At 39.8% G+C, this 71,036-nt stretch overlaps 2 protein-coding genes across 8 annotated transcripts; one reads left to right on the plus strand and one right to left on the minus strand.

The window, feature by feature from the left end:
• The first annotated feature begins 13,718 nt into the window (after positions 1 to 13,718).
• anp32a (acidic (leucine-rich) nuclear phosphoprotein 32 family, member A) lies at positions 13,719 to 20,062 on the plus strand. 4 transcript variants are annotated; one of them, XM_028014189.1, is made up of 8 exons: positions 13,719 to 14,320; positions 16,396 to 16,545; positions 16,622 to 16,744; positions 17,523 to 17,721; positions 17,831 to 17,940; positions 18,053 to 18,107; positions 18,736 to 18,747; positions 19,608 to 20,062. In XM_028014189.1, exons 1-8 carry the CDS (start codon positions 14,267 to 14,269, stop codon positions 19,712 to 19,714), a joined length of 810 nt encoding a protein of 269 aa, XP_027869990.1. In that variant the 5' UTR covers positions 13,719 to 14,266; the 3' UTR covers positions 19,715 to 20,062. The 4 variants fall into 4 exon arrangements, with proteins under 4 accessions (XP_027869990.1, XP_027869988.1, XP_027869986.1 ...); XM_028014187.1 differs by having other exon boundaries at positions 13,923 to 14,320; positions 18,736 to 20,062; XM_028014185.1 differs by lacking the exon at positions 13,719 to 14,320 and adding an exon at positions 14,327 to 14,979 and having other exon boundaries at positions 18,736 to 20,062.
• On the minus strand, positions 19,782 to 56,500 carry coro2ba (coronin, actin binding protein, 2Ba). 4 transcript variants are annotated; one of them, XM_028014182.1, is made up of 14 exons: positions 40,870 to 41,068; positions 36,953 to 37,153; positions 29,355 to 29,471; positions 28,465 to 28,614; positions 28,213 to 28,377; positions 27,388 to 27,504; positions 27,186 to 27,290; positions 27,006 to 27,102; positions 26,646 to 26,758; positions 25,044 to 25,134; positions 22,687 to 22,826; positions 21,116 to 22,577; positions 20,935 to 20,991; positions 19,782 to 20,620 (listed from the first exon to the last, which is right to left on the minus strand). In XM_028014182.1, the coding sequence occupies exons 2-12, from the start codon at positions 37,151 to 37,153 to the stop codon at positions 22,443 to 22,445; spliced, it is 1,431 nt and encodes a 476-aa protein (XP_027869983.1). In that variant the 5' UTR covers positions 40,870 to 41,068; the 3' UTR covers positions 19,782 to 20,620; positions 20,935 to 20,991; positions 21,116 to 22,442. The 4 variants fall into 4 exon arrangements, with proteins under 4 accessions (XP_027869983.1, XP_027869985.1, XP_027869984.1 ...); XM_028014184.1 differs by lacking the exon at positions 40,870 to 41,068 and adding an exon at positions 56,134 to 56,500 and having other exon boundaries at positions 19,782 to 20,991; XM_028014183.1 differs by having other exon boundaries at positions 19,782 to 20,991; positions 27,388 to 27,501; positions 40,870 to 41,075.
• Positions 56,501 to 71,036: the final 14,536 nt, after the last annotated feature.

Here is a 71,036-nt window from a genome sequence, read left to right on the forward strand (position 1 = left end):
CTTAAAGGCTTATCTAGTCAGAGTAAGTGCACAGAGACAAAGAGCAGAAATTAAACCAATGGGGGACTGGAGACGGAGCTCCATGTAGGGCCTTCAAAAACGACAGACTCAAACTTTTCCATATTTTTGGAATAAGTCGGTCAGCTCTGCACATCTACTGACTGAGACTTTTGCTGATTCTGTCTTGCAAATCAGCTCAAGTCCAGGTAAGCTTGCTTGTAGTGCCTGTGAACAGACATCCCAAGTCCTTATTTGAAAAAAGAGAAAAAATATTTTAAAAATAATTGACGTCAATATATTTTTTTCACTGGATTTTAATCTGTAACACACATGCTGATGTAGGTTTAGGTTATGAATGGTATCACTAGGATTTTCACAGAAGACCTTCCCTCTAATACTTGTCTCATCTGCAAAACTAAACATTTTTTTGGTTTGTTTTCCCACCACATATGTTAGCAGTTTTTGTCTCTTGACACTTCACTTTTGTGTTGGCAAAGGAAACAGTCACCTGCACAATGAGAAAGACTTTCTCTTTTGGGCAACATGAAGACAAACCAGACAAACAACCACTGGGGAAGGCAGAAGAACCACCACAGGCACAGGCAGAGCATGTGAAATCTGTGCAGAAAGACAGACTCAAACCTAGGACCTAGACAGTAGTGCAAACCCAGCATAGCCCATAGTGATAACAAAACATAATATCTGCTCCACATCATTACACAAAAAAACAAACCCTCTCCTCTGTTGAACCTCCGGACACCAGTGTCTGCGCTGTAACCTGTGTGCATTTCGGATGTTTATTATTCAATCTTTTAGGTGATATTTGCTCTATTTTAGCACCACATCGATGGTGTTTTTCTGCAAGGCAAAACTGAGTGCAGCAGGTGCTCGTGATTTCACGCCGCCATAAGTGTGTTCACTACAAATCTGTGCCTTTTAGCTTCTTTTGAGGCATTTAAATTATTTGGGAACAGTTATCTCTCCGTCGCCTGCCTCTCACCACCTTCTCTCCTGCTTACACCTGCATTCAATGGTACGATTAATCTCAATTCTAATTATAAGGGCAGTTTTCTATTAGTGACACGCAATGTCTTCTTTCCAAAACAGCAGACCTTTTAATTCCCTTTCTGACATCTTCCTGCAGGATACTAGTTCCTGCCACCAGAGAGGGAAGCAGAGGATGTGAGGACAGACACGAGGAGATGGGAGATGAGCTAATAGGCATTTAGTGAAATGAGACATGCTTGCTTGTGAGCTGTCATTTTTAACCAATGTCAATTAAACATGCTGCATTAATGCTGCAGGACTCCTTCAACGTTTCCATCTTGGAGGATCTCGCTGGATTTGTAAAATTTCTCTCATAACGCGCGTACGGTTATTGCAAAAGCAATTTACAACTTAGGATTAATGTCCTCTCCCCGCATTGAGACAATGAAGATGAGAAAAGACAGTTTGGTGAATCCTCCTCTCTCCTAATTCCTTCCCATTTGAGATGGAATGAAGACATACTTCATGACATTTGGATGCAATTCGCCACAAACATTAGAACTGAAGAGAGATGGGATGAGGAAGTGCAAAAATAGCTTCCCAAATCTTATGTTTTATTATTGTACCTTTTTGTTTTATTTCAGCTGTCATTTTTTATTTATGAGCTTTCGGTCCCTGCACCGAGTTGTATTGTTCTTACACAAAACACGTTGTAATTGCTCATAGCAGGTGGACAGTGGCAGCTTTTGCATGAATGAAGCCAAGGACGAAACCTTCTTTCTACTGATTCAATCCTGCTCATTATGCCAGAAAAAAACACATTAGGCCAACAGAAACACAAAGAACAAAGATATACTGATGTCTCTTGAGTCAGTCTAAATGTTTCAATCGAGGACTATAATACTTCCATTCAAAGTGTGGCAGTAGCTGAACAAAACTAATTCTGAGAATGTGCAGAAGAAAACTGTATTTTAAAACATGTGAATCTCTGCCTCGGTGGCCCTATGTGAAATAACGAATGAAACAAAAACAAACCTGTGAGAACTGAGGCGCACCAGCCTACACAGCTGCAACTGGACTATTTGTTCATTTTATCCTTCGTTTATCTCCTGTTTGGATGTGTAGGGAGATCAGGAGTGGTGGTATTGAGATGCGATGTGCCTCACTGACACAGACTGCATACTTTCAGCCATACCTTTCAGCCATTGTTTATGTCCAGATTTGCACATCGCATCAGTGACGTAAAAGTTGGGTAAAATGACCATTCAGACTGCAGCAGTTTGACAACAATCAGCTACGTCTCCTAAGTAGTACCACAATTGGAAGTGGCACCAATCAGAATTTTTTCTATGGTGAACAGATTGGGACTGGGTCCCTCAGACTGCAATGAAAAAGTCGGATATAGATCACACATGGACAAAAAGAAATCGAATTTGAGTCGCGTTTGCCTGCTGTGTGAACGTTGCCTGACTGCTAACACTTTTTTCTCCTGAGCCGTGGCGCCCTGGGCAGAAAGCCTTATCGCGCATAGCAACCGTCAGCAACAAACAGCAGGCTATGATATCCATTGTGCTTCTTGTTTTCCTCGTATTCTGAATAACTATGATAAACTATGCTTGTTAAACTATGCACTTTAACAAGAAAGTTTTCAGATTAATTGACAAAGAATGCACACAGGATCTCTGTGGGAAACTCATCTTTTTGTTGCCGGGAAGAAACAGATTGCAGTGTTTTGGTAACGAGAGCCTTGCGACTGCTCACCCCACCGGCGCGTTGTAAAGACTGAGCAACTGGGGGCAGGAGGAGGAACTCATGCAGGTAGTGAGCAAACGAAGGAGAGACGCTTCAGAACCGGTGAGGTTTTGATTTACTCAGCTAATGTAGAAATGTTCTGTTTGCACAGCAGACTCTTGACTGTGAAGGGGTGTGAGGGCCTCGAGCTATCCCAGTTTTATCAATGTTCATTTCTGAAGATAAAACCTTGTTTAACTAGGCAGGAAAAAAATCATTTGGAAGAGAAACGTGGAGAATGAGTACAGCTTGGAGCAGGCTTATGAAGCTGCCCCCAAAAAGGAGAAGTGGTGAAAAGCTCTTAGAACCAACTTACATGTATTTTTACAGCTCTTCCCTTTGTTCTAACTGAAAATCGGCCCCAATTAAAAACGTCACTTTTAAGACCAAAAGCATGAAGCTTCTGTTTGAAAGGATTAATTAAGTTCCCTTGCGAAACAAAAGACCAACAGAGGGAACGAAAGTAAAAGCTTGGTGAGTGAGATACGTGTTTCTAAGTCTTTTTAGCGATTGCTTTGATGCCATCACTGCGATATGTGAACATCACCTGCTCCTACAGACAAAGTGAGAGCAAAATCAGAGCACAATTCACAGTACATGGCTGATAACTTGGCATTAAGCAAATAAAACATTGAGAATTACATTCAAAGACGTGCCAGGTGTGTTTTAACACAACGTGATATCAGCAGAGCAAACCAATTAGAAGAGTAATTAAAGTTGCAAGCAAGCAGCCTCGAACGGCCAATGCAGTTGGTCGCGGGAAGGGGTATGGATGAATGGAAAAAAAAACAACAGTTACACAAGATGTTTCACTGTAAAGATGGTTTGTAGTATGTTTTGTTGCAACCTGAAGTGTCAAATAAACTTCAGTGTAGTTTGAAAAAAAATCTGTGTATAGGTTTATGTCTGGTTGAACGATGTGTGTGCCCAGTTGATTTTTATTTTTCTTTTTGGGGAATTTTATTGTAATCTATAGGGGGGCCCAGAAAATCTTTGGGAACCACTGAATTAGTCTATGATTACTATCACTAATGCAAAGATTAAGCTATTCCATGTTATTTCTATGTGCTTCGATCTGTTGGTAATTAATGTACTTGGCTTCTGTAAACCCAAATACATGCTGCAGTGTAGTAAAGTCTCACTGAACAAACATTTTCTGCCCAGGACTCAGCACTGAATTAGCTGCTTACAACATTAGCACCCTGGAAACAACCACGCTAGGGTGTAAAAGTAATATACCTTACATATGAATGCTTGTTTTTCTAAGTAACTGTCCAATAAGACATCTGAAAATATAATTTAAATGATGTTGGCTTTAACTTCACTTTCTGCACTTCCTATTTTTACCTGTACATTATTGATCCACGTCTCATCTTTTTTTACTAATCCTTTAACATCAAGTTCCTTGTGACCAACTACATTCAAAACATGAAAATGTTGATCTTTTTCTTGATTAGAAAGGTTGAAACAACTGTGCACAATCAGACTCGAGACATTTTGATACTGGATCAACGGCAGTAAACCGGCCGCATTTACTTCCTGATTGCAATCTGCATCGCGTGGCGTTGGGGATTTCATCTGAAGGAAATGGAGCCAGTTTACTTTGAGTGATTCAACTTCAATCAATCAAAGTGCTTAAAGTCTGAGTCGTATGTGGTTGTTCAAACTGTTCTATTCAAACTAATTGAAAGAAAGATAAAAGTTATTGTCATGTTCTGATGGTAGTTGGTCACAAGGGAGTTAATTTGAAACACTGTATGTATGGAAGAAAGAAGACAAAAATGGATCAGCGGTGTACAGGAAAAATTAGGAGGTGCAAAAAAGAATGCCAGAGTTTGCAGCGACCACCTTCTAATAGATAAAGATTTTATTGTTTAAATTGTATTTTCAGATATTTTATTGGACAGTTTCTTAGACAAGCATTCATATGTAAGGTAAGACAAATTACTTTTACACCCTAGCTTGGTTGTACTGAATTAGCAACTAATCAGCAGCTAATTCAGTACTAAGTCCTGGACAGAAAATGTTTGTTCGGTGAGACTTTACTACACTGCAGCATGCATGTGGGTTTACAGAAGCTAAGTACATTAATTACCAACAGATCCAAGCACATAGAAATAACATGGAATAGCTTAATCTTTGCATTAGTGATAGTAATCATAGACTAATTACTTCAGTGAAACTTAACTGCAAAATTCCTTTTAAAAAAAAGCTAAAAAGATTAAATGTAACCTACCCAGCCACACAAATGATCACATCGAGCTGTGATCATTTGTGCACTGTTTTTGTCCATGAACCATGTTTTTAACCCTCTGATGTGTAAGTGGGTCCTTTTTCGACCCGGTGAGGTCAACTTTTTGCAATATCTTTGTAATAAAAAATCTTCATCACTTCATAGTCCACGTATTCCTCAAAAAACATGTTACTGATATCATGCAATTCAAATGCTGAATTTACCTTTTATACATGTTAAGAAATATTCTGTTTTATATTGCTACCCCTTCCATAAGTGGGTCAATGACCTGCATTCATTTCCTATGGAATTTAATGGGAATCTTTGTTTCTTACCAACGGTGACTGTCAGGAAAACATTTAGTCACCACTGAGTAACAATATTTTAAACAGCAATAACTTTTATTATCTTTATTTTTTAGCTCACAAATGTCTGATATATGCTTATATACCACAGTTAGCATCTTAAGTGTTAACATTTATAACAGTACACAAATAAAATGTCTGGAAAATGGGCTAGATGATCTGGAATTATATTTAGGAAAATCCCGTCACTTGGCAATTCTATTCCAACATCCTTTGGACAAAGTAGAAATGTATGACCTAGATGCACACCACCACATTTGCTAAAAACAGAACATGGAGAGCCAACGATTAGACCTGACTTTGCAGCTAGAAGACGTGGGCACCTTGCAGTCATTGAGTCAACCGAGAAATCCTCCAATCACCAAAGCGGTCCAGAATCAAATATTATGTCTTCTGGGAAGCAAAATAGATGCTTGGATATATTTGTCCGAACAAAGCAACAAATCCACATGGAAATGACTGAAACACAATACAACAAATATGTTGTGTTGGCTCATTAAAAAGAAATGGCTAAAAGGAAAAAAAAAAAGTCAAAAGGGTTTCTGTATTTTCTACAGAAAAGGCTCTGTGATTAGCTAAGCGTTACACCTGCTGATTTATTTAAGCTCAGGAAGAATAAAGAATATTTCCAAAAATGTTTTAGTAGTTCATGGTAACACTATTTTATGAATCTTTAAACAACTATTATGCAATTGTTCAAAGTATTGTACTTTGACCATATCATTTTAAAATGTCTATAACAGTATAAAGGAGTCATTTTTTTGTGTTAAGATATAAACCACTCTCCAAAGAGACTTGCTTCTAAAGTCCCACCGTCTCCCTATACGGTCACACAGAGAAATATATTTGTCTCTATGGTTCTCAAATGTGTTCCTATAGCCTGCAAAATCACAACTTATATACTTTATTCGCTCATTAAAGAAAGCTTTCTTCTGGCTTAACGAGATCAGCATGAGATCACAAAGGGCAAAATTAGAACATAAAACGAACAATAAAGGAACTGTTTGCTTAATTAACGCAGATAAAATGGAAGTACAACATTCCAGATTATGCAATTTAAGGTCCTCTGATCCAAAAGCAGAAGAAAACCCAAGCATCCTCTCCAAAAGGCCTTTCTGGGCTTGGATTATGTTTAAAGGAGCCGGTACAGCGGCAGAAGGATTTCATTTTTCATGCAGTTTGTTTTAAAAATGCACATCAGAGGGGAAGAAAGCTTTGTAGAAAGCTGTGAGCAGAGGAGGAAGCGGATGAAGAGCAGGGAGCGTGCACAGCAACTTCTGACTGCTTCGACTGGTGCAGAATGGAGAGGCCTCATTAAAATTTAATTGCGGCACGATGTTGAGTGCAATGCCATCATCAAGATGCATGTGACCTTCTTTTTTTCCCTCCTGTTCATCTCATTCACCCCCTTTACCTTGTGATAAAATGTTTTTTCCCCATCTTTTCTTTTAACAACAACACTCCAAGTTCAGACAGATGTAAACGCATATATATGTACAGGCAGCAGTGAGATAAATTTCAGTCAAAGACAGTCGCAATCATCCTCTCCGGTAAAGGTTTATGTCACAAGGACGAGTCTCACCAGCAGCCTCTTTAGCATGCACACTGGACGCGAGCTGCGTGTTTATCATCCTCCTGCTCTCGATGGGTGTTGCATTACAAGGTACTGTCTCCAAACTGCCAGCATCAATTAACATCAATAATGGATGCCTACAGACACTGCCTGTTACGGCTACCGAGCGCTCATTTTGCTCTTGCTTTCATTGTTCTCACACGTGGTCCACGTGGAGCGGTTTAATTTTGCAGCAGGTACAAGACGCTAACTGTCTTATGAGAGACAGACTTGACCCGAGATGTTCCCTATGAGGCGAGAGGCTCTGCGTGTTCCCAAAACACGGCAAGAGCTCCTGCACTCCGCCGTGGCTTCGACGAGAACTGTCAGGCCTCTTGAAAAGAGAAGAGCTATCAAACGAAAACACATCAGTGACATCAATAGGGTTGTTTTGCAGACCTGGCCAGATGGAGGACTTACAGACATCAGTCTGATCGGTATCAAAACAAGATTTTTTTTTAATTTTTATTTTTTAAACTTCAGTCGCCTAACAGCTAACTCTGATTATCCTCTTCAAATCCAAAGGTTTAAAGAATCATCAGGCAGAACAGAACCTACAGAGAATGAGGAATATTACATGCAGAATTTAGCTGGTATATATATTTAAGAAGGGGGGAGGTGAGAGTATGGTAGGAACCTGAAGAAGATCAATTTAACAAAGCGGAAGTGAAAGAAACCCAAAAACCATGCTGACTAGGCACCTTCACAGAGTTCAAAACTTTCAAATCAAAAACTTTCACTGGGAAAAATCGTTGCCAGTGATATTTCTGAGGGGCCTGACTTTCATGTAACCTTTACAAATGGTTCATAGATCAGTAGTTCTATGGAGTTTCTTAAAGTTTTCAAACAATTTTGGATTTTTTTCCACTTATTTTCAGTCTTGAAGATCCATACATCTACTTATTGTGTATGTGGTGCCGATCTCCAGCAGTCATTGGACAAGAAGCAGGGCCCACCCTGGATAGGGTGTCAGTCCATCAGAGACACACAACCCTGCATTCAAACTCAAAATTAAGAATCTGGACAAGTCAAGATCTAAGAACATGAACAATATCTGAATAAAACGTCTTTGAGAAATCGGGGGAAAAAATGTAAGGGTTGAGAGAAAGGCATGTTACTGCAGGTGAAAACTGTATACAGAGTTTTTAACTGATATTGATTTGAGGATCACCATATGAGAAGAGAAGCCATCATTTCCATGTCTAACTGGAACTAGTAATGTTCAGCTGAAAACAATTAAAACAAACTGTCTGCGTAACGGGTTGCTTGTAGCAAAAATAATTTAAAGAATAATTCTATGGTAGTGATTTTCCAAAACAGTGATTCTGCTCTTGAGTTGAAGAGCTATTCCATAATGCTCTGAAAATACAACAAACAAGATTTGACTTGGTGTCAGTAAGTGGAAACCACCAAACCACTGAAAGGCAGCAGCAAAACTGCTTTACATTATTTCCTTTTTTGACTGTCAAAGACCAATGAACAATAAACCAACTGTTAACAGCTATTCAGCCACATGTCTCAGTCGTGCCTCACTCTGTAAATGAAATTAAGTCTTAGCTGGCCAGCAGCTGCTTACGCTGCCCACATCATCAAACACACCTGCCTGAACTTTGTGCCTAAAGGCAAAGTCTCTGAATTTTTTTCGAGCTGCAGAAGAAGAAAAGTTCCCGACTTTAACATGCCCTGATCACAATTTTTGTCGAATCTGCAGGGAGCTGGTGGGGTAGATTTTATTACAACTAGGGTGCACTGTGCTATTGAATGCAACATCTGCTGTGTGTGCGCTCTTAAACTGGAGGATATGAAGAAGGTGGAAAGGAAAAGCAGAGAAATATATTTAATGCTTAGACGTGTTGAGAAGAAAGCTTGTTGGACTACTCCTAGAAGGCAAACAGGACAACATTAATAATACATTTGCCTAATGGAGTTTGTTGTTAACGTCTCCTGCTGGTACAATTAAGGAATTAACTTGAGAATTTTTTTTTTTTCTAACTTCACTTTTTGGTAAATGTCGCCCTCTTGTGGCGCGTTGGTTGTATTACAAGCATGTTATGCAGGGAGCTACATCTCAAGTTTATTTTCACTTCCCATCATGTCACTACTGAGTAAAAATATGTTTATTGTTTCTTACAATTTCAATGTTATCTTGTAAACTTAAACTTTTCTGCCAGTTTCACAGTTAGATTTAATAGAAAGTAGTATACACGCTGGTGCGCAGGTGTTTCTATTTATTTATCTGATTACACTGCTGCTGGCGAAACCAGTTCTGCAGTAGCACAGATGCGACTAATTATATTAAGGCTTTCTGGGCTGAATTAAAGAGCCCTTTGAGGAAGCTTAAATAATCTGGAAAAGGTTGAACATCTTGGTGCCTTTTTCCCATTTAAAATCATTTTGAAATTAATTGAAAAGAAAATTAATGGGAAAAAACATGGAGTTTTACATAACATTTCATAAAGAGCCAGGTGGCCTTGATTTGATTACATGCAAGCAGAATGCCTGGACCCCGACAGGAACCTCTGTGTTTTTTTTGGTTGAATACGTATCAGTTTACAAGACCAAGCAACACTTTAAAGTGTTGTGCTACTAACCTACCAGATAAATATCAATTCACTTCATTGTATATACAAGTGATATATAAGTGAAATGACAAAGAAATACTTGTTGCTTGTGAAGATGTACAGAGAAACTCTCTGAATAGGTGAACATAAAATGATAGCTGTAGGTGAATATTTACGTAACTAGAGTTCCACACTTTGCCTAGATGCCTGGTGTTTACAGGTCAAGATGAATTTTGAACAGGCATTCTGAAAAATGCATATTTAACTCTAAATTACAGTTTGATTTTACTACTGAATAGCTGTTTAATCCAGGTATCTTTTTGTTAATTTTGTCTGCATTCTTCCTATGTAATTAAATGCAGCTTGTTTATAAACAACAGAAAACCTTCAATTTACTGTAGAAGAATTTGACCTTTCTGCGATTAGTATAACAATTTTCCAGGTAATCCATACAAAACATGTTCATCAATGACATCTTAATTTAATATCTTGAAGTTATTCAATTTCAAAAGGTCAAGGCTGCACATTAATTGATTTACTTTGCGTCTTGCTAAAGATTATGTTGAATATACTTGAGATGTCATTAAAAAATTAGTCGATATAGGGCAAACTAATGATCAAACAAAAACTTGACCAATACAATAGCATTGACATTAGCTTTTCGAAAGACAAACATTTAGGAAGTAGCATTTGCCTTCTTCTTTGGACTTCCTTTGGCTCTCTTCAGCAGTACCACACAATGACGGTTGCCAGGGTACACCACACTAATGCAGTAACTCAAGCAAAAGAAGCAAGCATTCACTTTACTGTGTATGAACATACTTTTCATTAGACTGAAATTTATCTGCAATCCATGAAGGGGCTGCATACTGAAGCAGCTTTAAGCATTGTTGCCTTGAAGGAAGACGGTCCAAGGATGATCTTCTTCTTCTTTTTGGCTTTATTGGCGGTTGGCAACAAACTTAGTAGCATTATCGCCACTTACTAGTATGGAGTGTGGTTCGTGATGGTCTATGTATTTATATATATGAACTCCTACTACTACTACTAATAATAATAATAATAAATAAAATAAATAACTAAATCCTACCTATGTATATAAATATAAATATCCAAGGATCTTCTCCTTGGAGGTTTTGTTTCTTCTTTCTTTTGGCATTTAGTTTGCATGTTTGGTTACTCCAAATTGTCCTCAAGTGTGACTGTGTTGCCCTGGCCACCTGTGCAGGATGTACCCCACCTGTCAGCCAATATCTGCTACACATCAGACCCTGTGAAGCCTACAAGGACAAGCCATTTTATTCTCATGAAATTGATTAATTACATCTTATCTGCTATATCTAACACTACACAGCTAATGGTTACGTGTTACAATATGTGGTTTACTTTACTTTTACACTGTTGAATGCTCGTTAAGCATTTTCAAAGAATGGATGTGTGCTGCTCTGGTACTTACTGAGCAACAGAGAAGAGGAGCAGGGAGTTAATGTGGAAATAGTTATGAGAAATTGACACGTTGGTCATAATACTGTAATTTACAGTGAAAAGCTATGGTGTCAGACTGATAACACACGACACAGAGGGCGACAGTGACAGTTACGATTCTGCTCTTCCTTCCAGAGCTCATCTATTTTTTCCAAACATCCAGGCTTAAACCTTGAATGGGAAGTTATGCTTTGCCCAAAATAATTGCAGTTCAGTTCCAAATGAAGTATAAGTCTTAATGATGGTTCCTCCCAGCCAATAAATACATTGCAGCATGTCAAAAGTAGTATAACAATCAGTAAATCAGCACTTTATGATATAAATACTGAAAAAAAAATTACTTTGAAGGCTCCGAACCCATCACTAAAGACAGGATTAATGTGCATTCTGGGTGTCAGATAAAAGGTAAAAGTTCAGAATAAACAGCTGCGTAGAGCAAATTTGAGGATATCGATGTTTTAATGCACCTGAATTAAAAGGTGCATTAATTTTAATTAATGCACCCTTTTCTTCCTTCAACACCTTCACGGTGTTCAGTAGGTAATGCCCTGTGATCTCTGGCAGCAGAGGGCAGCGGGACTCATAGACCGAGCTCTCTGCTGCCCTCTCGTGGAGAAATACTGCACAGCATCAACGTGGCTTTATTTTTTTTACATTTGTAACCAGAAGTGAAGAGAAAATTATTTTATACACTCCTGATCAAAATCTTAAGACCAGTCAAAAAATTGCAAGAATTTGCATTTTGCACTATTGGATCTTAAGAAGGTTCTAAGTAGAGCTTCACAATGTTAAAAGAAGAAATCAGTGCAAGAGACAAGAACATTTGAGCGGGGAATTAATTGAAAACTGCATTTACACTCAAAGATGATTTTTTCAGCTGATCAAAAGTTTAAGACCATAGCTCAAAAAAACCCGAAAACCCCCCAAAACAGAAACAAAGTGTCAAAAAAAAGGACTCAGTAATGAGTAGCTCCACCATTCTTGTTGATGACTTCAAACAATCGTTTAGGCATGCTTGATGCCAGTGTTTCCAGGAGGCTAGTGGGAACGTTGCTCCAAGTGTTGAAGATGGCTTCACGAAGGGCATCCACTGTCTGGAACTGATGTCCATTTTTGTAAACTTCCCTTGCCATCCATCCCCAAATGTTCTCAATTGGGTTTAGATCCGGGGAACATGCAGGATGGTCCAAAAGAGTGATGTTATTCTCTTGGAAGAACTCCTTTATCAGGCGGGCATTGTGAACTGCAGCATTGTCCTGTTGAAAAACCCAATCATTACCACACAGACGAGGGCCCTCAGTCATGAGGGATGCCCGCTGCAACATCTCCACATAGCCAGCTGCTGTTTGACGCCCCTGCACAACCTGAAGCTCCATTGTTCCATTGAAGGAAAACGCACCCCAAATCATGATGGCGCCCCCACCACTGTGCCGTGTAGAAAACATCTCAGGTGGGATCTCCCTGTCATGTCAGTAACGTTGGAAGCCATCAGGACCATCAAGGTTACATTTTTTCTCATCAGAGAAGACAACTTTCTTCCACCTTTCAATGTCCCATGTTTGGTGCACCCTTGCAAAGTCCAAACGGGCAATTCTGTGGCGTTGAAGAAGACGTGGCCTTTGAAGACGTTTTTTGTTTCTGAAGCCCTTCTCTCGCAGATGCCGTCTGATGGTTATTGGGCTGCAGTCAGCACCAGTAATGGCCTTAATTTGGGTAGAGGATCGTCCCGTGTCTTGACGGACAGCCAATCGGATCCTGCGGCTTAGAGCTGGTGAAATTTTTTTGGGTCTACCACTTGACTTTTTTGTTCCATAACCCTCAGGATCGTTTAAAAAATGCAAAATGACTGTCTTACTGCGTCCAACCTCAGCAGCGATGGCACGTTGTGAGAGGCCTTGCTTATGCAGCTCAACAATCCTACCACGTTCAAAGTCAGTGAGCTTTTTTGCTTTTGCCATCAGGAGGTCTTGACAGTGTAAAGACTTCACAGAAAATGACATGGAATCCAGATGTTTGCACAGCTTTTGGCTTTTAAAGACTATGGTCTTAAACTTTTGATCAGCTGAAGAAATCATGTTTGAGTGTAAATGCAGTTTTCAGACAATTCCCTGCTCAAATGTTCTTGTCTCTTGCACTGATTTGTCCTTTTAACATTGTGAAGCTCTACTTAGAACCTTCTTAAGATTCAATGGTGCAAAATGCAAATTCTTACAATTTTTGGACTGGTCTTAAGATTTTGATCAGGAGTGTATGTCAAAAAAAACCTGTTCATCTACTTCAACACTGATTCAATGGAAGCTCACTCTTTAACATTTGAACTGTAGATAAAGTGCTTTTTAAAGTTGAAGTTTTATCTAATTATTCAAGTTTTTTTCTTTGCGGTCGTTTACAACCATTAACTCTGATAAAAATTTGTAAATATATTGATACTGCAGTGTGGCAATATGGGATTTACTAAAAAATACTTACCCTAAAGTTTGTTTTAAACCCCTGCAAAGAATGACCATCAGCTATGTCTCCTAAATAATCTATACATCTATTTTTCCGATGCAACCTTTTTGTCGCTCTTTCCACCAATAATTTAAAATCTTACTGAATAGTCCATTTATTTTAGTAACTCATTTCAATAAGTGAAACATGATATAAATTAATTACACACACACAGTTGTTTTTAAGCCTTTATTGTAATTATGATTATCCGGTTACAGTTTAAACACATTTAAAACTGGATTACATCGATCCAATAAATAATTGTATTTCGATGCACAAATGTGGACTTAAAATGATGTTTAATACTCGTGTTTTAAAATAACATTTTTGCATTTTGTGCATCGTTTCAGAATTATTTTTCTTATTAAATTGCTAAAAACTTCAATACAAGTTTTTTTAAAAAATAGTTTATTTTATTTTAATATATATATATATATATATATATATATATACCCAGCATCGTTAATTCTATGTAAACTTTGGTTAACAAACAACCTAACTTCACAACAAAACCCCACCCAGTTGTATAAGAGCGGCCTCATTGGGCTGTGCGTCTGTAAATCCCTTCCCTCTTTAATCGGCTCTTCCCATTGGACGGCGGTGACGACAATCCTGAAACGTGCTGCCGCCCACCGAGCGGATCAAGTTTGAATGAACAGCAGCAGTCTGCTCCTGAGGTGCTAGTTGCATTTGCAGTAATTATTAAAAAGTGTGTATCGTATCATCTGAGCGCCGATCGAGGATGGACATGAAGAAAAGAATTCACCTGGAGCTGCGGAACCGCACTCCGTCGGACGTAAGTTGGCCTCGCATCTCCCCCTGCGATGTTTTCACGCTGCCTAATGGAGAATATTTCGCGTGATGTCTTGGCGTGGGGAGGGGGATACAAAGTTTCCTCCAAGTTAAAAGATGATGGAGACGCGGGGGTCACATTGTTGCTTTTGGCTTCGTGTTTACTCTCGACAGGTCCTCTGCTTCCAACTTTCTGCGCCGCTCCAACATTTCCAGGACGCAGCACAGTTTTTATAAACACGGCAAGCAACGAGGAGCCATATTTGTAACTTTTCGTCTGCGAAACCCCGTTTCCTCTCCAATACCCAACGCTGTTCTCATTTGCTGACTGTTTTATGGGCTATCTGCGGGTCTCGCCGGTAAACTCGTCCACCTAATATTTTAAGTCGTGCACTTGGCGGGTTGCGGATGCGCATACTGGAAGTCATGAAATGATCAAACGATGCATACAGATCATAACCTGTAGAAACCGTACCTGAAGCCGTCCAGGTGAAATGGGTTATTTCGGCATGGAGTGCATTGAAACGTTAAGCAGCTTGTAATGGGGGAGGCTGCACGGTTTGCATGCAGCCTCCCCCAAAGCCTCCACGGTTCGTACAGATGGCCGGAATAACACGCTTTCGGTACGGACCGTCAACAACCGCTCAGGCTGGGCGAACACAAGTAGGGACGAACCGTAAACTCGCCCGGGGTCGGTGTAAACCACCGTTGGGGGGACTTTTTTTTTTCTTTTTAGGGATAACCAGTCGACTAACTCGGAAAAAGCGCTCCAGCTGCGTTGTTGTTGCTCCAGTTTTTCGGAACTAGGACAAGCCGCCATTTTACTCAGAAACAAAGGCATTTCGAAACACACCGAAACCCCGTCCTTTTGACACGAACGACGAACGGTTTATCATACCTTCATCTTATTAGCGGTCTACACTCGTCGTTAGTCCCGACCGACAACGCTTTAGGTGAAGCAACAATGAAACGTTTGCCTGGCGGATATCTAATCGGCTTTAGCGGCCCCTCCTACTCACAAATGACCCTGTACACGACTCGTAGGTCCGCTCAGCTCCCACTGCTTTCTTTTCTCAAAATGTACATCTGCGCCGCTCGGAAACCAAACACACGCGTCTCCTGCTGTCCTACTGCTCAATCAACAACTTCACAAATAAGCAAAGGCGCACTTTTGATCGGCTTGTCTTAAAAATAGATCTAAATGTATTATTATTTACGTAATGAAAGAAGACCCAAGACATCGCGATATTTAGAGCGGCGAGATGTGTTCTGACCGCTGACTGTTGTTGATGGGCAGAGACACGTTCAAGGTCCAAATGAAACGTCAGATAACAGCACACCTGTCACCGCAATTCTACGTTTAACATCGTAAGGTCAACTAAAACAACATCGAAAGTGTAAAACAAACCAAAAAAAAACTGGCTCTACTTTCATTCCGTCCACCGCCAAATATGGCCACACCCCATGTTTATCTTTCCTTTCAAGGACCGCGACGGTATTTTATCATCTTTATGACAGAGCTGTGCCTAAGCTCTCTATTTGGAGGAAGGTTGAATTGTGTCAGAAAAGTCTATCATTGAGTTTTAGTGTACTGTGCAGTGCATTACGTTAAAAAAAAAAAAAAAGATATTGAAATGCACATACAAGCACCCCTAGAAAATAATTGCTGAACTTTGAAGTTTAGGTTCAAAATAAAACGGTTTTTAAACAAAGCCTTAATTATTAGCCCCTAATAATAAGATCACAAATCCCAAAAATCAGCTGATTTGCATCTTTTGCCCCAACAAATGTACAGTCCACAATTATTTAAATATGCTGCTTAATATGTTCTGCCTAGATGTGAAAGGGGCTGGGTGGGGGCTATGCAGGCCCAGGGTGGATGGCTGACATTTAAAAGTGACCTGCTCTATAAAACAAACAATGACAATCACATTTGTACATTTCTTTTTGTTTAATTCAGTCCTAGTCCATTTGTAACATTACAAAGTACTTGAAATATTCTGCCCACTGCATATGATCTTTTCACATATTAATTTTTAAATTTCATGATAAATGCTAACCAGATGTATTGTTCTGCAGGTCAAAGAGCTTGTGCTGGACAACTGTCGCTCAAACGAAGGCAAGATCGAGGGTCTAACGGATGAGTTTGAGGAGCTGGAATTCCTAAGCACAATCAATGTCGGTCTGACAACAGTTGCTCACCTGCCGAAGCTAAAGAAACTCAAAAAGGTAAGGTCTTTCTAACCTTGAACGAGTGTAAAACTTCAGACCGTATCGGTTTTAATGGTTTTAACTGTTTCACCAGCTTGAACTCAGCGACAACCGGATCTCAGGAGGGTTAGAAGTTCTGGCGGATAAATGTCCGAACCTCACGCATCTGAATCTCAGCGGGAACAAGATAAAAGATCTTAGCACAATAGAACCGTTGGTGAGTAATACCAACACATATTTATTCTCCCCACTATTCTGGACATAGGCTGTTGTGAAACTCTAATCACATACCCTTGTGTGAAAATTCATTTCATGGTTAAAAATTGTAAATAAAATAAAAAAACATGTAACATGATCTAATTATTTTAATTCAAACCTTTAAAACAATAACATCACACAACAAAATATGGGAGACCAAATATTTAGAAACAATCCATAAAATCTGACATTACTATTTTTTTTCTTGGGATTTCGTCTTTTTTTGTGAAGTGCACAAGCCATAAAAGTTCATTTGTGTAGCACATTTCAGCAACACAGCAGTTCAAAGTTCAAACCTGCTCTGTCCTGAACAGCACAGTAATTTTAGTGTATGTAAATATTTGTATTTTAAGTAATGAATTCTGTCAAAAAAATCTATATTTCTTCTATCATTTGGTAAATAAAAGTAGTTTAGTAATAATTGCCATAAAATAGGAAGGATTTAGTCTGAGTCCACATCAATGTAAGGGGAAAAAAGGTTATGTCTTTTTATAGTTTATGTAAAATAGCTGACTTCAACTTCTTTCATTTGGCTGATCAGCAGTAGGTAGCGACAGGTGTGGGAGGGGCAGAGGTGCATTATTCTTAATTTAAAACCTTTAAACCAAAAACATTGCAGGAGGGATTTTAGCTTTCCAACTCTGTGCACGCCGTAAATAGCGTCGCTGTAAACACGTCCGTGGAGAAAACACGTCTTTCTAAAGTGTCCATTTAACCGTTTTGCTCTCTCTTGGCAGAAAGAATTGGGGTCCCTGAAAAGCCTCGATCTGTTCAACTGTGAAGTAACAAATCTGAACGAGTACAGAGACAACGTGTTCAAGCTCTTACCACAGCTCACGTACCTAGACGGCTACGACAAAGAAGACAAAGAGGCCCCCGACTCCGATGCCGAGGTCTACGCCGAGGGCTTAGATGATGAAGACGAAGATGAAGACGGTAGGTGTAAGGCAGCTCAAGACGATAGCGTCTTTCTTTCTTTTTTTGTTTTAGCACCATTTAAGTTACCAATTTTGACTTTTAAACATTCGCTTTTACCAACATGTAGATGAGGAAGAGTACGATGAGGATGCCCCACCTGGCGACGAGGAAGACGAAGAAGGAGAGGATGATGAAGAGGAAAATGAAGAAGAGGAGGAAGAGGACCTGAGTGGGGAGGTGGGTGGTTTTTATTTGATTATGTGTGCATAGGTATATGTATTTTTTTTCAAATCACAGCAAAGCTGGAGGAAGCCCCTCTCATTTTTCCCACCCTTTTCTTTGAATGAAGGAGGAAGAAGAGGAAGACTTGAATGACAGAGAGGTTGATGATGAAGATGAAGAAGGCAAGTATAAATGGAGATCGTTGATATACCTGAACTTTTCCCCACTTTCAATCTGATTATTCTGTTTATATGTTACACTACAATTAGCACTCACGCCAAAACATGTCTTCACTGGTTTGGTTGTGCAAAACAAAAAAGGACAGAGTTGTGAAAATGATTCTACTTTAACACGCAGTAGTTTATGCCTCCCTCCCCCAGTTTTATTAAACTAAATTGATTTGAAAAAACTCCCCCACTGACTAAAGTTAAATCACTGGGCCATGACCTGAACATCAGCAGAAGTGGCGATTTGGGGCTAAACTGAATCTTGGCATCCTTGTTTTTGCTGGTGTAACTGGACCAAAGATAGAACCATTGAAAGAAGTAAAGATCTAAAAGATAACCCCATCAGAGACTTACTTCCATGTCGCTAAAGTTTTATCTTGCCCAGTAACAACTGCATAATGACATAAGGGGGAGCTGCAGTTAACTTGAGGTTGTTAAATAGACACCGAGTTGGGCTAAATCTGCTGTAATTTTACTGCACCGTATTCAGAAAATAGATCAATAATAATAAAATGTGCACCAAATTTGAAGAAAAATTCACCTGGTATTCAATAGGAAGCTTAATTTCACTCTTATTTTCTAGAAGAAGAGCGAGGTCAAAAGAGAAAACGGAGCCTGGATGAAGAAGGGGAGGAAGACGAAGACGACTGAGAGTCCTGCGTAAGCCTAGTTGTGAACTGTTTTAAACTTGTTTCTCCCGGTCACTTCCCTACAAACCCAAATACCCCCCTGCCCCTCCTCCCAGTTTCATATTGCAGTAGGAGTGTTTCTTTTGTTGATTTTGTTTTTTATTATTATTGGCCAGTCAGGTTGATGGGACGGCTTCCTGCACCTCTAATAATCCCATGTTCCAGTCTCAACAGTCCACTTTTACCTGCTTTGTGGACACCTGTTTTATAAAATTAAACAATAGCAGAGATTAAAAAAAAAATCTTTTTTGAAAAGAAAATCGTTTTGTTTTCTCACTGTTTATGTAAGACAAGTTTCAGATAACTTATGCATTTTAAAAGGCTTCCCCTTCGAAAACAATAATAATAATAATAAAAAAAGAGTGCATGTCTTATACATTTTAAAGTCAACTACTGGATTTCATGTATGGCTGTCATTTCCTTGTCTTAAATGTATTGTTTTGCATCATACTTTTGTTTTCTTTTATGATGCAAGTTATGTATTTGTAGTGTCACCGGTAAGCCAATACTCTCTGCTGTCCTGGTGTGAACCTTTGTGTCTGAACGTGCACAGTGTGACCCTGGCAGGGCTTTTTTTAAAAGGAAAAAAAAAAACAAAAAAAAACAGCAAATTATGGCACCAACATGTCTGCCTTTGTCAAAGCCGCTCCTCCTCCTGAAACCCTCAGCTTTGATAGTTCGGAAATTACGTGTTCTTGTAAATAATGACCAAATCTATTTTTTTGTATTCTCTTTGATGACGGCAGACATTGGACAGACAACTGAGGTGAAACTATGAATTGTAATAAGATATTAAATATGTATGCTGCTTTATCTAAAATGCGCAGTGTGAAATTTCTTGATTTGAACTTTATATGCATAATCCTTCCATGAGAAGACAATGTTTGCCATCAGAACTTATTGTTTTTTCTTTTCCTCCCATGTTTTTATTTTTATCCTCTTTTTTTTTTGGGACACATGAAGGTGACCATGTTTGAGCTGGTGGTGTTAGTGTAGAGAAGTAATTGGAAGTTACAACTGCAGTGTATGCGCATTTAAATATGTTATTTCAAAGTGTGAAAAATTGGAACACAGTCAATGAATTGGACTTTGCTCTCATAAATTGCAACGGTCGAATTGGCCCACCTCGGAAATGTTTCGCTCTGATAAATCCAGCGTCATCATAAAAATTTTGTTTCTCTTTTTCTCTCCCATTCACTTCAATAAATCCTTTTTATATAAGCCATTTGAAACGTGCTTCTTTCTTTTTGTGAAAGTCTAGTGTGGGTGTGGTTCTTGTAGTGTAGTCATGAAAATATAAATTTTATTGCTTTTAGAGTCAAATTCTAAAAAAAGTATGAATCGTGTTTCCGGTATTTTTCTTATGTTCTCAAAATGACAAATGCAGCAGCATCCACACTCTCAACATGTCTTAAATAGGAGTGATAGTAGCTATGTACTGCTGATAAAAGGACATTAAATCACTTCTATAAAAGAAGGGCCATTTAGGGTTGTGCTTGTCGGCATAGTGGTGTGATGCCCAGCAACATCTTCAGAAAAGCAATTTCTGCTGCCCATCAGCTGGAAGGCGTATTAGAGCAATTTCAAAAGGCTGTGAAATTCATCACTTCAGTCAGAAAAAAATTATTCTTTTGTGGGAAACACTTCAGTCATTTTCCAGTCTCCAGAGAAGGGGATGCACCAGTTTATTCTGACAAGATGTTTAGAAAAGCTGCAAAATCCCAGGCGCTGTGACTCAGACTTTACAGACCTCAGCTGGCATGCCAAATGCAAAGAAACCTGAGATCAAAGGAAATATGTTTAGCCTACAATTAAACCCAATCATTGTGTTCATTTTTTAACTGTCTACATTAGAATGTCAAATTGAAGGGGAAGAAGAAAAAAAAAATCAAATCTGTCCCTTTAGGAATTTTTAAACGAGTAGTTAGAGGGAACAGACTCAAGTTTACAATCAGAAGGATGAGTTTTTCTGTTTTTCGTTTACAAAATCTGAGGTGCGGCATAATGCAAACATATTTAATTGATTTGTTAAAAATTCAAGTTCGAAGCATTTGACAAGATTATCAAAGCAAAAATACCATTTGGCTACCTACTCAGAACCTCCTGCCTCCCCTTCCGATGTCTACCGTATTGCAGCCTTTTTTCAAAACCTGCAAACACACATGCACCATATGACACTATTATACTTCCTGATGATTCATCCTAGAGATCTGAACTTTACATTTCTGCAAGGATGTGATGAGCAAAGCATCTGCTCCTTAACTCCAGACCTACCTGTTATACTTTCTTCTCTTTCGTCTGGTGGATTCTTCCTTTTTCTTTGCCTTGCTTTACAGAAAGCAGAATCAAAGACAACAAAAGGTTGGCTGAAATTTAGCTTGCATAGAAAACCCAGCTGTTAAAATACAGCTAATCAAGTGCAATTTAGAGCCGTCTAAAACATTAAATAGAGGCACTTAAACTGCAGTGTAGCCAAGGTTTGCTGTTACATATGAGTTAGAAACAGGTGACTAAAGCAGAATGACAACTAAAAGCAAACGCATCCCCAGTTACAGTCGTATAATTAGCAGCTCCATACAGATTTCGCATCGTTTCAGTCACATACACACAGCACTATCTAGAGAGCATCAAAACCGTTACTTTTGCTGTTACACAAAAAAATGGGTTAATAAGTAGGCAAGTTGTCAGCTAAAAAAGTTTAAATGTGTCAAATAAATGGAAGCAAATGTTTATCATCCTCAATTCTTCAAAATGGCCCACTAAAATGCAGCCTCAGCAACGGACAAATGTGAGTAGTTACACATGTCTACCATCTGTGTTCTCTACTTTTGCACTATTTGAACACAGAGTCAAAAACCTAAGTTAAGGATCCGCTCGTCTCAGGAAAAGACGGGATTTGTGGCGCTATGAGTCAGTGTTGAAAAGTCATTTTATACCACAGGTGAAGGAAAGCAGTTACAGGATAAGCAGCTTTTTTAGAGAAAAAAAAACAAAAAAAAAAACACAATCCATGTCTGCAAAATGCTTCTCTACTTGACAGGTGTGAAACTACTTCACCTCTGTTATTCTGGGATAATGCTGCAGCTTACTGCAAACTGCACGGGCTGGGGGAGGATGGGTAGGAGTCTTTCTATCATCCTGTTTTGGTTTAACAGGAAGTGAGAAAGAGGGAGATTTAGTCAGAAACACAGGATAGGTGAAGGGGCTTTTTTTCTTTTTTTTTTGCATTTCTAACAAGGCATTCCCACACAAAGAAAAGGTCAGGGAAAATGGCACAAATGTTTATGTGCTGAAGTTAAAAATAAATGACTGAATGAAGAGCTATCTCCATAGAGGAAACAGGAAATGTACTATATTTCCCCCCCAATTGATCACATTTTAAATTGAAAATCCCTGAACTGCCCGTTCTTCGTCATAATGATAATAAATACTACTATAAGAATCCAGTAATTACATCGGTTAAGACGTTATCCAACAGTTTATTTGTACTCTATGCAGGAAAGTTCTTTAAAAAAAGCAACATGGTGGGACTCGGAGACTATTTGGAGGTCAGAATCGGGGAGCAAAGGAAGCAGCTTTGCCAGTCCACAAGGCTCGGAGGTCAGACGTCTTTGGGGCTGACGTTTTTCAGGTTGTTGAGCTCCAGCTCCAACTGGCGTATTCGTACGTCCTTCGTGGTCAGCTCCTCCTTCAGCCGCCGCAGCTCATCCTGCTGCCGGAAAAACATTCGTAGGAGCTGCGTAAAAAAAAACAAAAAACAAAAAAAACACAAACTCAACCAGATGACACATCTAAAAAACAAAACAAAGGGGGTGGAGGGCCTTAATGTGTGCAGGTCCACAAACCTCATTCTCTGTCCTGGGTGGGACATTCTCCAGCAGGTCAATCCCATTCACCACCACACTCTTCTTCTCCTTCACTGGGGCTTTAAAAACTAACTGGTTTGGTCTGTGGTAACCGTCCTTCAGAGACATCAGCACTGGGTCTGTCAGAAGCACAGGTCAAGGGTCAATCGTGTGAAAACTGGGAGGTTTTAAAGAAGAATCTAAGACTTTCCAGGCCTGGAATTGCTGCAATGGTTTCCTGTTTGTCAAATGGCAAGATGTAAAAAAATCTTGCTGATGGACTGTAGGGAATCGAATGGTCTTGGATGTAAATACATTTCAGATTTGCCGGTACGATATGAATCATGTGGTCCCCTCAGGTCATCCCAGACCCCTTCACTCTGTGTTCTCAGGACCAGAGCCAAACAAGAGAGGAGGCAGCATTTAGTTTCTATGTTCCTCTTGAACAAAGTACCTGAAATCCTGAGATATTCACAAACTTTTGGGACTCTTAAACCAAAACCGGAATCATCACTATAGCTTTCTGTACAGGACCAAGTTTGTTTCATCATCTTGGTGATAATGCTTTAGCATTATACATCTTAAAATGTTATTTAATTATTTTTTTTTTTGTGGGATTGCATTTCCGTTTTTTATGTTTTTACGCTATGCGTCATTCTTGTTTTATATGTAAGATGTATTTTCTTTGTCAAGTAGTCATAAATCCTCATCTTGATTGCTTTTACCAGACAAACCAACAGACTACAGTTTGAGAGACTGACGGATTAGGTGTGTCTGATCTGGTGGCTGGAGCTCCACAGGGGACTGTACTCTCACCACTCCTTTTCACTTTATACACCTTTAGCTTCCAGTACAAAGCAGAGTCTTATCATCTACAGAAATACTCAGATGATTCTGCAGTTGTCCAGTGTATCTGAGTCTATGGACAAGAATCTGAGTACAAAGATCTGATGGAGCACTTTGTGGAATGATCTGAAATAGAAAAAACACAAAGGAGATGCGTGTAGATTTCAAGAGAAAGAAGGTTCGGTTAAATCCCATTCCCATCCTGGAAGAAGAAGTGGAGGTGGTTGAGGAGCACAGATACTTTGCTGAGAATAAAGTACAGTGAACCCTCATTTTTCGCAGGGGTTAGGGTCCAAAATGAACCCGTGATAGGCGAAATCCGTGAAGTAGTTACCTTTATTTTTTACAATTATTATACAGCATAATTAAATACTCTACATTGAAACCAAAAAAACAAAAACTGTTTTCAGACCTAAGCATTTTTTTAAAACAAATATAACCCTTTCTTACAAATAACTAGAGTAAAATAATAATTTTAATCATCAATACGAAATACAGTATAACAAATTGTGACTCGGATATTTCACTGTTCCTCTGACTTTGACGCTGCAGCCTGACTTCGCTCTCTAGTGGCTTTTTCTCCTGAAGCCTGTGGTGCAGGTGTGTTTTTTCGAGAGAAGAACATAGTTATCGGTAGTTGTTGTTGTCGCTCTTTTTTCTTCTGCCAAAATTTCCCAAGCTGTATTACGTATACTTAAATACAGTAACGTTATTGGCACGGAGACTGTTCAGCCAATCAGGACGCAGAACACAATACACTGTGAAAAAAAAAAAAAACGCACAAAAAACTCCGCGAAGCAGCGAGGCCGTGAAAGGTGAACTGCGTTATAGCGATGGTTCACTGTAGTGATTTAAAAATGTTGTGAAAAATGGCACCATTTCAATAAACTTGCCTTGCTAGTACAGTGTACTTGTGGCCAAACTGAAATGTTACGTAATTTTCAGTCTGGCCTCTGTGATGCTACAATCAACCTGTGTTGAATTTAGTCTTTAATTAACCACCAGGCACACTTTAAAAAAAAAATTCAGTTTCACTTTATTTTACTATGTAGCTGATAAAACAAAAACACTTGCGTACTTGAAGAAAGCTTAATCAGCTTCTCTTTTTTGGCTGCATAGGCACCGACTTCTGCTGAGACATCCCTCATGAGGACGGTACTCGGAGTGAAGCACAAAGGTTTGTCTCTCAGAGAGACGGACGAGAAAAGCGACTCTTACGGCTCGCGCACCGGCAGGAAGACTGTTCACTCGCCGGCATAAAAAAACAAAAGAAGCAGCAATGCTCCTTGTTTTGAGTAATTTAGTCCTACATATAGATTAACAATTGGTGTGGTGATGCAAGAAGATGGTGTGTCTAGAGTGAACACCTGAGGGGATAAGTGGTCAGATGACGAGTGGAGCCATAGTATTATCAGGCAAATCCTGAATCAAATTAAAGTGATGGATCTCTTGTCTATAGGACTCTTTTACATTTTATTTTTTTGTTGGAGGCAGCTGAGTGTTTTGTTTACCTCTATCAATCCCACTTAGCCACTCGCTGGCAGACAAGGCAGGTTCGGTCCCGGCTGTCATTGGATAGATGTCCTCCTGGTATGTATCAGACTGTTAACACACACATTTTCAGATGATTTAGCTTCTGATCTGCGCAACATATTTGCTAAACATTTGGTGCAGCACATTGTTTTAGGGCAGGGGTGCCCAAAGTGGGTCCTGGAAGGCCGGCATCCTGCATGTTTTAGTTCTCTCCCTGGTTTAACGCACCTGGATTCAATGATGGCTCATTAGAAGGCCTAAGAAGAACACGGACATGCTGAAAAGGTTGTTGGTACTACAAGGGAGAGAACTAAAACATGCAGGATGCCTGCCCTCCAGGACCGACTTTGGGCACCCCGGTTTTAGGGCATGGACAAACGGGCTTTCAAAGAGAAACATAAAATTTGACTATATCTTTCATAATCACCCATTGCAATATGCTTAAATTTTATAGACTTTTTCGACTAAAAACCCACCTGTTTAGAGTTTATTTGAAACATAATTAATTACAAATTTAAAGATTGGGATTTAACTTAATGTAATGTTTTGACTGTTGACTCTATGTTGCATGACTTTGTGTTTTTGTGTTTGTTATGATGTAGAACACTTTGAAATGCCTTGCTGCTGAAATGTGCTGTGCACATAAAATTTGATTGATTGATTGATTTTGGTATATTTGATCTGGTAAAGTTTTAGCAAGAAGCTAAGAAAATCCTCTCTTTAAATCTAATTAAAGATCTATATGAATTGGTGACATTTGTGAATAATTTCATTAACTTTGAACTTTTAACAGGTATTTCTTACAAACAAGGATTGTGTGATACTGGTGCTGTGAGTGCTGAGAAATTACACTCAAGTTTTACTTAACAATACCTTAATGGATGTAAAACCTACATATACAAATGTAAATCTGAAAAGTGTGGCATATGTGTGGATTCCTGAGTCAGTCCTTTTGCAGAACCCTCTTTCTCTGCGCCAACAGCTGGAAGTTATTTTTTTGTCTTCCAACTTTTGACTGAAATGTTGGTTCATTCTTATTTTTGAAATAGCTGAACTGTGCTGTAAGAGGGAGGGTATCTGTGAACATCAATTTTTAAGTCTTCCCACAGAGTTGCACTTATATTTTAGGTCTCAGTAAAATGCATGGACATGATTTGATCTAAATTGTTGCATTGTAGCTCCCGATGTGTTTCTAAAATATCTTTTCAAACTTTACCCTGCTTTACAACTCTTCTTGACATGTCTGCTCTGTCATTTGGTCTGTGATGTCTGATGCGTTCACACATTAAATCACTGAAAGCTGGCCTCTGTTTACTACACAGGTGACTTCTGAACACAATTAATTGCACTGGATTTTTATCTAGCCTCAGAGTAAAGACGGCTTCCACACTTTTCAGATTTTTATTTGTGAAGTATGCGGGAACAACTTTTTCTTTTCGACCTAACAAAGTTATGGTCTCTCCATTTCATCAAAACGAAATGGAGAATGCAAAAGACGTTGAATTCTGTGGATGCAGCGTGTTTGTATTGTACTTCTGCAAGCTACTGCGTATCTGATTGTGGTGAAAGAACCCACTCACTCTTCTTGGCACAATCATAGAAATGGGTTCGATCAAACCCTTGAGGGTGACAAGTTTGTAGAAGCGGTACACCTCGCAGGCCGCCACATCCAGCCCGTGCTTTGGCATCACACCTGCACAGGAGATCAGACAAATACGGTGATACAGTTAGCTTGACAACATAAAGCATGGTAAGCCAGAATATCATCAGCAGGATGCATAAATCCATCTGTTATATGACATCTCTGAATAAGCTACCGGAACTCTTTACACTGCCAATCATGCAGCTCATTTTCAGTCTTCCTAGTACTTCTTCCATGTCTCACTGTTAATAACGATGAATTTCCTCTGCCGTAGACATCGGATCAAGCTCTGACTCACCCAGTCCTTTCTGTGGGGCTGGAGAGCGGAACTCCATTAGATACTGAATGTACGGCTTCTCTGTGGTGATTTCAAAGTAACGAATGTTGCCATCGCCCTGCAAAAAAGTAACACGTTAAGTCTTCAATTTTCACAAATTACGACGTGCTAATCACGTGACAGATTCAAAGAGCTTCTGACTTTGCCTGCCAGGTACAGCATGTGTGTGTCCGCGTCGAAGAAGGGGAACAACAGTCCTGAGAGGCCATCTATGTCCTCCTCCACAATAGGCATGGACAAATCTTCCTGACAGGACAGAAACGGAGAGAGTTAAACACATTCAGCCACCCACTCCTCCCACCGTGGCATCATGGAGAGAGGCCACATGGAGACACCACCTGACCTGATCCCAGAAAGCAATCTGCCTGGTGTTCCAGCGAGAAACCCCCGTGGTCAGAAGCCGCTTCATGTTCCCTAGGAAGACCACTCGGTTCACACGGTGGTTCTTGTAACTGGCCTGCTGGTGGGAGGGGCACACAATGACACAGTCGAGCTTCAGTATGAGTATGAAATCCTTTTAAATGCAAATATTGCAATGATGTGGATATAAAAAAAAAATCTTAAAAACACAACCATAAATAGTGTTAATGTTTTCTAGCTAAAATCAGAAATTTAAGAAATTATTTTGTGCTCCTTTCTGCCCATGTTGCCTTAATTTGATGCCTTGGGTTTGATGCAGAAGGCAGGAGGCACACAGGTCTTACCAAAGCCATTGTTGATGCAGTTTCATTTGATAGCACAGGAAAAGACCGGGTCTGTTCCAAGCCACTCGAAATGATGATGCTCAGGAAGGAATTTCTCAAATGGAGTAAAATGGATCTTTCCGAGCATCAAGACACAATGATGGTTCCATTTAGTAATTAAGGGTTTTTTTTCTGCTTGTCTCCTATATTTGTGGTTATAATAAAGCACTCATAATGGATTACGATCCATCTAAAAACTAAATATGCTTTATGTAGAGGAGCAGTACGTGTATGTATTGATTTTAACTTCTTTAACTAACTGAAATGATGAACACACTTTTTTTGGCCGGGCGGCAGAGAAAGAGTTTACAAAAAATAAAAGATCTGAATAATATGAAGGATCCTATAGTTTGGAAGAACACAAACAGAACCAGTATCAGTTAGTCCTAAGAATTATTTAATGTAGATGGTGACAAAAATGTAACCTGGAGGACTCTCCCAGAGCGTGGCTCAATGACGCGCAGCTTCTTGTCTTTGCAGCTGGTGGCTAGCAGGCTGCCGTCTGTATTAAAGGACATACTCAAGATGACGTCAGTGTGGCAGTCGATCATTTTCACCGGCTCTCCTGTCTCCAGGTTCCAGATGAGGATCTGAGACACCAGGAAGAGTTTTTATTTTTATTTTAGGGAAATCAGTTAGAAACTGGGCATTAACCAGAGACGCGACGGTTTGCTCACCTTATAGTCGTAGCCGGCGCTGAGGAGGATGCCGCTGCTGGTCGGATGCCACTCGATCAGACCCACTCGTCTGCTGTGACCGTATAGCTCCAGGACCGCCTCCGTCATGTTACGCCTCAGACCACCTTCTGGGATCTCCCATACTCTAACCTGCAAAAAAAAAAATCCACGGAGCATAAAATTACTGGATGTTTTTTTTTTGGGGATACTTCTGTTAAATCTTACTTGTGATGTCTGAAGTCATAATGGTGTGATAACAATATGTACCTAATAAAGCGGCCAGTGAGAGTAAACATCCACATGGACTTCTGTCCTTGTTGTCTTCATGTACCTGCAGCTCCTTTTGTCAGAAGCCATGTTGTTTTTTCCAAAGCTACAGTGTAACTATGACTTCAAAAAAATCAAAATCATATAGATGAAGATCCGTCTGATCAAAAATAGCATGAGCTATCAGTGTAGCCTGCTGCTTCGGGATTAGAGCGGATTACTGAAAGGGCCAAAGGCTCTGCCGTGGATCAGACCAGATTATAATTCAACAAGTGGAAGTACTACACAGAATGCAGCGCGACTACGGCTTTGCCGAGCTTAGGAACGAAGAGTAACATGTGGATGTACGGGTTGGAAAATGTCCCAAGAGAGTTTTATAGTTGTGGTGTAAGGAGAAAGTTAAAGACTAATGTGGTTTTAAACCAAGATCTAACTTTGTGTTGCAGAATTTTCCGTGATTAAATTTCAAATCTGACCACTTGCCATTTTAAGCACAACTCCCTGAATCAAATATCCAAACAGAAGCTTACGTTAAACAATTTTTAGCCCTATATGGCCTGACCATGTCACTTATATATAACTCCCCCCCCTCCAAAAAAAAAAAGAGGTTGTGTGTCACTTACCGAGGTGTCCTCAGAGCAGGAGGCTATGACGTTTTCAAAAAACGGATTCCACTTGATATCCAGCACATTGCCCTGGTGGCCGCACACCTTCGGGTAATGAGAGTCCAGACGGCCAGCCTGAAAAGAAAAACCCAGATGCTCCCAAGTTAACATTTACTTCCTCTGTTCTAAAACAAGCAGCATGCCTGGGAAATTAATCCAAAATATGAGCCAGTACCAAGATTTTTGGGTTGTATACAATAAGGTAAATGAAAATCAAAATTTTCCCCAAAAGAAAACACGTGTGTTAACATACATTTACATGCATTTTACTGGTTAAAACACATAGATCATATAAAAATAACTGAGTGATATTGCTCAATTATTCTTGAACACACAGCAGACCTCGTTTCTGAGTGGGACGTCTGAGGCAGGTTAGTGTTATTGCAATGACCTGCTGAGTCCACAGAGGGGCACTGGCTCATAGCACCCAGTGACAGACACCAATCAGGAACCATTATGTCGTTATGAATGTTTCATGTCACTTCAGTCCACTGACCTGCTTTTTTATTTCCTTAGAGATTTGTGTTTGAGCTGCATGACGGTATAAATTTGTGAAAAGCAGCGTGTTTGCAAGCATGACCTCAACGAACTCTGCAGGTCTCCTCTGTTATTGTAACGCTACAGTTAGTATTGCATTGTGTATGAACGAAAATATACAATTCAGGAGATGAAACATGCTTTAAAAACACGTTTTCCACTAATTCTCCCAACATGGTGGTCAGCTTGCTGCAGGAGGAAGAGTTTTTGTTCAACCAAATAAGAAGAAAGGGCAAAGACGACAAAATCACAAGGCTGGATTGTTGTAGAAAGTATTTTACATCGACAAAACCAAGGATTATAAACATCATTGTATTGATAAGTATAAACAGGGAATTAAAACTCTTTGGATAAGTATTGGATAGTCTTGCAAAAGCATTAGATCACAAATAATCACAAACTTATAGTATTTTGAGGGGAGATTTCAGAGGATAGGCAAACACAAAGTACATGACTGTAAATCATTGCATCAAGTAATTGGGGGGAAAAAAGCTGATCAAAATCAAACATTTATGAAAGGAGAAAAAGAAATCATTTTTTGAAAAATAATATTTATCATAGTTTGTTGAGTTACTCAAATTTTTATTATGTGCTTTCAGGCAGCACAGCATCAGCCACCTTCAAGAAGTATGGATACTTTGCGTGTACGCAACTCTGCAAAAGAGAAAAAAAAGTTTCGTCAGTTGTCTCAGCACCAGTCTTTAATTAACAGCAAAGAAATAAATGTCCTACAAACAAACGGTATCGGAGGGCTCCGGGACTGTAATTATGTTGTATTTAACCAAAGCAAATCAAAGACAGCCAGCCCCTTCATTAGGACTTCAGGAAATTGTGACTTTGGCGGAAAGGGGGATTTCATGATTTTATTTAACTACTGATCAGGAAACCACACAACCCTTTGTTAGACATCAGGGCTCTTCAGTTCACCTCCTCAAGCTGCTGTGTCACACATGATCCCTCTCAGTGACGCACCAGTTTCCAACTTTAATTGATTTGTAATCCCAAATAAATCTTTGTTAATGTGGACAACCACCGCTGCTCTGGGAATACAGCATAACAAAGCACATGCTAGTATTTGGAGATTGAATGTTTTAAAAAATACATTTCCCATGAGGCTATCCTGCACTCATGAGATTGCATTTCCCCTTTACGCCCTGCTGCATTTAAATCAGCTAAAACTAAATGCACCGAGTCATGTTTATTGAGTTATTGTGGCTTTCTGCTGCTGTACATGATTTAATTTCAACAGGCCTTTCTGCTGGTGATGTTTCATACATGTCTGCTCCACTTCACTCTGACGGCAGAGGGACTTGATCACTCATGTCACGTGTTTCACTGTGCAGCAGAGAACCTTGTTTACATGGATCTGAAAACTGTAGAAACATTTCAGACATAAAATAATGGAAACAATTATCATTGCTTGAAAATATAGATGATTTACATTAGCTATTCTGTGAAAAAGGAACAATTTGAGTGTTGTATCCCATATCAGTTTATCTGGAATTTACTCAACCTAAATGTAATCGCATTTTACAGCTGCTAAAAGAAAATAAACCAAAACAGAATTTGCATTTTAACTTTCCTTTAGGCAGGGCTGTATTTAACCGCTCTGGTAAAGGATCTGTCCTAATTAGTTTTTAGTTTACTACGTTTTAAATAATTACCAATTAAAACATCACAGAACCTAAAATGATGATAAATGATTTCTGCTGCTCACCCTGCAGCCATTAAAGAGACAAAGCAGGATATTGGATCACTTTAGATTCTCCAGGGCAAGCCAGCCCCGCACATTGCGGCAGCAGCAGGATTAATATCAGTGTCACACCAATCAGTCTGCTGGTGACACAAATCACCCAGTTCCACCTCGACTGATTCTGACTGGTGGGTTATGTGCAGCACATTTTCTTTTTCTTTTCGCTAAAATGGTCAAACTTAAAAACACTCACTTTTATTGGTAAATAAACATATAATCAAACATCATGACCTTCAGCACAACTTTCTTTTTAAACTTTAGAATCAATTGCTTTCAGAGACGTATGCTTTGATTTATTCCTGGGGATAATCTTCTAATTCCTTCTTTTTTGGGGGTGGAATCAGTTTCTATATGCCACAGTTCTCAGAAAAAAATAAACCTAAATAGTTAACACAGGAAGCCCAAATGAGAGTATATATATATTTTTTTTAAACTGGTGTAAAAGCATCACATAAACATCCCAGTCCGTCTCCGTCGTGACCTTGTGTGTCCTTGTCTGCTCCAGTCTGTGGTCCAGGTGGTGTCAGCAGCAGTTCCTTCCCTGACGGCGCCGACTGTGGATGAACATATGGCCGTCTCGCCAACTGTCACTGAAATATGTCAGATGGGCTTGAACCTCACTGTGAGCCAAACCCGGCTCAGATCAGCTCGATTACCTCATGCTGACGAAGTGCCTGACTGTGGAATAACAAAAATGAATTTTGCAAATGAGGGGGTGGGGGAGAATAATCAAACGAGGTCGTCATGAAGGATTTTTCTTATATGAATATAGCATTATCTATTATACAGCATCTCTAATAAAGTTCAGCTTATATTTAAAGACTATTTAGCTTCTTTTTTTTTGACATACACAGAGACCTGATTCTTTATTATCCTCTCTTCTCTTCAGGTCACCCCACAGGTTTTCTTCAAACTATTTTCATATAAATACTTTGACTTGGTCATATGTTTAAGATCATATTTCTGCTTCAAGACCCAGTGGCTACCCAGTAGTATAAGCTCCCCAGAAGAGTTTATGAATAATCAACTCGTTTTCTGAGATGTATGCATTACATGTATAAAGGGGATTTCCCTTTCTCAGTAAAACTATTTGAAGTTAAGGTTGGCTTTTTCCAAAATGGCTTCTTATTTATGTAAATCTCCTGTAATAACAGATAAATTGTTTTAAATATTGTTAGACATATTGAATACAGTGCAAATAAATAGAGAAGGGCACTAAATTCAAGGGTATCTACTGTATGTGTCATTTTTAAAGCTGTAGAAGTAAATATAAGAGAAATATGAACAAGTTTTTATACTCTTTGTTGGCAACCTGATGAAGTATTTATCCCATTAAAGATCATATAAGATTATAAATTTTGCATAAGGCAACTGAGAGGTCGACATATTTAGTACTTCAGGTTTTATGGCTGTTCTATCAGCTTGTTGACTCATATTATTTTGATTCATTAGACAACATAATTGATGCTGTAAAGCCCAGATGTGTTTTTAACTGACATCAAATCCAATTAAAAGTCACCAACAATGAAAATCTTTATTTTTGCCATCCCCGACTATTTGTCGTCTCACAATAATTTCCCTCGTCTGATTCGGTGCAACAGGACCGAAGATCCATACCGTCGGTAGCCCATCCATCCATCCATCCATCTTCTTCCGCTTATCCGAGGTCGGGTCGCGGGGGTAGCAGCTTCAGAAGGGAGGCCCAGACTTCCCTCTCCCCAGCCACTTCTTCCAGCTCCTCCGGGGGAATCCCGAGGCGTTCCCAGGCCAGCCGAGAGACATAGTCCCTCCAGCGTGTTCTGGGTCTTCCCCGGGGCCTCCTCCCGGTGGGACGTGCCCGGAACACCTCACCAGGGAGGCGTCCAGGAGGCATCCTGACCAGATGCCCGAGCCACCTCAACTGGCTCCTCTCGATGTGAAGGAGCAGCGGCTCTACTCTGAGTCCCTCCCGGATGACTGAGCTTCTCACCCTATCTCTAAGGGAGAGCCCAGCCACCCTACGAAGAAAACCCATTTCGGCCGCTTGTATCCGCGATCTCGTTCTTTCGGTCATGACCCAAAGCTCATGACCATAGATGAGGGTGGGAACGTAGATCGACCGGTAAATCGAGAGCTTCGCTTTTTGGCTCAGCTCTCTCTTCACCACGACGGACCGGTACAGCGCCCGCTTGACAGCAGACGCTGCGCCAATCCGCCTGTTGATCTCCCGCTCCCTTCTTCCCCCATTCGTGAACAAGATCCCGAGATACTTAAACTCCTCCACTTGGGGCAGGACACCCCCCCTGACCCGGAGAAGGCACTCTACCCTTTTCCGGCTCAAGACCATGGCCTCGGATTTGGAGGCACTGATCCCCATCCCGGCCGCTTCACACTCGGCTGCGAACCGATCCAGCGAGAGCTGCAGATCACGATCTGATGAAGCCAAAAGGACCACATCGTCTGCGAAAAGCAGAGATGAGATCCTAAGGCCGCCAAATCGGATCCCCTCAACACCTTGGCTGCGCCTAGAAATTCTGTCCATGAAAGTGATGAACAGAATCGGTGACAAAGGGCAGCCCTGGCGGAGTCCAACTCTCACCGGAAACGAGCCCGACTTACTGCCGGCAATGCGGACCAGACTCTGACACCGGTCATACAGGGACCTGACAGCCCGTATCAAAGGGCCCGGTACCCCATACTCCCGGAGAACCCCCCACAGGGCTCCCCGAGGGACACGGTCGAACGCCTTCTCCAAGTCCACAAAACACATGTAGACTGGTTGGGCGAACTCCCATGCACCCTCCAGGACCCTGCTGAGGGTGTAGAGCTGGTCCAGTGTTCCACGACCAGGACGAAAACCACACTGCTCTTCCTGAATCCGAGGTTCGACTATCCGACGGACCCTCCTCTCCAGGACCCCTGAATAGACCTTGCCAGGGAGGCTTAAGAGTGTGACCCCTCTATAATTGGAGCACACCCTCCGGTCCCCCTTTTTGAACAGGGGGACCACCACCCCAGTCTGCCAATCCAGGGGAACTGCCCCCGATGTCCATGCGATATTGCAGAGTCGCGTCAACCAACACAACCCTACAACATCCAGAGCCTTAAGGAACTCCGGGCGGATCTCATCCACCCCCGGGGCCTTGCCACCGAGGAGCTTTTTAACCACCTCTGCGACCTCGCCCCCAGAGATTGGAGAGCCCAACCCAGAGTCCCCAGGCTCCGCTTCCTCAGTGGAAGGCGTGTTGGTGGGATTGAGGAGGTCTTCGAAGTACTCTGCCCACCGGCCCACAACGTCCCGAGTAGAGGTCAGCAGCACACCATCCCCACTATAAACAGTGTTGGTGCTGCACCGCTTCCCCCCCCCGAGACGCCGGATGGTGGACCAGAATCGCCTCGAAGCCGTGCGGAAGTCTTTCTCCATGGCCTCTCCAAACTCCTCCCACACCCGAGTTTTTGCCTCAGCAACCGCCCGAGCCGCATGCCGCTTCGCCCGCCGGTACCCATCAGCTGCTTCCGGAGTCCCACAGGCCAAAAAGGCTCGATAGGACTCCTTCTTCAGCCTGACGGCATCCCTCACCGAAGGTGTCCACCAACGGGTTCGAGGGTTGCCGCCGCGACAGGCACCGACAACCTTGCGGCCACAGCTCCGATCGGCCGCCTCGACAATGGAGGCACGGAACACGGTCCGTAGCCGTCGGTAGCCTAAACTCTAATTTATCTAACCCATAAATTAGTTTCTCAGTCAGCCCAGAGTCACATCAGAGTCTAGACAGTAGGAAGCAGCATCTCTCGAGTCAACAAGATGCTGCAGAGTGTGTGTTGCTCAAAGCCACTTCAGATTTAACAGCTCCAGACAAAATGAGTCTCGTAAACAAAGACAACGGCACGACGATTAACTGGAGGCCTCAGACTATTTTCTGCACTGCAGCCTTGCCCTGTTTAATCTGACTGAAGCAGTACAGACAGACAAAATGGAGATTGGCTTCCCTCAAATGCCTTTATGGTAAATGAGCAGCAGTTTTACAGCAAATTTCTTCTGTGGTTAGAGAATTAAATTTGCCAGTCCTAAGAAGATATTGTGAGAATGATAGTAGTACAAGATGGTGTGAAATGGCATCCGACAATGTGACATATTTTTACACACGAAGAAGGTAAGGTAATTTAGAGCAGCAAAATGAGCCTTCAGATTTAAAAAGGAATCAAAAAAAGACTCAAATCATCGACTTTAAAGCAGACTTGTTGCCATTTCGGATGCATCTAACCTTTGCTATTCAGGCATCTTCAAACAACAGGCATCATTTCTTCTAAGAGCTTTTCTGCACTCTGCATAGAAGTAAAGGGTTGCTAAAAGTTATCCTTTATTGTGTAAAATAATACACCAACAAGTATACTTATTCCTGTTACCTTATTAAGATTCTCCATTTGATTGCTATACCTTTTCACTGGTTCTGAAATCCACATCAAACCCACACATTAAGTGTTAAATAGAATATGACTTAATTGCTTATTTTCCTCAGTGTGTGATTTCAGGTTTTGATATCTAAAATGACAAGCCTTTTACAATAAAAAAAACCCTGCATTATTCAGTTTTTGGTAACACTTTATTTGACGGATTGTGAATAAGACTGTCATGACTTTAGCTTTAATAACATAAAGCTACATAATTTTTAAAGTTTAATCAGTAATACTTTTATAACAAAATTATGTCAGATCATGATTTCTTGGTTAATGTCAAGTTGTCATAACGAAGACATTTTGAATAATGTCAACTTTGTATTAAAAGTGTCATGATTTACCAAATGACACTTTATGGCAACAGTCATAAATATTCATGAAGACTTACTCATGTTCATGACAGGTGTTATGTCATGTTTGTGACGGTGTCATGACAGTCTTATTCACAATCTGTCAAATAAAGTCTTACCCAGTTTTCTTAAAAGAAGAAAACACTTAGCAGTTGAACAAAGTCCTTTTCTCCAGTTTATGAGCAGCACAGCTACAGTATGTCTTTATGTGGTTCAACTGGCAACACAAGCTTGCTGAAACACTGACTTCACGTCCTGGCTTCAATGCGACTGCTAAAGTAGATCCGATCTAGTAGTTCTTCCTGTGTGTAGAAACAGCTCCGCACTCTTAGGTTTTTGCCAGTAAAGAGGTGAAAACATTCAATTTCATAGCCTAACAAAAGCAGGTTCAATAAAGGGGACAAGCTAACACTCGCTGGAAGGAAGACAACCCGGTCTTTGCTGGCAAACGACAGACAAGTAATAAGTGCGTCTGTTACCTGGGACAAGGGAATTATGATGAAAGAGCCCCCGCCGGCACTTTCCGTGACGACTGCCAGAAACTTGGAGTTGACGGCACAGAAGTGGTTGTCATGGACGTTCTTGGTGATGGGGATGCCGTCAAAGCAGTGCTCCCGGTTCCCTACTTTGCCATAAACATTTCGAAACTTGGAGCTTCGGTAGGTCGGACGCCATGACATCTAGAAGGGAAGAAGAAATGACAAACATAAATACTTTGATTTTCTTTAGAGATGTATCGATTCCAGTTTTCTGGCTGATCGCTGATTACCAATCTTTTAAAAAGCCTGACCTCCCGATTCCGATTTCGGCCAATACCCAACTTTTCGTCTGACACGGCGCTAAATATAGCAAGAAAGTTGTTGTCTTGGCAACAGTTGGGTGACTATTGTTAACTGCAAACTTGCAAAAATGATCTAATGGACAAGTCTGTCAGTCAAACCTCTCTCATGGAAGAGCAGAAGAGGACAGCGGTTGATTTTTAGACGTATGCTGATTTAGGGAAGATCGGAGGATAAGATCGGCTTTGTATCGGCCGGTCACCGATTTCCCAAAATTCAGGAAATCTTCTTAGATAAATCATCAGGCTGATAAATCGGAGCACCCCTAATTTTCTTCCTAGTTTGTGTGGCAAGCACTTGGAAAGCTTAGTAAAGCCACACAGAGGGAATATTTATATTTATTTTGTGCAAAACAGTACTAAAATCAAGACAATCAATTACTGTAGAAGTTTTAATAAAGTAAGCAGAGCCAAAAGCTAACATGCTTTAGGGCAGATTCATGTGCCCAGTCACGAACGGCCCTTTCATTCTCCAGACCCTAATTTGACTAAGAATCCATGATAAGATTTGAAAATTGATGGTCGTAGATGCCCTGTCTCCAATCTCCCCATGCAGTTTTGGAAAAATATATTGGAGAAAATGCGAGCCTCCAGATTTGCAAAGCTGGTAGAAATGTACTCAAAGACGTGAAGGAACAGAAGATTCTATAAAGTATGGAGGGGCTGAATAAAAAGGCACTCAGTCAGATTTTAATCAGGGAAAAGTTGTGCTTGTAAATAAAAATAAAATTTCTTCCACTGAATCAATATTGCCTTACTTAGTGTTGGTCAATCCTATAAAACTCCAACAAAATTTAAATGTTGTTGGTTGTAACATGCTAAACTGTAAAAAGGTCTCAGCAATTTTGAATATTTTTTGCAAATATTATATGACTCTATTCCAACTCATTGAATAAGTGGACTATTTTTGTAACCTAAAAATATAAATGGAAATCAAACACGACAAAACAGATTCTGTCCCTACATATTTTGAGGCTCAGGATGTTGTACGCAGAGAAAGAGTCGGCCATTTTCACATTCGCATTCTGTAAAGTCACTGGCACAGGCTGGGCTGGCCCATCTGTGCAGACGTGATAGCAGTCACACATGCAGTGCTGGGAAATTATCCAAACTTCTGATGGGTGTGAGACTCTTGAAAGGTGAAAACTGCTTTGACAATGTTTTCTGTTTGTGTTCAATGCACAGGAAAGAAAAAACTACTGACCATCAAGTCGAGTAAATAAATTACAAAATAAGGAAAGAAGAAGAACAACAATAAAAGCTCAAATCAGCACAACAGACTGCATTTTGTCTACGTGCAACATGTACAAGAGAAAAGCAGCAATTGTTTACAGCTTGTAACCAAGAAAGAGAATTGCTTTTATTTGACTCAGGAGGCACTTTTTGGTTTTCGTTACCACATCAATGCCCTGGTGGAGCTCTTGATGTTTAGAATTAGCTGGCTCAGCCGCAGGGCGCTGATGCTAACTTTTAAACCGTTCTGTTCAGAAACTGGGAGGAGGGGGGACTCTTACTGGTGCATTTCATCGCATTTTGATCAATTTTCTGAAACAGGATGTGTGAGCATGCGAAGGGAACTGCAGGCGGAGGACTTATTGCTCTCGTCAGATCAGTGGCAGCGATTCCCGATGACATCAAGCGATCCTCTATTCAGCATTGTTCTACAGATAAGGGGATTAGCTGCTAGTGGTGGTGGGAGGGGTGCAAGCATGCAAATAGAAACATCCTCTAACCACGCTGCTGTTGTCTTCTCATTCTCCAAGCAAAAGAGAAGAATTGGCCTCAAGCTGACAACACAAGACGCTGCCATGGCATTGCTTTTCCTTCAGCCAAATATGTGGACTACTTTCAGGTTAAAGCCAAACACAAATATTTGTCACAATAAATAATGCAATGTAATGAAAGTCTGGAGTGATTGTTTTTTTTTCTGAACTTATAATTTATAATACACAGTAAGTTTGATTTGATTGCATATAACAAATTAACTTTTTTTTTTAAGTTGGAACTCTATTCTCTCTTAAGTGCATAACCCTATTTTTCATTTTAACAATAGATTTGTGTTCTAAGCACACACACACACACACACACACACAACACACACACGCACTTGAGCCACAAAGCAGAGCTCTCGAGCTGTGACTACCTTGCTCGATCGGTCACATGCATAAAAGAGTCATGTTGACTTGAGGTCACTTTGCTGACCGAAGTGTCTTGATCCTTTCAGACATCACAACCATGGTCTTTTCATAAATAACTTCAATAATAATGTGCCCACTAAACAAGGCTGTAAATAAAAATGAAGTGAGGTGAAATGTTTGAAATTGATCAATTTTCTTTTTACATTTAAACATGAGAAAAATCCATCTTGCTCTTGGATTCTGCTCCGAGTAGCTGAAAAACTTATCTCTGATTCATCAAATTAAAGATACCAACCACTTTATCTATTACTGATAAGATAATGACTGCTTATAACATTTCAACAGAACCACACTTCAAAAACTGAACCACCCCTTTACCTTTGATCTTTGAGTTTCCGAGGCACAGAAACAGTGAACTGGATGTTTGGGGAGTGCATTTTTTTAATCAGCAGTCAGTCACAATGATGCAGCTTGATCCCAATTTATTAACTGAATCTACAGAACAATTTCTAAGCTAACAAAAATAGTATTGGCATCAATGTAATGACTCCCAAAGAGCTGTCAGCTGAAATAATGTCAACTAAAGGATTGTACATCAAGCCTTAGCTAGATGTTTTCCTGTTTTCTTTTAGATACAATATTCAGATATTGTTCAAGCTTTCGACCATAAGGTGTTATGATCAGGCTGTAAAATAAATGCTGAAAAAGCAGATTTTGTCTAAGAAAAAACTCCAAGTTTGAAAAACTATACATGGTTTAAAACTAGAGTACTGAATATCTAGTAATTAGTATAACATTCAGAAAAAACATGATCTCTAAAGTAGTTCTTAAATTTCAAGCACTTCTTTATTTTTTGCTTTTGGTGGTCACTTTAAGGACATAAACATCTCATCCTATCCTGATGTATAGAATCTGATCTGGACCTTTGTTTGCGTTAGCAGCATAATGGCAGCTTGCTAAGGAATTAATGAAGAACAGAAGAGCAGCAGAAATTAGCCTCAGGGATGGTTGGAGGAGACGGACAGAGCAGACTCGCCTGCTTTGAGCTCTCTCACTCTTACAAGGATGCTCATTCATTGGTCACTGGCTTCTGGCACACAGAGAACTTCTGTCTGAGTGTGTCTTCCCTATCTCACAAGGGAAGACACACAGAGGTACAAAAGCAGATCATGAGCGATGGCATGCAAGACTCAAAAACACCAGCGAGATGAATCTGCATCCACCCCATCACAAGATTTCTGACTTGTGAGCTTCCTGCTCAGCCTGGGGCCTTTTTAACTCTGCTGACAGTTCCCCTCTTTTGAATGTTTTCTCCGCAGGCTGGATGTTGCACCCTGCTGGGGTTTTTTTTGTTTGTCGAAACCTCTCATTTTTGAAATCACTAAAGAAATCACTAAAGCTTCTGAAAGTACTGCCTTACCTTCCCCTTGTCCTGACAGTGGCTCTTCTGTCTTTGTATCCTTGACTGCAAATATCCGCCCTCCTTCCTAAATGAGCAGCTCAGATCTCCACTCTTCCTTCCTGCCTTGCAAATGTACGCAGACGGCCTGCGTCTGCCTCGTACTCTCTCATGTTTTTCTCCCCCCCTGCTCTCTAAAGTCTTCCCACCCTCTTCTCCTCCTACTAGTGCTGATAGCTGCAGGGCACGCACCCCCTCCTTCTTCCTCTCAGCCCTCTCTCCCATCCTGCCACTCAGTCGTCTCTGTCTCCAGCTCAAGCAGTAGCAGCAGCAGCAGCAGCAGCTCTGTAGTAGTAGCCATTCATCCTCTTCCCTCTCCCACCCCCTGCTGCGTGTTTGAAATCACAAGGCCTTCCTGGCTGACTTCCAGGAACACTCTTGGTTTTTCGGCTCACTTTTGTCTGAACGTCTGAGCTAGACTTCCCAACTATTTCTACCACTGATATGATTCTTGCATAAATTTAGCAACGACGGATGTAATCTCCTGTTGACCTTGGTAGGAACGACATGAGTGCAAAAAGCAGAATTACAGAGGCATATTTTTAAATTGATCAAAGATGACGATAGCTACTAAATGTAGAATGAAACAGGTTGATTGATGTTCAACACAATGTAAAAAGGTTTTCCCCAATCCTTATTTCATGTATTTTGCTACCAAGAAGTCAGACTTTACTTTCAAAATTGCTCTTGATCAATATTTCTTCCTGGCTTTTTAGAAATCTGTGAAGCTTTTTCGGCTCATTTGTCAATTATGACGGCATATTTATTTGTTAAATTAATAAATATAAAACTGAAGGGAAAAAAGTGAAAGTGTGAAGACCTTATTTCAATGTCCAAACATGTTTCCTAGAAAGAAGAAACAAAAGGAAGTAAAGGATGCATTATCCTTCAGGTTATTATTGGCTTTATGCAAAAGTCTCAGCTAATTATGATACTAAAACGTGTTTCTTATGTTTACTTGCATGAAAATATTTATTTATAATCAGCAGTTTTTAGTTTATCTTGACCTCAAGCAGTTGTTGACAAGAGTCTTAACCTATTTTTTAATCAATGTTAGAAACATGGAAACATTGTAAAAAGTTAAACATCAACCTTTGGTTTCAGAATTAACTCCTCTGTAAAATTAAACACAGAAAAAAACAAAACAATCAGGGTTTCGAAAAGATGCAAACACGACAGAAATTTTGCAGGCATTGCTTCAAGTTTTGTAAAGGCACACCACAGTTACACTGGCTTTGATTGCGTTTGGTAATGCTGCACTCAGCTGCTGCTATGACTGCCAAAGCAGAATAAAAGAAAACATAACAAATCCATAAAAAAGTGAAAAAGCATAAAAACAAAACATCTGGTTTCTCCTCCCTGTATGCATTTCCCTCTTCCCAATTAAAGTAGACCACTGCTCCACATGAAACATATTATTCACGAATTTCATTTAAAAATAAAATATTTCACTGCAAGACAGTGAAATGTAACTCTGCTAATTTGTTTTCTCATAATTAAAAGGTGGAGTTAATCACATGAACGTAGCGAATTGTAAACGCAGTTATTATAGCAAGGTTTTAATGAACCATCCAACATAAATAAAGAAGCTGGAAAAAAAATAAACCATGTAAATAAACATGTTATTTGTTGGCTAAATTATAAGTACACTAATAAATCTAAGTAACTTTGGTCTGGAGGAAACTAATTAGGGTGTAGTCCAATCTAAAAAGGTGATTTCAAAGGGAACAGTTGTTCAATTTTAGCCAAATTATAAAAAATAAATAAAAAAATAAATAATATTTACACACAACTTGTGCATCCTAAACATGTCACTGCAAAAACTCCTATTTAAAAAAAGTTAAACTGAAGTCTGCTGTGTGAATCATTGTCTTCACCAACTTAAACTCTCCACTCATAATCAACAAAGAAGCTTCTGGAAATGCCCCAGACCTCCTGCTCGGTCGGGTCGATATGCTGAGGCAGGTGTTGTACTGAGCCCTCCATCCCGTGATGATTGTCTGAGACCGAGACGTGAATTTCGCCCGGCAGGTCGTTTTTTTTTTTTTTTTATCTTCGTGTGTTGCACATATGGGGTGAATTTCAGCTCTGCGTCCATGTGTTGCCTGTTTGCACCAGCATCTACTTATGCAGTAGGCATGTCTTCGAGGCAGAGCACTCCAGAGAGCAGAGTGTTTATTGGGTGTTTTTATGTGTCGCCTGAAGACGTTGCTGCTTTTACTGCTGCTGAAACGCTTTACTTGTCTAGTTTAAAGTTTTTAGATCTTTATTCTGATTTCCAAACAGATCTGGTTTCTTCACCAAAAAGCGAAGAAATCAAAATAGAAAATGACACGTTTAACTTGTGCAACTTGTAGTTGGTTATTTCCAACCAGACTGGCAGCACCAAGCATGTCCTTTATTGATAAACTATACCCAATGTATGGTGCCATATTGATTCATTATGAATCCTAAGAAGGGCCATTCAAACAGCAATAATACAGCTGAAAAGATCCAGTTTTTTTCTGATAAAAATGTCCTTATTGCTGGTGCCAAAGAAGGAAGTCCAACCATCTGAGCCCGCATTCAACAAACACAAAGGAGAAATCTGCAGGGTGACTTCATGTCTTGTCACTCAGACACAGTTAAAGCCTGTCATGGCAGCATGTCATGCTCCATCTTTTGTTGTTCTTCCCTGGATCCGACACTGTTCAGTCATTTTAATGTCTTCCCGTCTCAGCGAGGAGCAAATTTCACAAAAAAGCCCCAGTGATATCCCATTGACTCACTTGGCCGAATATTCACTCAGTGTGAAGTGAGCGCTCCGATTACTGACTCAAACAGGAAGTATTGCAGCTGAAAGTGCTACAGTGTTTCCTACACTGCCATGGTAATGCCTGACAGGGTGATTGTAGTTATAAAAGACAGATGAAACTAAAGATTTATACAGCAAGCTTTAACTATGAGGACAGCTAACTACTGATGCAGAAATGTCAGTCCATTTTATGTCTAGAAACATTAAAACCTCGAATTTACTCCCTTCAATTTCACAACTGTTTTTTGTGTTGGTCCTTTGCATAAAATCCCTGTATGCTTGCCAAAACAATATGAATTTGACTTCTAATATTAACCTTCCAAACCCTCTACAATAGCAACATCGCTATGATAGAAATTTAAACAATTTTCTGAGCCTTGACCATGTTAAATTGTTCTCAGTTTATTAAAAGTTTCAATGGTTTGAGATCTTCCAGAATAATCTCCACAAAAGATTCTATTGTACCTTTGGATAATCATGTTACTCTGCAAAAACAACAAACCAAACCAAACCAACGCTGCCAGAAGATGTGAAGAGCTGCAGGCGCTGTGTGTTAATGAGTCCTTAAGATAGCATGTTACTCTGCATATTTTATCGTCTATTCTCGTTTTAATTATCTTAACCCATGTTAGTTAGTTATAGTTTTAGTTTAGTTATAATTAGAAGAGGTGCCTATAAGTACCCTCGCAGCAATGCATGAAAAAAAGAACGTGCGATAATTGACCTAGCAGGACCAAATGAATATCTCCATCTGGTGTTTTGTTGAATTTTCCAGATGGCTAGCTTAGGAATGTTGGAAAAGTAATAATTTATTTGAGTCTGTATGAAATTCAATCTGCTGGAAGGAGAGGTCAGAGCCAAACATATCCAGCTTTGAATACTGGATTGATTTGAATATATTACAGTGGCAACACCATAAAAAAGAAAAAAAAAATCAATCAATCCAACCATTTGCAAACAGCTGAAAATGCAATGGAGAATGTTTCTAAGAGTCTGCTCTGTATGAATTTTTGGAGAGTCTATCTGTGATCTTCAGATGCTTTGGTATTCACAGTAGATGCATAAAGCTGAGCTAAGAGCAGCTCTTAGAAGGGAAGCCAAGCCCATTAAGCAGCGGCAAAGCAAAAAGTACAGGAAACAGAAACTGCTGAAAGGCACTTATAAGTAGATGGATGTACAGGTACAGAAGAGTGAGTGTCCTGGAATCCATCCACCTGCTGCCGCAGGATAAAAACACAGCAGCTCTACAAACCAGCAAAATTACATGCTGGTTTGCTCTCCAGATATACTGATAGCGTTTTTCTGAAACAGAGCATGCCATAGCTCATTTTCAAACACAAATGAGAGACATCTTCTTTCTTCTGCCTTCAAAAGGTCATTCAACCAAAAGCCAAAAAGATGGTCTAAATTAATAATATCCCATGTGTTTGCTGCCCGTTTTCCCTGAGGAGCTTCTGGCTGTGCTTTTTGGAGCATAATGACGCAAGCTGGGCTTCACACCCGGAGTGACCGAGGGAGGGTTAGAGACACGAGGTGAAAGAGATGTCCAGAAGGAAGACATGAAACATGAACAATGAACAAAAAGGGCAAAGACAGAGAAACGCCAACCAAAAGAGAACATGCCACTTCAGTTTAGAGATAAGAAAGGAGGGAAAAATAAAGCAGGAGGAGAAGGGGGTAGGACTTTTGATTGATGAAATATTTAAAAGGGAAAAAGGCAGACAGAATGGAGGAGCAGAGGGAGATCTTAGCAGACAAATTAGCCCCCTCCGTCAGACCACCTGGCTGCTCTGCAGATCTGCACACAAAGGCTGCTTAAAACTGAGTTAGATTAATATTGATTTCCAGAAGCGCCTTAAAAGAAAAGGTCAAATTTTGCCTCGACTTTATGATTTTAGCACCTAGACTGCATTTAATCCACTACAATTCATTAGATATTCTTAATAAACAACAGCTTTTAAATTGCAAACAATGTAGAAATGCTGCTCCTTTATTTTTGTGATTGTATAAAGTTTGAATGTCTGAGCAAAGTTAAAATAGTCATTTAAGAAAAATGTAGAGATACAACATAGTAGAAAGTTCATTTACTTCACTTCTCAGTCCCATCAACTGCAAAATCAAATCAGTTTTTCACGGACAGATCATGAAGAGGGAGATGGAGGAGTTCTTTGATCAGGTTACAGAAATCCATCAAAGTGAGACCACAGGAACAGTTCAGGAATGAATACGCAGTCAGTGGCTTCAGGTTTCGGAGGAGTTGGGTTTTTTTCAGATATTGCATTTGGTAATTGCTGATAGAGCATGACTGCTTAGAGGTTCTTAGATCATTGATCTTTTAATGCAGACGATGGCAGGGAGACTGAGGTGCTGTTGTTGGATTAGCTGGTTTCTCAGAGGTGCTTGAGAGCCTCTTCACATGGTGGACTCTAAAAGAGCTACATGTTTTACTATTGCTTAGAAACTACTTTAAATGTCCAATAAGCTGTTAAATTCATCTTATTGGGTTTTCTCCACCAAAATGGTATCAGTGCTAAACCACAAGCTCCGTCACAATCCTGGGAAGGCTGGGCTTTGGTTTTTATTTGTGTTTGCACTTTCATCGTTCAAATGTTTAAAAAGTCTTGATATATCTAGTTCATAAATATTATTTTTAGAATGTTGCAAAATCTTTTTTTTAACTTTATTTTTAAGATCTATTTCATGTATGTTTGTATTTATACAGATTATCAGACTTTTCCCCTTTTGATTCTAGATCATGTTTAACTCCGTCTGCATGTTTTCACCTTCCCTTTGTTTACCTGTTTGCCTTCTCCCAGCTGCACTCAAAACTCAGCCACATGTCTTCCGTCATCAATCAAGCCATATGTGATCTTTGCCTTAAACACCATAGCGCTGACGTTTTCCACATATTTTACTAAATGACACAGCATGGTTGATACTGTGTTAACTTTAATTTCAGATTAATATTGAGGAAATACAGTAAATGAGTTAGACATTTAAAGTGGATATATCATACTTTTAAATCCTTCCTCTTCATATGTGAATCATTCATTTATGTTCTCTGTAGAGCAGAACTTCAATGTTTTGGTCTGAATTCATTGTTATTGTGGCCTCTTGTTTGCCCCTGTTCTGTGGTGCCTTTTGGAGAAACTCATTTCAATGCGTTTTATTAAAATGTGAATGAGACATTTCATGACCCCGCCACCCTTCAGGACAAAAAGAAGTGGATTTTGCATGACATGTCCCCTTCAAATGAGAAGAAGCATCATGATTTGTGTTGTCAAAAGTCAATATCTTCTCTGACAAAGCTCTAAATTGACTGAAAATAGCAGAACATACTATAACAAACAGACCCAGGAGAAATACTACAACGTGGGAAAACTAAAAGAGTTGGACAAATCTTCATTTGATGTTGACTGCAATGAACAACTCACTCGCCGTTTCACAAGCCTGAGAAACAGTGACTTGTTCGTCCAAATTGGATGAGACACAAAGCTTTGAAGCCCAAGAATGTAGATCCTTGGTGTGCCAGGTGAACTTTCTCAGATGTATCAGTAAGCAGACAGACTCGGGCCCTTGTGGTTTCTCTAACTTTTTGGCTCTTTAGAAGATAAGAGTTGGAGATGAAAAAGGACAGCTCAGTGCCAGACGATCTCAAGAGCCAAACACTTTCCATTCCTGACAGCTTACTGTTTGAACCCTGATGAAAAGAATCATCTACGTTACTGCAAAGCAGAAACTCTGATTATGTTGTTGAAATTTAAGGAGACAGGATTTAATTAAAAGAAAGGAGAATTCAAATAACAAAACGTTTTGTTGATGAGTGAGGAAAACATTTTTAAGGGTAGCTTTCCCATTTGCAGGTGAAGGTTGTTTTGAAGTCAACCTAACTCAAAGGAGCTGCTCTTCTGAAGAGTTTCTTACGTTAAATAAACCATCAGGCTCAAGTATAGATGCTGCTGTTATTTAGATTTAAAGAAAAAGTTTGGAAAGAATCTTTCAAAACACAATGTAGCTTGTAAAAACAGGGCAGATTTGCTTTGGGACTCTCACTCAGCTGCCAGTCTGCTTTATTGATCCATCAGTTGCATGTCCACCATTTGTATAGAGCTATGTCCCAGTTTAAAGGGCAGATGTAAAACTCAGACCTATTTTTCCTATCCTCTATGGAGGCAGATATTTAATTTAGCCCATATCTCTGCAACAGAGGCTTTGCCGGCACCATTTAGTCCCAATTGACTTAGCTAATTTCCAGTGTCAGACTTTGGCTCATTGTATTATCTGTGTCATCCTCATTTCATATTAATTTTTGTGTTATTTTGCTTTAAACACGATGGACATCTGACTTTTCAAGCTAATTAGAAAAAAAAGAAACATGATTTTCATACATTGTCTTGTCGAGGGTGTTATTTATTGAGATACACAATGCTTTTGACAACTTTTTTTTTTTTTAAAAAGGAACCGAACTATGATTAATAGGATGTAGTTCCAACTTTGAAGCATTTACTGGGAGTGAAAAAGTGTTTGCTGGCTAGAGTTACTGCAAGAAACTCCAGCGTTTCTGCAAGGCTACTTTCCAGTCATGGTTCCAGTCTACAATGTGAGTAAGCGCAAATGCATATGGTGCATGAGAGTACGTGTTATATTCCTCACTTTCTACTTTGAAGCTTTCAGCAGAACATCTACCTAGAAGAATGAGCTAGCTTTTCGGCAAGCAACCGGGAATCATTTTACCCGCAGTGAAGACAGTGAAAGCTGAAGTAAAGACACAGCTGGCTCTCAGCTGGTGACTCCATCTTGTAAGCAATAATGAAGGGAAGATGCATACCATAATTCAAAATTTGGTCTCTACAGGGTCTTTGCATGGAGATGTTATTCTCCACATTAAAAGCCAGCACAAGTCTAAAATGTGGTTTATTTTAAAGTATTGAGTCTTATGCAAACTATGTGGGAGAGTATTGGTGTTTATTGAAAACAGTGTAGCTACAGGTGTACCTGACTTTGACTAGTCAACACTATGTATGGGTGAGATTATTTAATAACAGCTAAAGTGTCCAAATAGACTGATTTCAGCCAATCAGATGAAGTCAGTTGGACAGGATTAGTAAAAGATCTGCTAGATTTGAACCATAGTATCTCCAGGTATTTAATCATTTTTAGGCAAGACATGAATCTCATGTTAACCCTTTACATGGTTATCTGCTTGAGTACAAACATGAAGCACTGCAGAACTATGATTGGTTGAATGTAAAAGGTTTACAAAATCTTAAGAAAATCGAAACAAGATGAATTTCATAGTGTAGAAGCATTTGCAGAAACATAGAAGCCTAGAGCATTTACCGCCATTAATGACTTCATGTCTTGCAATTAAGTTTCTATTGTACTGATAAAAAGAAACCTCTAAAACAAAAATACAAGAAAAAGAAATTGACATCACGATGCATTAGAGCACAAAGGCTTCACAAGACGAGACACATCACAAAGAAGATTTGTAACTGGAGCTAAAAATGTGTGGCTAGTCAAGGGGACCAACAAACATGAAGCAATTCTGCTAGGAGGAATGGGCCAAAATCTTAGCAAACTACAGTAAAAATTTTATAGAAGTATACCCCCAACATGTTAATACAGCCATGTAGTTTAGGATTCTACTAAATAAGAGAATGTGTGAAATTTATTCATACAAATAATCTCTCAATATTCTGGTATTCAGCTTCTGCAAATAATTTTGGTAATCCCAACTGACCTAAAACAGAAAACAGATCTTGATTTAAAATCATTGACAAAAAGTTAATGTGCTTAGCTAGTGCATGTAAATATCTGGCTTTGGGTTTATGTATCCCCGTAGCCTGCATGATCAATATGTTCAATGACGAGCATATTCTCATCACAGTTTCACAAGGCCAAACTGCTCTGTTTAATCAATCCCTGATCCCAACCACAAAGCAGCTGGAGGAAATAACTGCAAACACCACTGAAGTTAGAAGAATGTGCTGCTAAAACAGCAACAGCATCTATCTCAATGACCAAGTCAAAGTTGTTTTGTTTTTTACGTTACAGTTTTTCCCATGTGCACCTCTGGGTTCATGAGGTTTGCAAAATATCGATGAAGTCTTGCCAATGAAATGGATTGCTTTGCAAAAAAAAAAAAAAACTCAGACCAGGATTTATCTATGGTTCAGCGGCGACACTTTCACTGTGACGCAACCATCATAAGAGGCTTATGCACTTGTAGTTTGTGTGATCTCATATCCCATCGGTTTAGAATCACTGTGAAAAACAGGGAAAATTTAAATACTTTGTGAAACTGCATATTAAGTACAGCCAAAAGCTTAGCATGAAAATACACCAAGCAATTAGAAAGACAATAAAAAGACAACATGTGGGGCAGAAGAGCACAAAAAGAGAACTGAGAAGCCTGAAGTAATCAATGCTGCACAGACTAAAACCTATATTTACACTGTGATCAGTGCCACTGGGGAATAACAGTGCTGAGTTTGACCCCAATGAACTCAAGCTGCAGATATGTGTGTATTTGTGTGCTGGAGAACTGGTGTGGGTGGCAGATTCATCCTCCATGTGTTTGGTCTCTCATTGCCCCACTCCCCACTAATGACTGCTGTGTGCTCAGTTTCACAGCCTTGTGGTAGTCGCAGAATACACACAGAACTTTATAATGCACCCACAGATAAGTTTATGACATGCACCTTCCACTGTGGCATGCATCATGTTTGAAGCAGAGCTCCAACAATATAAATATATATGTATATATATATAAAAAAAAAAAATCACAGCACATTGTATCCACTCACAATACCATGTGTGAGTGATAAAGTACAAAACATTAATCATCTGCGCTTGAGTTGAAGTTGCATAAGCATAAAAAAAAAATGATGTTGTTGTAAGCATTGATTTTTAGCTGGGTGGGAAATGCAGTTTTCAATGTCCGTTTTACGAAACGGCATCAAGCTTTCCATGCAGGTTGTTTCACTGAAAGAATAAAGCAACCCACTGCGCAGGTAATATTGTAATGCTGACATTTAAATTCAGTAAGAAATCCACAAAAAGCATTATGATTATTGGTATTTATGATGTGCCCATCAAGGGAACTAAAATACTAAATGGCTTACATTTAAATTGTGGTACTTTTATGGATAATTTACTCTAAACGTGGATATATCCAGAAGCAACATTTTACAAGACAAAACAAAAATACAGCTTAGGCCAATTGGCATACCTTTGTCAGAAACTAACCTTTATGAATAAGTGAAATATTTATTTCTGCTTTTTCTCAAAGTCCGGGATGCACGACCTACATCCCAACTGAACCAACTGAGCAAACAAACACAAACGTGCACACACACATACGGGATGTACACTTAATCTCAGCTGAAGGGGAAATGAAGGGAACGCTGAAAACGGACATTCTCTCCCGTCTCCTAATTTTCTCAGAGGAGCTTCACAAATAATTTCACATCATTTCCGGCTATTTTATTTGAACTCCTTCCCTTTGGGGAATCCAAAAAATGAATGCTCTGATCCAACAAAAACCACAGCAAAGCCTTTACCTTTGCACTTCACTCGATACATTTAAGCCATATTTTGGCAGATCTGCAATCCATGATCTTGTATCTTGTTTTTCAGTGAAGAAATTATCGATATGGGAAGAAAAAGGAAGAAGAGCTTCCCAACTCTCCTGCCAGTGGACTTCAAGTTTTTCACACAGAATTGCAGAGTACAGTTTTACATACAGTCACAGCAACACAGACACACACTGAGCTTAGTAAGGAAGCTTTTTGACCGGCAATGAGCTCATTGGATCTGAATGTCTTCCTGTGGTGAATACTTTTTTGTTGCCTTCACACAATATTCCTTTTTTCCCCCCGCTTTGCTTTATAAAGAGGAAAAACAAAAAAACTCTATCACAGATACAATTTTCCCTCCCTGTCATTCTTTTATCTGTTCTGCTAAAAAAGGCTTAGTTTCGTAATACTTCTCCTAAATCAGCTTAGCTGTTGTGTAATTTTCTTGCCCCTGAAAAAGCAGGTTTTTGGGTTGCCAGGTTAGCGATTTAGCTTGCAGTTTTATGTGCCAATATGTGTGAGAGAGGGTGTGTGGGTAAACAGCAGACTTGACAAATGGCCAATGGTCTAAATCAGACTCAATTAAGATTTATGGTGGGCGAGGTGCTCCAAGTAAAGAATTCAGACAGTTTAAGTGTGTGTGCACATGGTGGTAATTTTCCTGTGGCAAGTTTTAGTTTTCTGTTTCACTTAAACAAGTAAAATTACAATAAAATTATAGTTACGAGGAAAGAGTAGATGCTTTTTATAGCATATTGGGACTGGTTTTATCCCACTTGAGTCCTGATAGGCTTACTGTACTGCTAAGAGCAGATGCTGTACCATAAACACACTGAAAATGGCTTTCAGACGTCTTTACAACCCCACATGTGCCTGACATCAGAGAAGAATGGGGCTCCCTCTGTCATAATTGGAGTGTTTGCAGATATATAATTGCAAACACACACACACACACACACACACACACACACACCCACACAACGCAGCTGGAATGCTACTTTGAATTATTTTGGATTCACGTCAATACGTTTACTGTAAAGCCTTCATTGGCGAGCAACATATATTTATGCGTTTGTAAGAACTAACATTTATCAACACATGGACTACCGTCAGTGTTAACTGAAACGACTGTTTATTGCCATCTAAAGGAACAACAACAACAGCAAACAAAAAAAAGATTGCAAAAGCTCTTCCTCCAACTGTATGCCTGCTTGATCACATGCAATTCCTGGAAATGTTTCATTGTGTCATCCTTCCAAAAAAACAAAGGAATGTGGAAAGAGGTGGTCTTGCAAATCGCAGCTTTTGTTATTTAGAAGGTATTCACCACACTGTCTGAAGGTCTGCAGTACAACTATTCGTCAATGTTTAAAGGATAACTTGCTAAATGTTGACAAATGACACAAAATTAGTAGCATAATTTAGTTCTGTAGTAGTTTTTCCAACCCAACATGTCTGACTAAAGTCCATCTGGCAGAGTGACCACTGTCTCCTGAAGCGGTCACTTTGCTTCTCTGGTAAACGCCACAGCAGTTGGACACATTGGACCTATTCAGACAAATCAGAGCCTTTAGAAGCATGGCCTCTTGCTCATTTACTCATTTGCAAAGACAAAATCATTAAGAAAAACAGAGAGTTATGCTGCAATAAAGCAGCATGCAGCACAGGTTTTGCACACTGCGTAAGATCTGTAATGGATTAATGATGATGCAAAAACAAGCATGTATAACGTCATAAATCTAAAGAGGAAATGCCATATGCCAGAATACATGCCATAGGGGGAAACAGATACAAACCAACTACAAACTACAAAGTTAGAAGCAGTTGGTTTATTTTCTGCTTATCTGATGCTTTTTGCACCTCAATCACCCAGAATAAAGAGCGTCTGGTTCTGGAAAGAGGTCATAAACATTCATTTTATCTATAATGATCTTTCGTAGTATATTTTCTAAATGACACTTCTTAGTCATTTATTGCCAGAAGGGTCCCTTGCCAGGTTGAACAGCAAACAGTCATGGATGCAAACTTGTGATGACCTGTATTCTCTGTCAGCATGTGAGTAAACAGTAGGTTTTCCCTCGGTTGACTGAGCAAGCTTGGTAACTAACCAAACTGATTTCTTGACATAATCCATCAAAATCAATGAACACCTTCCTAAACCAACACATTTCAGTACTCACCATTTTTACCACGAAGCAGGAGTTTATTGATTAACTAATAGAGCAGAATGTTCTTTGATATGCAAGATTTTACAAAAAGACTCTAATTATAGCCTGAATACTAACTTAGGGTAGAGAAAGGGAAAAAAATGCATGCACACGCTATAGTTGGTGTTCTCTCTAGTGTGACATCATTTAATAGATAAATATGGGTGTCAGTAACATCATAACAGTTTTGGTAAAAAATAACTAGCAATATTTCAACCAACATTATAAAAATGTTTTCATGGTGATCCTTGAAAGTCTCTTCCAGGTTCATTGCTGACCAAATATGCTCATAAACAGCTTCTTAGTTTATTTTTGAAGCAACTAAACAAAAATACTTGGTGTTTCTTAGAATAAAAACAAAAAGTAGAACTGACTGACAACTGAGCTGAGTGACATTAAATTGTCTCAAGGTGAGTTCATCTGTACATTAACTAAATATAGATTTTTTTTTAACCTACCTTCTGCCATCTTTGTTCTTTCCTACTATGTCATACCCATGCATCTAAGCTAAGGCCATAATATTAGAAAAACATGTAATAATGTTTAAGGATTTCACAGTTTTGATAAGACTTTCAATAAGTAGACAAGTACTCAAATAATCTATTCCTGCTTGCAGTAAAACAAAACATATTGAGCTACTGGGAAACAAAACCCAACAAAACAGATTTATTGCAATAATAATACATTTATGATGTATTGTAGACTATTCAAATCATTGTAAGGCAATAAATATCTTTAAGTATTTTCATTAAATATGACAATTAATGGTCATAAAAAATCCTCACTTCTCTTATACTTGAAATATGTCTTTTTATAGATTTTATAATTGTTTTCTGATCCCTGTTTGGACTACTTGACTCTGTCAGAATAAGGAACATGAGAGATGACCCCCTACTGGTAGACATTATTTATTAAGAAATAAAACCTAATTTCTTCACAGCAAGCTTAAGGTAAAATATACAAAAAACAACAACAAAATCAGTTTGTAAAATTGGGCACAAAATAAACTCCTTGTTGGTAGGATTTGTGCAAATCATCCATATGCTGCCATTTAAAAAAAATGGCACAAAACAACCAGAGGTATGACATGGCAAAGAGGTGAAATAACCACCATTCAAAATCTGACACCATCCCAAGCATCGAGTGTCCCACGAAGGTTATAATAATGGAACAAGGAGACAGGCTGGTCTTGGTATATTTTAAAAGTATTGGCCAGATTATGCAGATCTAGGTTTGTTGTGTTGCATGAGCTTTTCCCCCGTTCAGAACTGCCTCTCTGGGTCCTTGTGCTACAGAGAAGGAGGCTGTTTAGTCCTGTCAGCACAGCAGCTCGTGTCCCGTGTCCCTCCCAAGGTGACTTCTCTGTTGTTGGCAGGCAGAGCCATGAAAACAGCTCACTAGAGTCTCTCACTGCATCTCCCACACAGACATTCATCATCATTTAAATGCCACTCGGAAATCTGCCATTATGCCTTCCTGTTTTCATTTATTTCTTCTTTACCCTTATTTGATTCACTGTTTTTCTAGGAAATCAACACGCCAGATAAAACAAAAGCGAGGCAGCATTCATTAAAATTCTCTCCAGTGCCTTTTGGCCTTGACTACCGTGAGATTTAATTCATGGCCAAGTGCCAAACATGAACACCTGACCTTTTCCTCGTCCAGATCTCATAGTGGAGATTGCTCACCTACACAGCAGAACACAGACCTCCCACACAATGTCTCACGCAGCCAGGAAAACGTACTTTGCAAGCAGCTGTCTGTAAATTTGAGTCAGAGACTGCAGCTCCAAACGCGAGCATCATCATTCTTTATTAACAAAACTTTGGGGCTTAAATTGCAGGTGTCTTGTCACCACCAGTGCATTAAATAGGCCATTGTCCCATGTCTACAGTAGGTCATCTATTTTGGTCCAGGTTAAGTCTCTACACGGGAGTAGGTGTGCCAGTTTCCTATCTGTGTGCGTCTTCCTCTCTCCCTCCCGGGTAATTGATTAAGAGGATTCATCTGGGTGCTGCATGTTAAGCACAGACTGCAACCAAAAACACACACACATTGACAGGCTACTAATATCCACACAAACACAGCCGAGCACATTGGTAAGTTCCACTTGAGTGGACACTGCACTATTTACACACATTCCCAGAGGATGCATCATGAAACTAATCATATTGATGCATACCTAATTCTAACTCCCACTTTAAAGTTGAGCAAATATCAGAGCCATTGGCTGAAATTTTTATGATTTACCTTGTAGGGAACCCATAATTTAGATTTATGGGTTTGTCATATTTATAAGCAACACGCTAAAGGGACACACTTGATTCCTGCCGCTGTTGGCAAACAAATCATCTGACTGTCAGTTGATTTGTTTTCCTCAAGAAAGAGCAGCAGATCTAGATCACACCAGCAGTTGTGTCAACTTGCCAAGAATAACATTTTAATGCACATTAAAAACAACAGATATTTCAGTAAGCTGATCCCATCGGCAGTGTTGAGGCAGCAACAGCAACCTTGCTCAACTTTAACACTACTTAAAAGCTCTTCTTCTATCATCTACAAAAAGCATAACCATGACCAATAACATCTGGCATAAATTTTAAGACAGAGTCAAAGTTACATCTGGAATTGAAGTCTTTCCTACCTTTGTGACAGTCATGCAGAACCAGTGGGTGAGGAGCAGGCCAACGTCCCCTTCAAGCAAAGAAGAGCGCCGCAGGAGTGGCACAGTGATGAGGAGGAGAGGAGGGCAGCTCTGCTGAATATGCAGAGGGGAGAGCAGAGAGAGGAGGGGACAGTCAGGTTAGTGTGTCTGGCTCACTCAGTGCGAAGGGGCCGACTCCTGCTGCAGTGAAGTAATAGCTGGCAGTCGGCGTGTGGCTGGTTACTACAACAGGGAAAAGCTCCCAGCTAGGATACACCCCTCCTCCCTCACTAGCTGCTAACTCGCAAACCCACCCACACAGGGATGATGCACGCAAAGCCTGCCCGCCTGCCACTCGCAGCTCTTCCCGCTCTCTGATATGATTAGCGATGGGCTAATACAGCTTATCGATGAGCAGTGGGGAAGGGCTGCAGGAGGAGGTGGGAGCAGGGCTGCCTGCCTGGGACGGGGAGCAGACTGCAGAAACAGAGGAGGAGGGAGGGAGTTGGACGCTGTGTCGCAGTCTGCTACTCAGGCATGTCAAATGGTGAAAATGAGTGTGGCGTTCTTTTTACGTTAAGAAGATTTAAAAGGCACAGAAACACATTTGGAAGTTGTCTTTAAATTAACAATAATGCCCTTCAAATAAATTAAGTCAATTTATCTAGCCGAGGATGTTCATGGAGGGGTATTCTCTAAGAGGAGGATGTGCGGTTTCCAAAACATCTGGGGCCCATCTTTACTTCTTTCAGCTCTGACCTTCAGCATGAAATTGAACGTTTTGCTGTCTAAATGAAAGTTTGCTCATCTGTCATAGTCCTCAAGTGGAAATTGATGGGACTTCTTTTGGAAATCAGTCCTTGACCAAACCAGAGGATCCAGGTGTTGCACTTAGAAGAGATGATTTATCAATTTTCGCTTGTTGTGACCACATAAGGATCTTGTACCAGTACAGACAGATCCTGGACACACTCGCTCTTGTCGATACCTCCTTAATGTGTGATGTTGGAGGATTTCAACGCAGTTCCCAATTGGAGGTGGTTCTATGCACATACAGAATCATGAGTCACCAGTATCTCTAGCAGGGTCTTCAACACCAGTCCATGAAAAATACTATCCTGCAACTTTTAAATGGATTCCTGCTCCAAAACAACATCAAATGCCTCAATTACTTCAACATGTCAACAAGTTCTGCAGGAACCAGATATTGAGGTATTTTATTCAAATGAGCAGGAATGTGTCTATTGTTTGCAGTACAATAGATCTTGAAGATTGGATATGGAGAGCTGTTTGATTAAAACTTGAACCTTTAGGCAATGGATGTATGTAAAATCACTGTATAGCAGCTTTACTAGAATCTAGTATTGTTACTACTACACTGTGTTCCAAATTATTATGCAAGTGATAATTTCTCAGATTTTCTTAAATGCAAATGATGCTCAGTATAAGTTTCAAGTCATGAACTGTTACAGTATAAATCAAATTTTACTGAACAAAGCTCCCCATGAGAACAGTATTTTTTTTTTCAAAAATAAGAAACTCAAAATGCACTGTTCCAAATTATTATGCACAGCAGATTTTCTAAACATTTTATAGATTATAAAGAACTGCAAAAGGTCATTCTTTGAATGTGCAGCACTAAGTGGTCACGTACTAAAATCAAAAGCTATTTCAATCAAAAACATCTTAACAGACCGAGTTACATGTTAACATAGGACCTACTTTGATATCACCTGCACAATTCTTGCATCCATTGAACTTGTGAGTTTGTGGAAAGTTTCTGCTTGAATTTCTTTGCAGGATGTCAGAAAACCTTCCCAGAGCTGCTGGTTTGATATGAACTGCATTCCACCCTCAGATCTTCTGCTTGAGGAAACTCCAAAGGTTCTCAATAGAGTTGAGGTCAGAGGTCAGAGGAGGATGGTAACCACACCATGAGTTTCTCCCCTTTTATGCCCATAGCAGCCAATGACACAGTGGTATTCCTTGCAGCATGAGATGGTGCATTGTCATGATGAAGATGATTTTGCTGCTGAAGGTACGGCTCTTGTTTTTGAACCATGAAAAAAAGTGATCAGTCAGAAAGTCCATATACTTTGCTGAGGTTATTTTCACACCTTCATGGACTCTGAAGGGTTCGACCAATGATTCTCTCCGCATGATTTTGGCCCAAAGCATGACTCCACCACCTCCTTGCTGATGGCCATCCACCACCAATCCACTACTGCGTCCATCTGGACCATCCAGGGTTGCACAGCAGTCACCAGTGAACAAATCTGTTTGAAAATTAATCTTCATGTACGGCTGGGCCCACTGCCACCGTTTCTGCTTGTGAGCTCTGGTTAGTGGTGGCTGAATATTAGGTTCATGCACCGCAAGCCTCTGGAGGATCCTCCACCTTGAGGTTCCAGAGGCTCCAGCAGCTTCAAATACCTGTTTGCTGCTTTGTAAGGACATTTTAACAGCTGCTCTCTTAATCCGATAAATTTGTCTAACAGAAACCTTCCTCATTTTGCCTTTATCTGTACAAACCCATCTTTGTTCTGAATCAGCCACAAATCTCTTCACAGTACGATAACAACGCTTCAGTTTTCATTAAATATCTAATGTTTTCGTACCTTGTCATACGGCACTACACTATCTGATGATTTTTGTCAGCAGAGATCCTTTCTCTTTCCCATATTGCTTGAAACCTGTGGCCTGCTTAATAATGTGGAACATCCTTCTTAAGTAGATTTCCTTTAATTGAGCTCACCAGACAAACTAATCAACCAGCTCTGTGAAATTAATTATAGTGATTCAAAAAGCCCTGACACACAATACCATCTCTAAATTTAATAGCACAACAAAAAATGTAATCTTTATGACACTTAAATCCAATTTGCATAATAATTTGGAACAACACAGTGTATTTAGTTAAGACAGAATCAAAGTTTTACACTTAAAGTTAAAGTTAGTTCTCTGCTGCTTTTGGACAATATTTGGATTTTCCCCAATAGGAAATGAGTGTAGTAACAAAAAAGCAAACAGCTTCTCTTGCAGAGTAACACATCTTTATCATACTGTCTGAAAAAAAGGGCACTAGAGACAAGGCAAGATTCCTACACCGTTTCCATGGCTCATCCTCCCACACTTCTCTATTGTGCCTGCAGCCCACAATACTGGCTTTGTTGTTGTGGATCTATAAAAGTTGTTACGAGTTTGTGTGTAAATGTCTAAACGCTTAAACACCAAACTCAGCAATGCTATGAGATATCTACTCATTCTCATTGGGATTTTTGTCCCTCCTGTTGTACCATGTACACTTAAATTTTCATTTGGTGGTGTCTTTCCTCAACCTCGTTGTCATTTGACCCCCCCAGTCACAGCATTTCCTATCTGGAACAATAGAATTTCCTGTGTGTGTGTGTGTGTGCAATTTTTGGATGGAGGCAGATTGTCTTTAAATCGCAGGAGACAGTACAGAGAAAATATACATTATCTAGGTCATAAATGTCATGCATGCTAAGTATTATTTTAAGCTAAGATAAAGAATTTACAAAGAGATGGGGATGTTCATTATTACTCCACTCATTAGTTATTTCCTTTTCGTTTCACTGACAATACTTAAAATTTAAGTCATTTAGAAGGAACATTCACGAGGCAGTAAATTGTTTTAAACTTACTAATTGGGCCATTGGGGTGAATTAACTGTGACAGATTTCTAGGGATCCTGGAAAAATACCACAATTCCAGTTCACTCCATGCTACAAGGTGTGGAAGGAAAACACGTAATCTGCAGGCAGTTGGTGGAAAAGGTGGTGACCTGCACAACTGTAGAAACCACCATGTCTCAAATATTACCACCACATGTGAGCCTCTGCTCAAAGAAATCACAAAAGAACATCTGTATTCAATGTATGTGTGGAAGCTATTGAAGAAAACATTATTTAATATTAAAATTATTTAAAATATTGAGTATGACTTGACATTTTAATAGAGGGTAGTGTGCCTCATGTAAAAGCATGAATTACCACTTTTTTGTATCCGTTGGTCACAAGGCAAGGTATTTATTAACGTTTGTTTGACAGGAGTGTTTGGTTTGGAAATTTGTTGACAGTCCCCAAGTGAACCTCCAAGCGCTTGAGGAGGGAGCTTGAGAACGGCTGGCCAAAATTAGCGTTCATAAATCGGATCAACCTTGAGCTAAACGCCGCTTGCTTGGCGGATATTGAAATATCCAATATTCAACTCGAAACTAACTTCACTGCGGTGTGTAACACAATAAAAACACCGGGATAAAGTTTGTTTTGGTCTGTGGCCTGTAAAGATGGCACCGAGCGACTGCGCGAGACGTAAACGCCCCACAACGTCTTATGCAGTGACGTTGGATCCAAAGCTCTACTGGCCAATAGTAGAGGAGTCAGACATAGAAGGCAGCTCTCCTCATTAATATAAAGATGCACATGGAAAAACAAAAAAAAAGGGCAAGCAGAAAAAAGACAATAAGAAAAAGGAGAGGCGGCTATGACAAAAGAAGGAGGGCTTGCATAAGGAAAAGAGAAAACAAAATATCTACTTTTCTTGACAAAACGCATGTTTAGGGGAAACGAAAAAGAAAATATATACATTTCTTGACAGAAACTCATGTGTAAGGACAAGGAAAAACTAAATATGCTTTTATTTCTTATTATGTCAGTTTTGGTCCTCCATAGTTTTGACCATCTGGCGTCTGTGGATCAAATACAGACAATTTGTAATAGGTTGCCGCCATCTAGTGATCTTATTGTGTAACTGCCTGCACAACTGGATTTATTTTCATAGAATGAGAACGAAAAAGGCACATTTGCATAAAAAAGTGAAATAAAACCATAGTCGCACATGTGCTCTTTTCTATGTTTCATATCAAGCAGAAGCAGACATTATATGGGAAAATATTGTGAACAAAAATACTCTTATTCCAAGTTAAAGTTGCACATTTTCCGATTTAAAGTGTCCTATGAATCTCCATTTATAATTCATCAGCATTACCTAATTATGCGAGAATCTCACCTGTTAGTAATTGAAGCAGACATTCTTTCATAAAGCACTAAAAACAGTGCAAATTAACTTGTCTTTTTCTTACGTTTATGCTGATTTTTCCACTGATTTTTTGTTAAACAATGATTAACATAATTAACAACTGTAGCTGAGTTTTTACAGTTGGAGAAATTACAATTTACATGTAGCATTTTTAACATTTTATTAGGCGGGAGTATTGATTTTAACCTTTATGTTATTCCCTTATCAAAAACATACCTGGCGTGTTGCTTTGATTCTTTCATGCATATTTGAGAAATCTCTGCGTCGCCGGTGGCAGCCATTCCGGGGCGCCTAAACGCTTGCTTTTGGCGCTGTCTATTTGCGCACGGCACGGCCTAACCTGGAGCAGGACTCTCCTGTGCCTCCCCAGTTCAGCTCCACCAGACTAGTGGCTACAGCAATTAGCAAACAGCTGGTGGATCCGGCAGCATGTAATGTGACAATTGAGTCCAACTAGAATTGTCATGTCAGAGCCGAGGCGCACGCAGCCACTTTTATAGTCCATGATGAAAATGTAATAGAAAAAAATTTACAGGCCTTGTAAACTGGCGCAGGACAAAGGAACACGGAAAGAAAGAAACAATAGATTGGAACGGAAAACGAGGAAGGAACCATAGAAAACAGATGACTGGGGTGAGTGAACACAGATGTCAGGAATAAGCTTAATTACTGAGCGAAGTGCAATGAGAACCAGACAACTAATCAGATGAAATGTGTAACAATTGTGGCAAAACCTACAACCGCAAAAAAATTTGACACTATTCGATTTTTATTTACATTTTGCGAAGAAGGAAGTCGTTCTCATATCTTCTTCGGAGGTTTTCCTGTTGTCCCCTCAAGTAGTTCCCGATGCAGCGCCACCGCAGGCGAGGGGCTAAAGGCGTGGCTAGTTTAACACGGTGTGATGTCAAAGAGAACCGCACCTGCTGAAAATGTAACAGATGTTGCAATTTTTCATCCCCGATTCAATGAAGTCTACAGGACTATCAAGTGTGAAAACGCTCTAAAGCCTGACAATAAGCTTAGAAAAATAAATACAACTATTCAAAAGACAAAAAGCAAGAGAAAGCTAATAAACTAATGGAAGTGTGTAAGAAACTATATTAAAGAGAAATGGACAGAATATGGCAATGACTTCAGAACATAAATACTCCACACTTTCAAGGTTTATGGTGAGAAGAAGGTTCTGAGAAATCACAACAATCATCTTGTTGTGCACGGCCATTAGTGGTGCTTCTTCACCAGTGAATTCTTCTCCGGTAACTTCCAGATTAATTCCAACTCTGTAATATTCAAGTTGAAACTTTCTACCTACCAAGGATCTCTGAAATTTTAATCCACTTACTTCTGTGTTCCTGCATCAATCCAGCATCTCTGGAGCAGTTTTAGTTAGCTACCCGCAGCCCTCCTGAGATGTTTACCTGCTGTTAATAAAATATCAGAGTATCCAACAATGTCCAAAAAGTTCAAAGACAATATTTTCCTAATCGTTACACAGCAGAGGCATGTGGCCACCATTGCAGAGCTTCTACTCACAACTGGCAGAAGGTGCAGAGTGAATTTGTATTTTAAGGAGAACAGTGTGACCTTTTGAAAAGACGCAGCTCCAGCATCTCAGAATGCTCAGTTATGTCTGATAACTGACCATGTATGAAATAAACCCACATTACTTTCATTTTCGTGTTTCCCCTTTTTTAAACCACTGATTGCTGCAAAACAAAATCTCTAAAATATCTAATATTACTAAAATCAAACATGACTCGTGCTACTGCTAGGTTTGTAACTCACTGACTGCTGCTTGCTATTAATTTAACATTATCTGCCTTGCTGGTCTGCGGACAGCAGAGGGAGAAAGAGAGACATGAATGGGTTGTGGGAAAGATGACGATATGCATGAAAGGTGCATTGTCAGGCGATTATGCACTTCTGTGCAATTTATGCTGCGCTTTCGAACCAGCTTAACCACCAGAATGGCAACGTTTCATCCAGTTCTTTGACACTAGCCAACCACATGATTTACCCTCACAGAAACCGTTGCACTCATGGAACATTTAATGTTGGGGGGCTCGAATTTCAGCTTCTCTGGTGCAAAGATCAGTATTCCAGCCATTTGCACTCTGCAAAAAATTAAAAGAAAGAAAAAAGACACACTTTCTTTATGGGATAAAAGGTAGAGAGGAGAAGCAAAGGAGAGTATCCAAAAGGAAAATTGTACATCAACTAACAAGGACTGAACTGAAATTCCACACACAAAGAGGAAATTGCCAATGAGAGTGATTATGTTTTAGATAAATCTTTACGGTCCATTCAGAGTCTGTTCTCATGATGCCTTCCACAGCTATGAGTAAACATTTCTACGCAGCCACTTCAAGCAACATCTTCTCTTTCAGTGTCTTTCCACTGGATTTTATTTCATATAAGTCTTTTCTCCCAGAAGGGTTTTCCTTTCCTGAACCTCTCATTTTCTCTGTTTTTTCACCTGCCGGTCATTGGGGCAAATTTAAGTAATCCTCCTAGTTCCCAGTCCCAGTCATTTACCTCTGATTCATGACAGTGACAACAGCAGATGCATTTGTACTTTTGCAGCTCAAATGTACTAATTTATGTGATTTCTTTAATATATTCTTTTAAAAAGCCTTTTCATATTTTTTAACCCTGTTGTTGGGTGTAGTTGTGCTGTGTTAAATTATCTTGATATCACAATCTTTCAAAGTCGGAAGGATGCATTTTTAACCTCCCCATAGAGCAATCATTAGTATTTATTTTGAATCAACTTACCAGAAGACTGGTAAAGTAATGTGGGACACAATGGAAACAAAAATCCATCCATCCATTTTCTGTTCACCCTTTGTCCCTAATGAGGTCGGGAGGGTTGCTGGTGTCTATCTCCAGCTACGTTCCGGGCGAGAGGCGGGGTCACCCTGGACAGGTCGCCAGTCTGTCGCAGGGCAACACAGAGACATACAGGACAAACAACCATTCACACACACACACTCACACCTAGGGAGAATTTAGAGAGAGAGACCAATTAACCTAACAGTCATGTTTTTGGACTGTGGGAGGAAGCCGGAGTACCCGGAGAGAACCCACGCATGCACAGGGAGAACATGCAAACTCCATGCAGAAAGACCTCGGCCGGGAATCGAACCCAGGACCTTCTTGCTGCAAGGCAACAGTGCTACCAACTGCGCCACTGTGCAGCCCGGAAACAAAAATATTTCTCAAAATCAAATCTTCTAAAAGGGCGATCAGTAATATTTTTGACTGAGCTGGGGAAGAGTTTGTACATCTTAAACTGCATCAGACTGGTTCTGAAGGAACCTCTATATATCCTGCACTTCTGGGGAAGAAGATGTCTACTGGGGCTGATCTACTAATCAGAGTCAGACTTAGACAATTTAATAGTTACAATGTGTTAGTCTAAAAAAAACAAATTTAGTCTATTTCTTAACAATCAGACATAGAAAATATCAACAGTTTTTATGGTACTAATGATTAAGGTTGTATCCGTCTGAATTTTTCTGAACATAATAATGATTACATTGTATAAAAGACAGCATTCAGATTCTCTTAACTGATAATTGGTATGAGACTTACATGAGCCACGTCTGAAAGCAACAAGTTATGTGGTTTAAATATGTTGATGCCTTAAAATAAACTCATCCTTTCTTGCCGAACCCTAATTTTTCACTGACAAGTCTTTGAAAAATGGCACCTTTATTCTGAATACCTTTTTTTGAAATCAGGCTTTTTGTTTTTAGTTGATCAGAGTACATAGGCATTTTCATATTGTATTCCACGTCTTTCTGTTTCCCTGGGTTTTAAATATAATAGCATGCATCAAATTCTCTTAGCCACTCATTGAAATCAGAAGGACAAGAGAGCTTGCCTTTCAAGTAAGGGGAATGTTCCTAGAAGGTGTGAAACAGTCATAGGAAAACAGCTGCTTGTCCAAATTGAGCTATTTCCATAGGTAGAGCAATAACTGAAAACCTTAAAATAACAGGAACTGTGACAAACAAAGTTATACTCTGATATAAAATCAATCTCATCACCATGCCATAACAGTGTCATTGTTTTTAAATTGTTTTTATTGTTTTATAACTTGTGCATATGTATAAATTGTTTTTATCTTGTAACCAGGTTGCTATGTATTGCAAATTTTTGGTTAGGTCCCTCTTGAAAATGAGACCTAGATCTCAACTGGGTTTACCTGATTAAATAAAGGAATATATATAAAATATATATATATATATATATATATATATATATATATATATATATATATATATGACGTGTGCAGGAGCAGGACCAAAAACGCAGACAGTCAGAAGTCAGATGTTTCAATGAAACGATGACAAGAATGACAAAGAACAGAACACAGGAGAACATGAGGTGGACCTAAAAGTCCAAAAACACAGGACATGACACACCATAAGCAATCTGGAAGCCAAGAGATGTGAAATAATTTCACAATTACTGCTGGATGAATGCTGTAAATTTTCATAATCAGTTCATGCCACTACAGTAAAATATTTTATATTAATGCTTCTGACTCATCTTTACTGTGCCAATAATAAGGTGGCTGTGTATAATTTTTAATTTTTTTCCCCCTTTGCCATTATGTATCTGTCTCTCTCAGACACACACACACCACATGATGTCTGGAAACACACACACACATGCACACACGCACGTTAACTAACAAAAGCCCAACATGCGGTAGCAGTTAAACGAGCTTTTGCAATCTCGTAGACCTAACCTGGAAAAAATATAGCTGGAAACAACACAGAGCTTCTTGTCAAATATGTGATAATCAAAAGAGATACCCTTTGTCCCATATACTCTATCATATTATGGAACAAATGTCCACAATTTACAGGACATCAGCAGAAACACAGACGTTGAAACCTCAAAGCTGTTTCTGCTTATTCATTGTATTTTTTAACAATATCCCGGAGCTATATATTTGGGTCTCATAAAATTTGGTAAGCAGGAGAAAAGCACATTGCAAACTTATAATTCTCAAAGGACCATTCGTGGAGCTGATTGGATAAGACAGCTGGCGGGATTTGCCCTTATAAATATTCCTTTGGTCGTCAATGTTTTTACCATTGAATTTGAAATGCGTTTTATGCCCTGTTAGGCCAAGTTTAGGGATTTGATGTTGGCACGTCACAAATTGCTGACTTGCGGCTTTAAATCTCAGGGCTTTGCTGTCCTACAAAAGTGCTGAAGAGAACATATTCATAGAAACTCTATCTATGTGTCAGCCTCAATGACGGGGACGGTGTATGAGTCTTAATGCAAAGACGTTAATATCTACATTTGCTCCTCATAATCCTCCATAAGTAACGAGCCGGCTGCAGTGTGAATAATCATTTCTCATGATAATTTTGTTGAAAAAATATACTTAGATGTTGTTTAATGTACAAAAATATCCCCAAACTGCACTTCATTGCCTCTTTCCACAGTCAGAGGTTGCAGGAGCAGGTTCGTTTTGATCGACAAGAACAATGGAACCAGAACTGGGGTTGATGTGGTTGTGTGGTCCAAAGTAGCAAACACAGACAGGCTAAGTCCTAGGCTAGCGCTAAGTCAAATGCTCTTTCTTTAATTAGAGGAGCTCCCACCATTGCTTACACAGCTTGTCGGGCAGCCTGAAGTTTTCACTCGCGGCTTCAGGTCCAACAGGCTGCGGCTTATCTTAAAAGCCACGGAATGCTATTGAACCCTTTGCTAAAGGCTGTTCCGAAATTCTCCTAAAGTGAAAACAAAGAAATTTGGATCACGCTGGTCTCCCTTTGAAGGTGAGGTTGGTGACTCAAATGCTCTTAAAACTTGGCTCTCACAATGAATTGAGGTTTCTTGATTGACTTTTTTTTTCTTTTTGTCTTGTATTTGGTTATTTTTTTTATTTGCCAGATTCTTATTGCAACTTCAAGGGACTGACTGCAGCCCCAGATTCTTGATTGTTTTTGATTGAGCTGGTATGCATGCAGAAGCTGATTAGAGCCAGCCGCCTGGAACTGCTGGCATGTTTGTGCCACATGGAACAAGTCACACTGTGTTGTACAATATGAGCATTCCCCTCTTTCCACCTGCCCTCACATGAAGCAATCTGAAGGCAATTTTCTCAAATCATATAAAAAACCCTTTATATTTAAGCATTTTTGTCCTGAAAATATATACGTAGATATTTTAAAAAGTATCTGACTTCAAAAGAAGTCGTGATTTGGCTGTTAAAAAAGCATCAAGCATTTTTAAGATACATTGTTCTTGTGTGGGTTTGACTAAAACCATCTGCCAGCAGCAGGTTTGTTCTTCTGACACTTATGTCTGTCTGCACCGAGCTTCGCTGCGTGGCATCTGAGTGATCGTACCACATGAAGTCACATCTGTGTGAAAAGAGTTTTAGCAACAAGGACGTAAGGCTCAAGCAGAGAGTGAAACCACAGCACAGCCCGGATTGTTTTCCCTCCAACAAAGACAAAGCCTATGTGATTGTCTGAATGTGCCTGTTGCTGGTTGTGGTTCTCTGATCACAAAGAGTTGACAAACTATAAATGACGAGAGAAGACCTCTCATTTATAGTCTAAAAGGAACAGAAAGAAACACCAAAATGGCAGAAATATTTGCGGCCAGAAGACTTGAGGCACTGAATGAACTCGGCACTCATTAACTGTGTAACAGCGTGTGGGGCTTCCAGCTGCGGGCACACAGAAGGGAGCATATTTACCTGTGACTATAGGATCTATTCTCAGCAAACCAGGGCATATGGATGCCTCTGGACCTCCAGGAACCCTGCTGTCTTCTTACAGTAAATCATAGCGCGGTTGGGATCATTGAAAAAGTTTTAAAAGTGTCTGCTGGTATTTCCAGCTAAACGTGTAATTCCTGGACACCAGCTGTTCGGCGGAGCACTCTGTCGTGGGTTTTGTAAAATGTATAGGAGAGCTGCTGTTGTTTTTTTCCCAGTGACTTGGATTCCCACATTTTTTTAATCAAATATTGAGTGTTAATTTTGCCTGTTTATATGTTCTACCCGTTTATAATGGAGCTCTTTACATGTTGTAGTGCTTTCTACAGTTACTAGGAAAGATTGTTTTTTTGGGGGGTGGAAGCCGTAAAATAAGTTAATGTTTTATCACACAGTAAAATGTGAAATTGTCTCAAATAAATTCACCAGGGTCACATCTATTAAGATGTCTTGTCTTCTAGTTTTTCCAACACCTCCTCTTGTTAAAAGTACAGAAAATAGTCTTAAGATAAGGTAAAATAAGATTTATTTGTCATTGTCATCAACAGATTTCAACGAGATTGAGATTTGCTCGGCTCGAGTTAAAATGCAGGCTATGTTGTACATAATATACAAAGATAAAGAAATAAATAGTACAAAATGAGAAATGAATAGACATCAGAAGATGGTTGCAGCGCCTGGAGGTGTCGCAACAGAATTTACATTTTTAACAAAGTGGTGTCAAGATTAGAAGTTCTTTGAATTTAGTGCCATGATTGCCATCGGGTAAAATCTGTTTTTTAGGCGATTTGTCCTGGTTTTCATTGCTCTGTATCTCTTGCCTGATGGCAGCAGCTGGAAGAGACCATGGCCAGGGTGTGAAGAGTCATTTAAAATGTCCAAAACTTTCTTGTGAAGCCTGGAAGTGTAAATCTGTTCCATAGTGGGGAGGGGGCAGCCTGTGGTTCTCTCTGATGGCCTAACAACCCTCTGGAGCGCCTTCTTGTCCACAGATGTGCTGCTGCCGTACCAGACACACAGACTGTACGTGAGCACGCTCTCTATGGAGCAGTGATAGAAGGCCTGCAGCAGGTCTGAGGGGAGACGGTTCTTCTTGAGTATTCTCAGAAAGTACAGTCTCTGCTGTGCCTTCTTTAACAGCTCCTTGGTGCTGGTGCTCCAGGTTAGCTTGTCCTCCAACTCCATGCCCAGAAACCTGACCACTGGGACCCTCTCCACACAGGTCCCACTGATGGTCTTGTTTGACATGTCAGAAGACTGGAACAAACGGATGGAGGAATCCTTCAATGTTTCTGAATCTGTCTTGATGACCCACAGTTCTTTCTGTTTTTCAACTCACTCCACAGGTTTGCAAAGGGATTTAGGTTTGAAGAACAAGATAGTCATGGTTTAGAAGGTGAATTTTGTAAAATGTGAAGCAAGGCTGTGCTGTTTCAGATTGTTGTACTGCCAAACGACCCGATGCACAAACATTTTCAATTTGTTCAGAGGCTTTCAGATTGTTGCTTAAAATGTTCAAAGATTTATTTCATAGATGCTAAGATGTTCCTGTGGCCTTTAGAAGAGAAGCAGACCCACAGCATAACGGACCCTCCACCATGCTCAACAGTATGCAGTATGAGGTGTATCTCAAGCATCTCTTCCAGTTTAAGTAAAGTTTTTTCAACCTTCACACATTTCAGAGAGGGACAAAAAAAAATGTATCTACATGGCACCCACGAGTTGCTATTGGAAAAGCGACTTGGTGACCCCAACGTGCCACTCTTTGCTGCAGTTCTCTAATAGTTTTGGTGTTTCTCACTTACCTTCCCATTCTCTTCAGTGTGCACTGTCAACAACAGGTAGATTATAAATATTAACTTGAATGATTTATTGTCTGTCTGTGTGGCAGGCCGTCAGTCTGATTAAACAAGCAGGCATTTGACAAAAGAACAACTACAGAATAAAAACTTTGCTTTTAAGAGGACGCCCTGTGAAATTATTCTCAATAAAAGAATAGGAAGTTGGACTACTGGTATTTTCAAAATGGCAGTCAGCTTCCAATTGCATTAGAGTTTGTGCCTAGTTAATAGGTTCCTGCTCAGAACTGTATATTTTAAACTATCTATTGAAACATTCTGATTAAATATCCATCATGTTAGCTGAAAAGACACCCACAAAGAGAGGAGAGAGCTCTAAGTTTATATTAATTCATTTTAACACTGACATTTCTAGGGATTTACACATTACTCGGTGGATTGAGACTCATTTTGAGCTTTCACTCTTGGTTCGATTGGATGCCGCTACCACAACACAACACTCCAAGGTCCTTTATGAAGCATCTTCTCTGACCCGTCCAGTACACTGAGCCACCAACTAATAAACTCTGACTAATTTAACTTTTGAGTAGGCTTTATTATACAACCTAACTAGTTTCCTGAATGTTGCAGACACTAAAAGTGAGTGTTCTGGGGTTGAACACGCTGACTGTTTGTGGTCTTGTAAATTTCAGACAATTTTCCAGTTGTAGGTGGTCTGACTTAATATTTTGTTCACAACCATTATAGTGGATATGCTACATATTAAAAGTATGTGTCATTGTGAACGTGGGATGCTGTTTGGTTCTGAGCCAGACTTGTGTCACATGGGCAACCAGTCTAGACTGGAGGCGACTCATCGCATCCACGACTCAGCTGATATTTTTCCTCATAATCTAAAGCAGAAATTGCTGCCTGTTTGCTGCAGTCACCTCCATCACACAAAAATCCAAGAGTTCTTTCAAAATCACAAACGTCGTTAGGAAAACTCAATCCGTCATGCCCAGAGCAAATGAACTGTCAATTTGGAAACCATAATAAACAGAGGGGGTTTGGACTCTGGTTGGAACAGAAGCCACCCGGGTGTAAAATAACAACAAATCACTCAATCGTATTCCCGTTTGGAAGCGACATGCTACAAGATATGCTGAATTAAGCATTAATTTGTCGTCACAAGGACTGGAACTGCAGTGTCTGCCAAGCTGAGTCTTATTTGGTGTTCGGCTGGGTCTGATTGCCGATCATGTAAAATGTTCATGAAATCCAATAAATAAATTGCAAGTTCA

This window comes from Xiphophorus couchianus, chromosome 4 (assembly GCF_001444195.1).
Source record: "Xiphophorus couchianus chromosome 4, X_couchianus-1.0, whole genome shotgun sequence".
Classification (NCBI taxonomy): Eukaryota; Metazoa; Chordata; class Actinopteri; order Cyprinodontiformes; family Poeciliidae; genus Xiphophorus; species Xiphophorus couchianus.

Excerpts from the sequence above, each read along its gene's own strand:
- anp32a (XM_028014189.1), top strand. The coding sequence starts at position 14,267 with ATGGACATGAAGAAAAGAATTCACCTGGAGCTGCGGAACCGCACTCCG. Across the intron at positions 16,745-17,522 it reads TTAGCACAATAGAACCGTTG|AAAGAATTGGGGTCCCTGAA; the intron begins GTGAGTAATACC and ends CTCTCTTGGCAG. Across the intron at positions 17,722-17,830 it reads TGAAGACGAAGATGAAGACG|ATGAGGAAGAGTACGATGAG; the intron begins GTAGGTGTAAGG and ends ACCAACATGTAG.
- coro2ba (XM_028014184.1), bottom strand. Across the intron at positions 27,291-27,387 it reads AGATTGCTTTCTGGGATCAG|GAAGATTTGTCCATGCCTAT; the intron begins GTCAGGTGGTGT and ends CTGTCCTGTCAG. Across the intron at positions 27,103-27,185 it reads TGCTGTACCTGGCAGGCAAA|GGCGATGGCAACATTCGTTA; the intron begins GTCAGAAGCTCT and ends ACTTTTTTGCAG.